Here is a 72,089-nt window from a genome sequence, read left to right as displayed (position 1 = left end):
ACTCCAAGCTGAGATAGACAGATTTGAAATCAGTGAGGGAATCAAGGGTTAAGGAGAAAAGGCAGGAAAGTGGAATTGAGGAATAAAAGATTACCCATTATCCTATTGAATGGCAGAGGAGACTCTGTGGGCCAATGGCCTACTTCTGCTGCTATGTCATGTGATCAATATGTTAAAATCTGACCTCATTAACAGTCTGGGGTCTCGCAAATTCATTACTTGATGTGAAAGTCATCTGGTTCACTGAAATCCTGCAGGGAATGAAACTTTTATTTGTTAATGGGATGTGTCATTACTGCCTAAGCGTTCATGCCCAGAGGGAAGTTAAGAGCCAATCACAAACTAGGCAAGCATTTATTACCCATCCCTTATTGGCAGAGGGTGGTTAAGAGTCGACCACATTGCTGTGAGTCTGGAGTCAATGTCGGCCAGATCTGTTAAGTATGACAGATTTCATTCCTTAAAGGGCATTAGTGAACTAAATAGGCTTTTACAACAATGGCTACACAGTCACCAATTTTGTTAATTGAATCAAATCCTCGTTTTTGACCCTGGTAGGATTCGAACCCACCTGCTGGATTACCAGGCCAATGACATAACCATTTTGCCACCTCCTCCTCCTCGTCCTCCTCTCAAACTCATATTCCTGACTTGGAAATATATCGCCGTTCCTTGGGGTCACTGGGTCCAAATCCTGAAACTCCTTCAAGCAGGGTTGTGGTCCACCTACACTCAATGGACAGCAGCGATGTAAGAAGGCAGCTCACCACCATCTTCTACTAGGCAATAAATACCAGCCTAGCGGGCAAAGTCCACACCCCTAGAGTAAATAAAAAAATAGAATGTATCCAGGCTACTTGTCTTGAACACTCCCTGTGATGGTGAGACTCCTATCCACTCTCTGGGTGTAGAAGCCTCGCACTCATTGCATGCCTTGCTGTACTACCCTCTACTTATTTAATCTGTGTGGTTGTGGAAGAGAATTTGGATTGAAGTGAAATTTTTCCCAATTGGAGGGCTGGACCATGGGAAAAAACGGGAGAGAAGCAGCAGGTTCCCAGATTCAGCTGGCTCCAAAAAAAAAGTGACTTCAAAGAGCATTGCGGTTACTCAACACAGATGGCCCCTGCTGCAGGATTTACAACGCAGCAGTATGTTAGAGTCTCTACAAAGCACTCTCGTTAAGTCCTTGGATGCCACTGCCAATCGCTGGGCTAGGCAAGTCAACTCCTCCTTGCGAGCAAGCAGCAGTTTCAGATTGATTTGAGCAACATGTAATTTCTTAGTGCTTAAAAATAATTATTCCACACCCCTGTAGGTTTGCCAACTGCTCTTGGATGTATTCCTGGAGGATGTGTCACATGTGTTCAACACCCTCCCTTCCCCACCAAATTAAAACAGCCCGCACTTACACCACACCCTCGCCCTCACCTCCCATTTGTTTTATATCGGTTTAAAAAGTTTTAAAGATAAGGAAGATGTACACATGGTATTCTTATTCTTATAACCTCATGATATTATCTGCTTCGTGACTTGTTCCCGAACATCTGAGTTCACCCAAGCAATCGTGGAGGATTGGGAACCTTAAATAAATGTTGAGGGTACGCTTGAATTTATATAACACCTTCTGCCATCACCGGATCTGTTAAGGGTGTTTTACGGACAGTGAAGCATGGAGACAGCAATTTTGGTCTCCTTCCTCTTGGAAGGATGTTGTGAAACTTGAAAGGGTTCAGAAAAGATTTACAAGGATGTTGCCAGGGTTGGAGGGTTTGAGCTATAGGGAGAGGCTGAACAGGCTGGGGCTGTTTTCTCTGGAGCGTCAGAGGCTGAGGGGTGACCTTGTAGAGGTTTACAAAATTATGAGGGGCATGGATAGGATAAATAGATAAGGTCTTTTCCCTGAGGTGGGGGAGTCCAGAACTAGAGGGCATAGGTTTAGGGTGAGAGGGGAAAGATATAAAAGAGACCTAAGGGGCAACCTTTTCATGCAGAGGGTGGTATGTGTATGGAATGAGCTGCCAGAGAAAGTGGTGGAGGCTGGTACAATTGCAACATTTAAAAGGTATCTGGATGGGTATATGAATAGGAAGGGTTTAGAGGGATATGGGTCCAGATATTCACAGATGGGAGTAGATTAAGTTGGAATATCTGGGTTGGCATGGACGAGTTGGACTGAAGGGTCTGTTTCCCTGCTGTACATCTCTGTGACTCCATGACTTTTTGACACGGAAATAAAATTACAACTGAACTATTGCTGGGGAGAAACCTATTTAATTTTTTCAATGTTCTTTACGAAAGGAAAATGCTTTCCTTGCTGAGCCTACGTGTGACTCCAGACCCACAGCAATCTGATTAGCTATCAGCATCCCTCTGGGCAACAAGGAGCAGTAAATGCTGGTCAGGCCAAACCTGTGAATCTTTTTTTTAAAACGAGGTCCAGTTATGGACAAAAGAGCTGAATTCCAGAGGTGAGTTACAGCCCTTGACATCAAGGCTGCATTCAACTCAGTGTGGCATCAAGGTGCCCTGGCAAAACGGGTATCGCAGGCAAACTCTCTGTTGGTTAGAGTCATACCTGGCGCAGTAAAGAGATGGAAGGTGTCATCAGCAGCAGCAATAACTTGCTCAGCGACACCCAGTTTGGGTTCCGCCAGGGCCATTCAGTTCCTGACCTCATTACAGCCTTGGTTCAAACACAGACAAAAGAGCAAAATTCCAGAGTGGAGGGGAGAGTGACAGACTTGACACCAAGGCTGCATTCAACCGAGTGTGGCATCAAAGCAACTGATCAAAACTGAAATCAAGATGAGCCATTGGAGTCATACCTGACACATAGGAAGATTGTTGTGATTGTTAGAGGTCAGTCGTCTCAGCTCCAGGATGTCTCTTCAGGAGTTCCTCAGGGTAGTGTCCGAGGCCCCACGTTCTTCAGCTGCTTCATCAATGACCTCCCTCCCTCATAAGGTCAGGAGTGGGGATGTTTGTCCATGATTGCACAATATTCAAAACCATTTGCAACTCCTCGGACACTCAGCTTTGCCGGAGGGTCACTGGATCCAAAACATTAACTTTGATTTCTCTTCACAGATTCTGCCAGACCTGCTGAGCTTTTCCAGCAATTTCTGTCTTTGTTCTCAGATACTGAAGCAGTCCATGTTCAAATACAAGATTCAAACAATATCCAGGCTTGGGCTGAAAAGGGTCAACTAACATTCATGTTAAGATAAACATTGGCCCATTAGGAGATGAGAAGGAGGTTTTAATAATGGGAAATGAGGAAATGGCCGAGTAGTTGAACAGGTATTTTGTGTCGGTCTTCACAGTGGAAGACACAAATAACATGCAAGTCATTGATAACAAGGAGGCTATGACTGGTGAAGACCCAAAATGATCATTATAACTCAAGAGGAAATGCTGGGCAAGCTAATGGGAAAAAGGTAGACCAGTCTCCAAACCCTGAGGGAATGCATCCCAGGGTACTAAAAGAGATGGCAAGGGAAATAGCATTTACCTAAATTTGCTGGACTCTGGGGTGGTTCCAACAGATTGGAAAACAGCAAATGTGACGCCACTGTTTAACTCAGGAGGTAGACAAAAGGCAGGTAGCTATTCACCCATCAGCTTAACTTCTGTATGGGGAAAATGCTTGACTCTATAATCAAGGAAAAAGTAGCCAGACAGATGGGTAGAAATTGTTCCGTTGGGCAGACACAGCATGGGTTCATGAACGGCAGGTCACGTTTAACTAATTTGCTGGAATTCTTTGAGGACATTGCGAGCACAGTGGACAATAGGAACCCAGTAGATGTGATGTATCTAGATTTCCAAAAGGCCTTCAACAAGGTCTGCACAAAAGGTTGCTGCATAAGATAAAGATGCACAGTATTACAGGTAATGTTTTAACATGGACAGAGGATTGGTTAACTAACAGGAAGCAAAGAGTGGAGATAAATGGATGTTTTTCTGGTTGACGAACAGTGTGCTTCAGGGCTCAGTGTTGGGACCGCAATTGTTCACAATTTATCTTGATGATTTAGAGTTGGGGACCAAAGATGCTGTGTCAAAGCTCGCAGATAACACCACAATGAGTGGGAGAGCAAAGTATGCAGAGGACACTGAAAGTTTGCAGAGGGGTACAGATTGTTTAAGGGAGTGGGCAAGGGTCTGGCAGATGGAGTACAATGCTGGTAAATGTGAGGTCATCCGTTTTGGTAGAAATAGCAGCATAACAAATGGTGAAACATTGCAGTGTGCTGCTGTGCAAAGGGACCTGTGTGTCCTTGCGTGTGAATCGCAGAAAGTTGGTCTGCAGGTGCAGGAGAGCAATTAAGAAAGCAAATGGAATATTGTCCTTCATTGCTAGAGGGATGGAATTTAAAAGCAAGGAAGTTTATGTTGCAGCTCCAGGATATTCCGGAGGAATTCCCCAGGGTTGTGTCCTAGCTCAACCATCCTCAGCTGCTTCATCAATTACCTTCCCTCCATCGTAAGGTCAGAAGTGGGGATGTTCATCCATGTTCACATAATATGCAACACCTTGCAACTCCACACATACTCAGTTCTGTAGAAGGGTCACTGGACCCAAAACATGAACTCTGATTTCTCTCCACAGATTCTGCCAGACTTGCTGAGCTTTTCCAGCAATTTCTGTCTACATCCAGAGTGCTGGTGAGGCCACACCTGGAGTACTGTGTACAGTCTGAGTCTCTTTACTTGAGAAAGGATGTACTGGCACTAGAAGGAGTGCAGAGGAGGTTCACTTAGTTGATTCCAGAGTGGAAAGGGTTGCCATGTGTGGAGATATTGAGTAGACTGGGACTCTCCTCATTGGAATTTAGAAGAATGAGGGGGGGTCTTATAGAAACATATAAAATTATGAAGAGAACAGATAATATAGAATCAGGGAGGTTGTTTTCACTGGAGGGTGAAACCAGAACTGGGGGTCACAGCCTCAAAAATAAGGGGGAGCAGGTTTAGGACGGAGTTGAGGAGGAACTTCTTCAGCCAAAGGGTTGTGAATCTGTGGAATTCCCTGCCCAGTGAGGCTACCTTGCTGAATGTTTTTAAGGTAAAGATAGATAGATTTTTGAACAATAAAGGAATTAAGGGTTACGGTAAGTGGAGCTGAGTCAACGAAAAGATCAGCCATGGTCTTATTGAATGGTGGAGCCGGTTAGTAGGGCCAGATGACCTACTCCTGCTCGTAGTTATTATGCTCTTATATTCACACAAATGCCAGGCAATGGCCATCCCCTATAAGAGATGATTTAACCTCTACCCCTTGATATTCAATGGTGTTTCCATCACTGAATTCCCCACTCTCAATATCCTGGGGTATACCATTGACCAGAAACTCAATTGGACCCACCACATAAACACAGCAGCTACAAGAGCAGATCAGAGACTAGGAATACTGCAGCATGTAGCTCAATTCTAGAATCCTCAGTTCCTGTCCATCACCTACAAGGCACAAGTCAGGAGTCTGATGGAATACTCCCCACTGGCCTGGATGGGGGCAGCTCCATCCAGGACAAAGCAGCCGCTTGATTGGCACCACATCCACAAACATCCCCTCCCTCTCCCACCGACATTCAGTACCAGAGTGTATTGAAGAAATTGACCAAAGATCTTTTGACAGTCCCTTCTAAACTCATTATCATTCATTGTATGGGAAAGTTATTTCTCGTTTGTCCCCTGAATTCTTTATCCAAAACATTATGACTGTGTCCCTCAATCCTTGTGTCATCATCTAGTGACTTGATTTATTGTTGTCACATGCACCTAAGTGCAGTGAAAGTTTTGTTTTGTGAGCAGTACAGGCAGGTCAGACCAAACAAGGACAGAGAGACCAGAGAGTGATTGAATAAAGCAAGGAATACAAAGTTACATCTGCAAAGAAAGTGTACAAAAAGCAAAGTTATAAAAACCACACAGCACCAGGTTATAGCCCAACAGGTTTATTTGGATTATAACCTGGTGCTGTGTGATTTTTAACTTTGTACACCCTAGTCCAACACCGGCATCTCCAAATTATTACAAAAAGCAAGATCAACATTAGATCTTAAACTCCCTGTAGTTTCTTACAGTCCTGGGCAGAGCAGTTGCCGCACCAAGCTGTGATGTATCCAGATAGAATGCTTTCTGTGATGCATCTAAAAGTTGGTGAGGGTCCTTCTGGACATGCTGAATTTGCTTAGCATACTGAGGAAGAAGAGGTATTGTTGGTTCCTTCCTGACCGTCGCTTCATCATGGGAAGTCCAGGACAGATTGTTGGTGATTGTCACTCCCAGGAACTCGGCGCTGTCAACCATCTTCACCTTAGCTCCATTGATATAGATAGGAACATGTCCTCCTCCTTGCTTCCTGGTGGGAACAACTTATCTCTCTCTATTCAGCCCCACCATGTCATAATCACCTCCACTTCTACAAAGTCTCTTGTGAGTTCCACCTCCTCCAGTTAAGCCTTCGTAGCTGAGATCCGTAATCCAGAAAACCATTCCAGTGAACCTCTTCTCTGTCGTCATGAGGATTGTTGTTTACTTCTTGACGTGTGGTGACCAGAGTTGGATAGAATAGTCCAGCTGTGGCCGAGCCACTGACATCAGGAGAATGGCAAAGAAAATTTGGAACAGCCAAAGACTTCAAAAGTCAAAGGCAGGAAAATGCATTGAAATGTTGGCAGAGGAAGAAGCTGGTTAGTCCATTGTCCTGGTGCCAATGAATATACAGTAACAATTCCAAGAACAACGTTGGATTTCCCCAACAGAGAAAATTTACTCATAGCCCCAACCAGCTGTGCCGATTTCACTGTTCTATATTTGTCCTCCATTCACATACCATCACAATTACTCATCATCTCAACTCCATCTGGTTCAAGCTCAGCAAGGACACATAGTCAGTCTGAGTGAAGACTTTGTGAGTCAAAGGCCAGGTGAGTATTTCTGGGAACTTAGCTCAAAGTGGGAATTCAATTGGTAAGTCTTTTCATGGAAGCATAGAAAATTGGTGCAGGAGTAGGCCATTCGGCCCTTCGAGCCTGCACCGCCATTCAATATGATCATGGCTGATCATGGAATCTCAGTATCCCATTCCCGCTTTCTCTCCATACCCCTTGATCCCAAGGGTCACGTCCAGCTCCCTCTTGAATATATCCAAAAAAATGGCTCCAACAGCTTCTTGTGGGACAGAATTCCACAGGTTCACAACTCTCTGAGTGAAGAAATTCATCCTCATCTCAGGCCTGAATGGCTTACCCCTTATTTTAGATTAGATTCCCTACAGTGTGGAAACAGGCCCTTCGGCCCAACCAGTTCACATCGATCCTCCGAAGAGCAACCCACCCAGACCCACTCTTAGATGATGGCTCCTAGCTCTGGACTTCCCCAACATTGGGAACATTCTCCCCCCATCTGCTCTGTCCTGTCCCATCAGGGTTTCATATGTTTCTATGAGATCCCCCCTCGTTCTTCTAAATTCCAGCGAGTATGAGCCCAATCAAACCAATCTTTCCTCATATGTCAATCCTGCTGTCCCAGGAATCAGTCTGGTGAACCTTCGCTGGACTCCCTCAATAGCAATTTCCAAGTTCAACTTTAGAATTAAAATCAGATTCAGATAATAGCCATTAGGTCAGTTAAAATAGTTCCATTAAAAGAATTAGTTGCATGATAGTGGCAGTAATAATTCAAGGACATCACTTTTTTTTTAATTCACTCATGGGACATGGACATCTCTGACTGGCCAAAGTTAAAAATCTCAGAACACCAGGTTACAGTCCAATAGGTTTATTTGGAAGCACTAGCTTTCGGAGTGCAACTCCTTCATCAGATGGTTGTGGAGAATAAGATCATAGGACACAGAATTTGTGACCAAAGGAGTATAATATCATGGAGATGTGATGCAGTAAACAATCTTCGATTAAAACTTTCATCTTTTAGAATGGAATATGCTGGTTTCTGTTCTTTGACATGTAAATCCCAGAACTTCCCCCTAATTACATTCTCTTGATAGCTCAGTTTTTTAAACAGTAGGTGTGAAGTCTGTCTGTGTCCCAATGTCATTGCATGTTTTTGCAGAATTACAATTTATTTTGCTGTATGAATCCATGTAAAAGTCTGTAAAACTATACAGAGGGTTTGTCAGTCTGACACAGCATTGGGGCACAGACAGACTTCATACCTATTGTTTAAAGAGCTGAGTTACCTTGAGAGTGTAATTTAAAAGAAATTCTGAGATTTACATATCAAAGAACAGAAACTAGCATATCCCATTATAAAGGATGAAAGATTTAATCTAAGATTGATTACTATGTCACATGTCCATGACACTGGACTCCTTTGGCTATAAATTCAGTGAGCATGATCTTAACCTCCACAATTACCTGATGAGGGACCGGCGCTTCAAAAGCTAATGTTTTGAAATAAGTCTGTTGGACTATAACCTGGTGTTGTGTGATTTTTAACTTTGTCCACCCCAGTCCAACACCGGCACTTTCAAATCTGACTGGCCAGTGTTTATGGTCCATCCCTAATTGCCTGGAGGGCAGTTCAGAGTCAACCACATTGCTGTGGGTCTGGAGTCACATGTAGACCAAACCAGGTAATTTCCTTCCTGAAAGAACATTAGTGAACCAGATGGGTTTTTCCAACAATTAACAATTGATTCATGGTTACCACCTTTGGTCACTTCCCTTGTCCAAATGAGGTGCTGATTAAGAAGTGACTCAGAGCAGCTCCAAATAAGAAAGGGGTTGCTTATATCGCTGCAGTCAGTAAATGCACTCAGTTGGTATAAATGGACTCTGGGGAGAAAGTGAGGTCTGCAGATGCTGGAGATCAAAGTTGAAACTTTATTGCTGGAACAGCACAGCAGGTCAGGCAGCATCCAGGGAACAGGAGATTCGACGTTTCGGGCACAGGCCCTTCTTCAGGAATGAGCAGAGAGTGTTCAGCAGGAGAAGATAAAAGGTAGGGAGGAGGGACTTGGAGGAGGGGCGTTGGAAATGTGATAGGTGGAAAGAGGTCAAGGTGAGGGTGATAGGTCGGAGTAGGATGGAGGCGGAGAGGTCAAGAAGAAGACTGCAGGTCAGGAAGGCAGTGCCGGGCTGGAGGGATTCGGCTGAGACAAGGTGGGGGGAGGGGGGATGAAGAAACTGGTGAAGTCCAAGTTCATCCCCTGTGGTTGGAGGGTTCCCAGTCGGAAGATAAGACGCTCCTCCTCCGACCGTCGCGTTGTTGTGGTTTGGCGGTGGATGAGTCCAATGACCTGCATATCCTCGGTGGAGTGGGAGGGGGAGTTGAAATGCTGTGCTACAGGGTGGTTGGGTTGGTTCGTCCGGGTGGCCCAGAGGTGTGGCCTCCTCTATATTGGGGAGACAGGCCGCCTACTTGCGGAGCGATTCAGAGAGCACCTCTGGGCCACCCGGACGAACCAACCCAACCACCCTGTAGCACAGCATTTCAACTCCCCCTCCCACTCCACCGAGGATATGCAGGTCATTGGACTCATCCACCGCCAAACCACAACAACGCGACGGTCGGAGGAGGAGCGTCTTATCTTCCGACTGGGAACCCTCCAACCACAGGGGATGAACTTGGACTTCACCAGTTTCTTCATCCCCCCTCCCCCCACCTTTTCTCAGCCGAATCCCTCCAGCCCGGCACCGCCTTCCTGACCTGCAGTCTTCTTCTTGACCTCTCCGCCTCCATCCTACTCCGACCTATCACCCTCACCTTGACCTCTTTCCACCTATCACATTTCCAACGCCCCTCCGCCAAGTCCCTCCTCCCTACCTTTTATCTTCTCCTGCTGAACACTCTCTGCTCATTCCTGAAGAAGGGCCTGTGCCCGAAACGTCGAATCTCCTGTTCCCTGGATGCTGCCTGACCTGCTGTGCTGTTCCAGCAATAAAGTTTCAACATAAATGGACTCTGCCCTTGTGTGAGACAAAGGCCAAATGAGTTCATCTGGGAATTTGGTTCAAAGTGGGAATTCAAGACAGAGAGGGATAAAGCTGCTTTGAGTAAGGTTTCCTGCAATTGATTGAAGTCTCCAGAGTGGGAGGTGAGCGGGAGAGGGCAAAAGGTATGGATTGAGAGGCAGCATGACCTCCCGTACCACAGTGTGAAGTGTGTGTGGGACAAGCAGCTGATTGTCTTCCAGTAAACATAAAGTCTTCATGTTCCTGTATACTCACCATCATTTACCTTCCTACTTTTCTTAAGAATAGCTTGCCACGTATAAAATTAATACAGCTGGTTTTATGTTTTAAAAATTAATTAATAGTAAAGCAAAAGAACAGGATTCGAGAGTAATTAGTTAATTAATGGTAATGACAAGACAACTGATGCCTCTTGGGGATTGGTTATTTCAGTTTGTGATACAGAGTGACTGCAACAGAGCGGGTTCAATCCCCACACCGACTGAAGGACTCTCCTTCTCAACCTCTCCCCTCGCCCAACGTGTGGTGACCCTCAGGTTAAACCACCACCCCGTCATCTCTCTCCAATGAGAGAGCTGCCCAATGGTAAGACTATGGTGACTTTACTTTAACGTTTTTTGCATACAGTGTAGGTGCTGAAGGCATATTTTTGTGAGAGGGGTGGGTTTCATGGGACATTGGAACCAGTGCTGGGTGGAGTGGAGCTGACTCAAGCTTCTCTTGAACTCTGCTGGTAACAACTTCCTGGTGAGTTGAATAACGAGGACTGTAGTGAGGGTTTAAACATAATGGTTGGGGGGGGATGGGTTTGGAAGAAGGGCAGCTATGTGGATAATGCTTACAAGAGTGGTGTTGGAAAAGCACAGCAGGTCAGGCAGCATCTGAGGAGCAGGAGAATCAATGTTTCGGGCAAATTTGATTCTCCTGCTCCGACGAATGCTGCCTGACCTGCTGCGTTTTTCCAGCACCACATTCTCGGCTCTAATCTCCACCATCTGCAGTCCTCACTTTCGCTCTGTGGATAATGATACCCAGATTGGGACAAAAAGTGGCAGTTTCTAGACATAATCACCTGATGAAGGAGCAGCGCTCTGAAAGCTAGTGCCTCCAAATAAATCTGTTGGATGATAACCTAGTGTTGTGTGATTTTTTAACAATGGAGAGAAAACAGCAAATAGGGTCATAAGGAAAAATAATGTTAAAACAGTTGTTTACGAAAATGCACACAGTATTCAGAGCAAATTAAATGAATTAGCAGAACAAACAGGCTATTGGGCATGAGCTTATAACCATTACAGAGATATATTAACAAAGAGATCAAAGCTGGCAGCTATCAGTTTAATATTGCAGAATGAGAAAACCTCAAAAAAATGTGTAGGTCTTCAGGAAGTTTCTGAAGTGGAGAACCAGCAGGATTGGAGAGGAACTTCTGAAGAGTAGGGTGAAACAATAAGAAGATATTGAGGAATCGTTTAAAAAGAGCATTCAGGCAATTCAGGGTTTTTTGACCTGTGGAGATTATAATGATGGAGTTGGGCATGCCGTAAGATCATAACACATAGGCTGTTCAGCTCATCAAGTCTGCTTTACCATTCAAGAGCATAACGGTGGCACGGTGGCTCAGTACTGCTGCCTTACAGCACCAGGGACCTGGGTTCAATTCTATCTTCCAACGACTGACAGAGTGGAGGTTGCAAGCTCTCCCCGTGTCTCTGTGGGTTTCCTCTGGGTGCTCTGGTTTCCACCCACTGTCCAAAGATGTGCAAGCAAGGCAGATTGGCCATGGGAAGTGCAGGGTTACAGGGATGGAGAGGGGGGTGTGGGTCTGGGTAAGTTGCTCTTCAGAGGGTCTGTGTCTATTTGAATGGCCAGCTTCTGCACTGTGGGGATTCTATGACCCCATGGCTGCTCTGAAAATCTCCTGACTTTTTCCAATACCCCTGGATTTTCTTAACTGATTGAGAATCTGTGTATCACAGCCTTGAATACACTGAATGATACAACCTCAACAGCCCTCTGGGGTAAATATTTCCACAGATTCCCCATCCTCTGAGAGTAGAGATCCCTCCTTCACCCTGCCTTACATCTGTGACCCCTTATTCTGAGATGACACCCTTTGATTCTAAACTCTCTCACAAGAGGAAAATAAATCCCTTCCACACCCAAGCTGTCAAGTCCTCTAAGAATCTTTTATGTTTCAATGAAGTCAACTCTTATTCTTTGGAGCTCCAGAGTACAGGCCCAACAGAGTACAGGCCCAGAGTACAGGCCCAACAGAGTATAGGCCCAGAGTACAGGCCCAACAGAGTACAGGCCCAGAGTACACGCATGTATAAGATGTGCAATGATTTGTGTCACTTTGTGTCAGGGCAGTCTAGTTGGAAAATTGCAGATTGGTAATTGCAAAAAGACTGATTAAGGTTTCCAAAATATGGCATCAACCGTTACAGGAGAAAGTGAGGACTGCAGATGCTGGAGATCAGAGCTGAAAATGTGTTGCTGGAAAAGCGCAGCAGGTCAGGCAGCATCCAAGGAGCCGGAGAATTGACGTTTCGGGCATGAGCCCTTCTTCAGGAATGAGGAAAGTGTGCCCAGCAGGCTGAGATAAAAGGTAGGGAGGAGGGATTTGGGAGAGGGGCGTTGGAAATACAATAGGTACCCATTGCATTTCCAATGCCCCTCCTCCAAGTCCCTCTTCCCTATCTTTTATCTTGTTTGAGGCTGCTTCCCGCTTGCAAATTGGTTACATTCCCTGCATTGCAATAGTGCCCACCCTTTAAAGGTATTTCACTGGCTTGAAACATCTCCTTGCCTTTTTGAGGATATGAAATGTTGAGTAGAGTTATGTGTTTTTTAGAGTGCATTGTTCAGGTGGACTCCTGGTATTGCTCATCACGGGTGTCAATTCGTTTTGATATCTGTTTGTCGGACGTGGGTGCACTGATTGGGCCAGCATTCTTCACCAGGGCTTCACCTGATGAAGGGACAGCACTCTGAAAGCTTATGATTTCAAATAACCTATAAATGAACTATAACCTGGTGTCATGGACTTCTGACCTTTGTCATGGAGCTAGTCCCTTTTTTTTCTAAAAAAGCTTTTCCTTGGCTCAAGGAGACTCTGTCTTTGATTTTTTTCAGACGGGTAATAAATCAGGCCGGGATCTGATCAGTCTGGTTTGGTACAGAGATGAAAAGGATTTTGAGAGGCCTTTTGTTTAAATGTAAACAGATGAGACTTCAGGCCAAAGGGGGGGGGCATGGTTTAGAAATGACCTGTATAAAGAAAGGGGAGTGGTCAGCTCTCTAAGCTGTTTAGATTAGATTCCCTACAGTGTGGAAACAGGCCTTTTGGCTCAACAAGTCCACACCTACCCTCCGAAGAGTAAACCACCCAGACCCATTTCCCTCTGACTAATTCAGCTTCCACTAGGGGCAACTTAGCATGGCCAATTCACCTACCCTGCACATCTTTGGACTGTGGGAGGAAACCGGAGCACCTGGAGGAAACCCACACAGACACGGGGAGAATGTGCAAACTCCACACAGACAGTCACCCAAGGCTGGAATCAAACCTGGGACCCTGGTGCTGTGAGGCAGCAGTGCTTATCCACTGAGCCACCGTGCACGGGTTCAATTCCCGCCTCGGCGACTGACTATGTGGAGTTTGCACGTTCTCCCCGTGTCTGCGTGGGTTTCCTCCGGGTGCTCCGGTTTCCTCCCACAGTCCAAAGATGTGCAGGTCAGGTGAATTGGCCATGCTAAATTGCCCATAGTGTTAGGTAAGGGGTAAATGTAGGGGTATGGGTGGGTTGCGCTTCGGCGGGTCGGTGTGGACTTGTTGGGCCAAAGGGCCTGTTTCCACACTGTAAGTAATCTAATCTAATCACTCCTGAACTAGTAAGGAGTTCAGAAGTGATCTGTGTGGAAACTCTCTCTCTCTCTCTCGCTCCTTATGCCCTTCAACTTCAAGCATGTGTTCCATTTATACTGGGTTTTAATGGGAGTTTGCTTAATGGGACTGTTGTGTATATTCAGAACAGCATAATTAAATCTGATTTGGACAGACTGAGTTCTGTAGGGGTTCTTTATTCTGTCCTTTATATTTCATTGGTGTAATTTTGTGAATAAATTTTAGTCTGATTTAAAATCTAGTAGTTCACTTAGCTAACTGACTCCGGGCAATTTTTACTGTCACTTACCGAAACAAATTGCAAAGATATGATCTGGGGTTGCCTGCTTAAGAATGTTTTGAGTGGTCTGACCTAGTCCCTAACACTTTGTCCACCCTGGTCCAATACCAGCACCAGGGGTTTATAAAATCATGTGGAGCATGGATAGGATAAATAAACAAGGTATTTTCCCCAGAGTAGGGGAGCCCAGAATTAGAGAGCATATAGGTTTAGGGTGAGAGGGGAAAGGTATAAAAGGGACCTAAGGGGGCAAACTTTTCATGAAAGTGTGGTGCATGTTCGGAATGGGTATTGTATACAGCAGCTCACAGTAATCTATCAGGGTGAGGAGTCAATTTGTCACTGAATGGAGATTGCTCTGTGATCCAAAATATGGAGTTTTTGGAGGAGAAGCTGAGCTGCTGAATTGCCATCACAGGCAGGATAATGAAACTCTCAGGGGGACTAGAGATAACTCTATCCATCTCACAATCATAGAATGATCAGCACAAGAGGGGTAAGTGTTGGAGGCTGGTACAATTACAACATTTAAAAGGATATATCTAGATGGATATATGAAAAATTGGTCTAGAGGGATGTGGGCCGTATGCCGGCAACTGGGACTAGGTTAATTTAAGATATCTGGTCAGCATGGACAAGTTGGACTGAAGGGTCTGTTTCCATGCTGTACATCTCTGTGACTCTATGACTCTCTGCATCATGACCTCCTTACATGCACAACCCACAATTCTGTCAGGTTTTGTAACATTACCAAACCCTTAACTGTTGTATTTGGTTTCCTCATCCACGTCATTAATGTATTGTCAATAGTTTCTCAATTCTGGATTAGTGGTGCTGGAAGAGCACAGCAGTTCAGGCAGCATCCGAGGACAGGCAAAATCCGAGGACAGGCAAAATTGACATTTCGGGCAAAAGCCCTTCATCAGGAATAAAGGCAGTGAGCCTGAAGCGTGGAGAGATAAGCTAGAGGAGGGTGGGGGTGGGGAGAGAGTAGCATAGAGTACAATAGGTCAGTGGGGGAGGAGATGAAGGTGATAGGTCAGGGAGGAGAGGGTGGAGTGGATAGGTGGAAAAGGAGCTAGGCAGGTCGGACAAGTCCGGACAAGTCAAGGAGACAGTGTTGAGCTGGAGGTTAGAAACTAGGATGAGGTGGGGGAAGGGGAAATGAGGAAGCTGTTGAAGTCCACATTGATGCCTGGGGTTGAAGTGTTCCGAGGTGGAAGATGAGGCGTTCTTCTTCCATGCGTCTGGTGGTGAGGGAGCGGCGGTGGAGGAGGCCCAGCACCTCCATATCCTAGGCAGAGTGGGAGGGGGAGTTGAAATGTTGGGCCACGGGGTGGTTTGGTTGATTGGTGCGGGTGTCTCGGATGTCCAATACATCACATCCACTGGTTCTCCCTTATCTATTTATCCACAAAAACCTCTAGATGTATTAAATATGATCCGTTTTCATAAACTATTATTTTGTTCAATCCGGTCAATGCTTTCCAAATGTTCGGAAATTACATAGAGTCATAGAGTCATCGAGATGTACAGCACGGAAACAGACGCTTTGGTCCAACCCGTCCATGCCAACCAGATATCCCAACCCAATCTAGTCCCACCTGCCAGCACCCGGTCCATAGCCCTCTAAACCCTTCCTATTCATATACCCATCCAAATGCCTCTTAAATGTTGCAATTGTACCAGCCTTCACCACTTCCTCTGGCAGCTCATTCCATACACGTACCACCCTCTGCATGAAAAAGTTGCCCCTTAGGTCTCTTTTATACAGTCCCAGCCTGTTCAGCCTCTCCCTGTAGCTCAGATCCTCTAACCCTGGCAACATCCTTGTAAATCTTTTCTGAACCCTATCAAGTTTCACAACATCTTTCCGATAGGAAGGAGATCAGAATGGCACGTAATATTCCAACAGTGGCCTAACCAATGTCCTGTACAGCCGCAACATGACCTCCCAACTCCTGTATTCAATACTCTGACCAATAAAGGAAAGCATACCAAACGCCTTCTTCACTATCTTATCTACCTGCGACTCCACTTTCAAGGAGCTATGAACCTGCACTCCTAGGTCTCTTTGTTCAGCAACACTCCCTAGGTCCTTACCATTAAGTGTATAAGTCCTGCTAAGATTTGCTTTCCCAAAATGCAGCACCTCGCATTTATCTGAATTAAACTCCATCTGCCACTTCTCAGCCCATTGGCCCATCTGGTCCAGATCCTGTTGTAATCTGAGGTAACCCTCTTTGCTGTCCACTACACCTCCAATTTTGGTGTAATCTGCAAACTTACTAACTGTACCTCTTATGCTCGTATCCAATCGCATACAAAAAGTAGAGGGGCCAGCACCGATCCTTGTGGCACTCCACTGGTCACAGGCCTCCAGTCTGAAAAACAACCCTCCACCACCACCCTCTGTCTTCTACCTTTGAGCCAGTTCTGTATCCAAATGGCTAGTTCTCCCTGTATTCCATGAGATCTAACCTTGCTAATCAGTCTCTCATGGGGAACCTTGTTGAACGCCTTACTGAAGTCCATATAGATCACATCTACTGCTCTGCCCTCATCAATCTTCTTTGTTACTTCAAAAAAGTCAATCAAGTTTTTGAGACATGATTTCCCATGCACAAAACCATGTTGACTATCCTTAATCAGTCCTTGCCTTTCCAAATACATGTACATCCTGTCCCTCAGGAATTCCTTCAACAACTTGCCCACCACCAACATCAGGCTCACCGGTCTATAATTCCCTGGCTTGTCTTTACCGCCCTTCTTAAACAGTGGCACCACGTTTGCCAACCTCCAGTCTTCCGGCACCTCACCTGTGACTATCAATGATACAAATATCTCAGCAAGAGGCCCAGCAATCACTTCTCTAACTTCCCATAGAGTTCGAGGGTGCACCTAATCAGGTCCTGGGGATTTATCCACTTTTAACCGTTTCAAGACATCCAGCACTTCCTCCTCTGTAATCTGGACATTTTGCAAGATGTCACCATTTATTTCCCTATAGTTTACATCTTCCATATCCTTTTCCACAGTAAATACTGATGCAAAATATTCATTTAGTATCTCCCCCATTTTTTGTGGCTCCACACAAAGGCCGCCTTGCTGATCTTTGAGGGGCCCTATTCTCTCCCTAGTTACCCTTTTGTCCTTAATATATTTGTAAAAACCCTTTGTATCCTCCTTAATTCTATTTGCCAAAGCTATCTTATATCCCCGTTTTGCCCTCCTGATTTCCCTCTTAAGTATACTCCTACTTTCTTTATACTCTTCTAAGGATTCACTCAATCTATCCTGTCTATATCTTACATATGCTTCCTTCTTTTTCTTAACCAAACCCTCAATTTCTTTAGTCACCCAGCATTCCCTATACCTACCAGCCTTCCCTTTCACCCTGACAGGAATATACTTTCTCTGGATTCTTGTTATCTCATTTCTGAAGGCTTCCCATTTTCCAGCCGTCCCTTTACCTGTGAACATCTGCGTCCAATCAGCTTTCGAACGTTCTTGCCTAATACCGTCAAAATTGGCCTTTCTCCAATTTTGAACTTCAACTTTTATATCTGGTCTATCCTTTTCCATCACTATTTTAAAACGAATAGAATTATGGTCGCTGGCCCCAAAGTGCTCTCCCACTGACACCACAGTCACCTGCCCTGCCTTACTTCCCAAGTTTTGCACCTTCTCTAGTAGGTACATACTGAATCAGAAAATTGTCTTGTACACGCTTAAGAAATTCCTCTCCATCTGAACCTTTAACACTATGGCAGTCCCAGTCGATGTTTGGAAAATTAAAAACCCCTACCATCTTTTACAGTTGACTCTAGTATGTTCCCCATTAATAACGTTAGGCTACCTGGCTTTTAATTCTATTTTTTTTCCTCATTCTTTTTTAGACAGTGGGGTTACATTTGCTTCTCTTCAATCTGCAGGAACTGCTCCAGACTCTGTAGAATTTTGAAAGATGACCACCATAGGCCCATTATTTAGTCATCTGGGATATAGATTATTGAGCTGTGGTTAACCTCATTAATTTCCTCAACACCATTTTTGCACCAATACAATAAATGTCCTATGATTTGACATCTTTGGTATGAGGAGTACATTGATTGTGGCTTAGTGTTATTAATGCTGGACCGTTGACCCAGGTAATGTTCTGGGGGTCTGAGTTCAAATCCCACTGCGGCAAGTGATGAAATTTGAATTCAATTTTAAAAAATCTGGAATTAAGAGTCCTAACGATAATCATGTGTCAATTTCCAGGGAGAAACGCATCTGGTTCACTACTGTACTTTAAGGAGGGAAAGTGCCAACTGCTCTGGCCTACATATGACTCCAGACCCACAGCAATGTGTTTAACTCTTAACTGCCCTCTGGGCAATAAGAGATGCTGGACTAGTTAGCAACACCACATCCTGTGAATGAATTCAACCAAGATTCCAGGTAATCAAGAGGACCACATAATCAATTTAAAAACACTCACTAAGCAATAGATATATAATGCAGGAAGCATACACATCACTGTTATACTTTATTTACAGCATCAATCGCTGCAATAACAATGCAACTTTGTCTTAAATAAAACTTACCAGCAGAGAGCCTTCTCAACTCCCTCGGACTCTGCGGTAGATCAGGGTATTTCAGGAGAAATTGACCCAAAATTAAATCAGCTGTGGTCATTCGATTGAACAAGTATATTGACATTAAAGTGAATAAATTTCAAAGCTATAATACCTTGATAGAATAATACAGTTAACCACAGTATTTGAGATATAGAGGTTTTGTGGATTTATAAAAGTGCTGGTTCATAAGGTACTGGTTAAGACAAGGTTTGCTGTACTGACTTTCTTCAATTCCACCCTCCCAATCATTTACAGCCAAAGAGTCATAGTGGCCCACAGCATGAAATCAGTCCTTTCGACCTGTCTTTCCCAGGCCGCCCAGTTTTCACAGCTAAACTAGCCCCATTTGCCTGTGTTTGGTCCCTATCCCTCCATACCTATCCCATCTATGTACCTGTCTAAATGTTTCTTAAATGACAAAATTGTACTCGCTTCCAACATTACCTCTGGCAGTCTATTACAGACACTCACTACCCTCTGTGTGAGATAGATGCCCCTTTGGACACTTCGTATTCCTAATCCAATTCCTAACCCTAACTCTAACCATTACCCTAACCCCAACCCTAACCCTAACCCTAACCCTAATCCTAACTCTAACCATAGCCCTAACCCTAACTCTAACCATAACCCTAACCGTAATCCTAATCGTAACCCTAACACTAACCCTAACCCTAACTCTAACCCTAACCCTAACCTAATCCTAACTCTAACCATAACCCTAACCCTAACTCTAACTCTAACCCTAACCTAATCCTAACTCTAACCATAACCCTAACCCTAACTTTAACCCTAACCCTAACCCTAACCGTAACCCTAACCCTACCCTAACCCCAACCCTAAACCTTCTGTATCTCTCCCCTCTCACCTTAAACCTGTGCCCTCCTGTTTTAGACTCCCCTATCCTGGGGAAATGCTGTTGGCTATCAATTTTATTTCGAAGAGGTTATTTAAGCCTGTCTTTTGTGAAGATAGAACCAAAGTTCATGCTCCGTTTTTCTGTTATTCTTTTTAACTCCATTATAATTTCCCCTGCCTCTGACTCTAAGGGACCTACATTTGTCTTGACGAAATGGAAAAACAAAATCACAAAAAACTGCAGATGCTGGAAATAAAAACAGAAATTGCTGGGAAAACTCAGCAGGTCAGGCAGCACTTGCGGAGAGAGAAAGCAGAGTTAACGCTTTGAGTCGAGTGACCCTTCTTCAGAATACTTCTTGCAGAGAAGGCTTTACTATCAGTTTCCATATTGCCTTCAATTTTGCTCCCGTATTTAGTTTTCTCTGTCTCAATCAAACTTTTTGTCTTTTTTTGTTATATTTTCAAAATCATAAAATTGAGGAGGTGATGGTCTAGTGTGTTATTGCTGGACTGTTATCGGAGCCCAGGTAATGTTCTGGAGACCCAGGTTCAAACCCTACAATGGTAGATGATAGGATTTGAATTCAACAATTTTCTTAACTATTTGGTATTAAGCGTTCAATGATGACCATGAATCCATTTTTGATTGTCAGAAAAACCCATCTGGTTTATTAAGGAAGGGAACTGCCATCCTTACTTGGTCTGACCTACATGTGACTCCAGACCCACTGCAATGTAGTTGACTCTTAATTGCCCTCAGGGCAATTAGGGATGGGCAATGGCCAGTGACATTCTCATCCCGTGAATGAATTTAAAAATATGTCAGCAGACGCAGACGTAGAGAATGCTGGGAAAACTCAGGAAGTATGCTAGGATCTGGGGAGAGAGAAACAGAGTTCACATTTCAAGAAGGACCTTTTCTCAGAACTAGACATGTATTGACATAAATGATTTGGATGGGAGCATAAGAGGTACAGTTACTAAGTTTGCAGATGACACCAAGATTGGAGGTGTAGTGGACAGCGAAGAGGGTTACCTCAGATTACAACAGGATTTGGACCAGATGGGCCAATGGGCTGAGATGTGGCAGATGGAGTTTAATTCAGATAAATACGAGGTGTTGCATTTTGGGAAAGCAAATCTTAGCAGGACTTATACACTTAATGTTAAGGTCCTACAGAGTATTGCTGAACAAAGAGATGTTGGAGTGCAGGTGCATAGCTCCTTGAAAGTGGAGTTGCAGGTAGATAGGATAGTGAAGAAGGCGTTTGGTATGCTTTCCTTTATTGGTCAGAGTATTGAGTACAGGTGTCGGGAGGTCATGTTGCAGCTGTACAGGACATTGGTTAGGCCACTGTTGGAATATTGCATGCAATTCTGGTCTCCTTCCTATCGGAAAGATGTTGTGAAACTTGAAAGGGTCCATGAACACCAACTAGCCACGAAACGACACGACCAGCTATCCTTAGTAGCCACACACGCAGACGACAAGCAACATAAATTAGACTGGGACAACACTACCATTATAGGGCAAGCCAAATAAAGAACAGCCAGGGAATTCCTAGAAGCATGGCACTGATTCACAAACTCCATCAACAAACACATCGACCTGGACCCAATATACCGGCCACTACAGCGGACAGCTGAAACTGACAACCGGAAGCGGCAGGGACAGGCCACTATAAATGCCGGAGGAAACACCACAGAAGCGCTTCACAGGAGGCTCCCAAGCACTGAGGATGTCACCTAGACAGGAGACGAAACGTTTGCAACAAAAATTTCCAGCTCGGCGAACAGAACCACAACAATGAGCACCCGAGCTACAAATCTTCACCCAAACTTTGAAAGGGTTCAGATAAGATTTAAAAGGATGTTGCCTGGATTGGAGAATTTGAGCTGTAGGAAGAGGCTGAACAGGCTGGGGTTGTTTTCTCTGGAGCGTCAGAGGCTGAGGGGTGACCTTATAAATGTTTACAAAATTATGAGGGGCATGGATAGGGTAAATAGACAAAATTTTTGCTCTGGGGTTGGGGAGTCCAGAACTAGAGGGCATAGGTTTAGGGTGAGAGGGGCATTAAGAGGCATTTGGATAGGTATATGAATAGGAAGGGTTTGGAGGGATATGGTACAGGTGCTGGCAGATGGGACTAGATGGGGTTGGGATATCTGGTCGGCATGGACGGGTTGGACTGAAGGGTCTATTTCCATGCTGTACATCTCTATGACTCTATTACTCTAGAAGTCAGCAGATACGGAAAATGGCCTTATTCCATCCCTTGAATGTGTACTGAGGCTAATGTGCAAGATGCAAATCAGATAATGTGTTGCTGAGGTTGGACAGTCTAGCATGAGTCGCTGCCTCTCCCCACACCTGCACCAACATCCTCCCATTCCCTCAGTGCACGATGTACTTGCAGTATTTGATGATGTTGGAGACTCCTTCCTTGAGCCTATTTCTAAGGCTCATTACAGCTCCAAGTCTCAATTGACCAGAACAACTTTCAAGAATGCATTGAGGAGGCAGGAGTAGAGCCTTATTTGCGGTTCACTTGGGCACTGTTGAAAAGTCTTTCCTTCCTCAAATGTGTGGCATGGTGGCTCAGTGGTTAGCACTGCTGCCTCACAGCGCCAGGGACTTGGGTTCAATTCCACCCTCAGGCAACTGTCAGTGTGGAGTTTGCACATTCTCCCCGTGTCTGTGTGGATTTTCTCCAGGTGCTCTGGTTTCCTCCCACAGTCCAAAAATGCACAGGTTAGGTGAATTGGTCGTGCTAAATTGCTAATTAGTGTTCAGGGATGTGTAGGGTAGGTGCATTAGTCAGGGGAAATGTAGAGTAAGAGGGGAATGGGTCTGGGTGGGTTACTCTTCAGTGGACTTGTTGGGCCAAATGGCTTGTTTCCACACTGTCGGGATTCTAGGACGATTCTACAAAATGGAAATGTGTTGCTGGAAAAGCGCAGCAGGTCAGGCAGCATCTAGGGAACAGGAGAATCGACGTTTCGGGCATTAGCCCTTCTTCCTGAAGAAGGGCTAATGCCCGAAACGTCGATTCTCCTGTTCCCTAGATGCTGCCTGACCTGCTGCGCTTTTCCAGCAACACATTTCCATCTCTGATCTCCAGCATCTGCAGACCTCACTTTCTCCTCAACGATTCTACAAAATGTCTTGGAGGAGTTCTTTGAAGTTAAATGCTGGAAAAGAATTCAGCAGCAAAGACCATTGAGGGTCAATGGCTGATGTTTGTGAAAATAGTTTGTGGCTCACAGCAACGATATATTCTGGTGAGGAAGGAGAATCCTAGGAATGGGACAAGCCAACCCTGGTTAACCAGGGAAGCTAAGGATGGCATCAGATTAAAAGAAATAAAAACATGCAACGTGGCAAAGATTAGTGGTAAGCCAGAGGGTTGGGAACGCTTGGAAACCAATAAAAAATAAGCAAAAAAAGATTAAAGAGGGAGAAAATAAACTTTGAGGGTAGATTTGCTAGTAATGTCAAGATTGACAGTTAGAGCTTCTGTAAATGTATAACAAGAACATTAAAGGAAGGAGCTACAGAGATAATGGATGCACTGGCAGTAATCTTCCAGGAATCTTTATATTCTGGAAAAGTTCCAGAAGATTAAAAAACTGCCATGGTAACACCTTGATTTAAAAAGGAAAGATAACTAAAAGAGGTAACTATAGGTCAATTAACTTCACATGTTATTAGGAAAATGATAGAGTTTATTGCTAAGACAAAGAGTTTGGATAAAGGGATTTTCAGGAAAGCAATCTATAACTAGTGGAGTGCCACAGGGATCAGTGCTGGGACCACAATAATTTACGATATATATTAATGACTTAGACAAGGAAATTAAATGTCCTACTGCCAAGTTTGTGGAAGACACAAAAATAGCTGGGGCAGCAAGTGTAAAGGTTGACACAGCAAGTCTGTTGTGGGATATGGACATGTTGAGTGAGTAATCAAATGGCAGATGGAGTATAATGTGGGAAATCTGAGGTTATGCAGTTTAATGGGAAGAAAAGAGGAATTGAATATTATTTAAATGGAGAAAGCTATGGCACAGAGAGATTTGGGACTCGCATAACAAAAAGCTAACATTCAATTTCAGTGTAGGGAAGGCTAATAGAATATTGGACTTTATTTCAAAGGAAATGGAGTAAAAAGAAGAGAGATTTTGATAAATCTAATGCAAGGTACTAGTCAGACCCTGACTGGAATATTGTGAACAGTCTTGGGCCTCTTAAACAAGAAAAAATAAATGGCATTGGAGCCAGTCCAGAGATGCTTGATACCAAGTACAGAGGGGTTTTCTTATGAAGACGGTTGAGTAGATGAGGCCTCTACTCATTGGAATCTAGAAGAAATAGAGGTCACCTGTTAAAGACATACAAGACTCTTAGAGCGCTTGTACACAGGTGCACAAAGATTGTTACCTTTTAAGGGAGAGTCCAGGACAAGAGGGCATAGTCTCCGAACAAGGTGTTGTGCTTTAAGACAGAGATGAGGAGGAATTTCTTCTCTCAGAGGGGAGCGAATCTGTGGAATTCTTTACCACGGAGGGCTGTCAAGGCTGGGTCATATTCAAGTTGGAGAGAGACAGATGTCAGGGAATCAAGAATTACAAGGAAAAGGAAGGAAAGTGGATTTGACGATTATCAGAGCAGCCATTACCTCGTTGAATGGTAGAACAGACCCGCTGGGCTGAATGGCCTGCCTCTGCTCCTATGTTTTATAATCTTCAATGTAAGAGTGAAGGAGAAACTCAGCAGGTCTGGCTGTATCTGTGAGGAGAGAAACAGAGTTCACCTTTTGAGTCCAGTGTGACTATTCTTCAGAATGAGTCCCCATCCTGAAAGAAGATGGTGGCAGCACATTTATCTTATTGAGCTCATATAGTAATTAGATTAGATTCCCTACAGCGTGGAACCAGGCTATTTGGCCCAACAGGTCCACACCAACCCTCTGAAGAGTGACCTACCCAAACCCATTCCCCTATCCTATTACCATGCATTTACTTCTGACTAATGCACCTAGCACTATGGGCAATTTAGCATGGCCAATTCACCCTGACCTGCACATCTTTGGACTGGGAGAGGAAAGTAGGACACCCGAAGGAAACGCACGCAGACACAGGGTGAACATGCAAACTCCATATAGACAGTCACCCGAGGCGGGAATCGAATGCAGCTCCCTGGCACTGTGAGGCCGCAGTGCTAACCACTGAGCCACCGTAGTAGGATGAGCAGTGACGCAGATCATTTATACAAAAGCCCAGACCAGGTAAGGATGACAGATTTCCTTCCCAAAAGGACATTAGTGAACCAGATGTGTTTTGATGACAATTGATGTTTGTTTCACAGTCACAATGGCTGATTTCAATTTCAGGTTTAATTGTTTGAATTTAAATCCTACCCTTGCTCCTTAGTGAAATTTGAACCTATATCATCAGCACATTGATCTGGGCTCCTAAATTGTGAGTCATGTATCAGCAACATCCACAATTTTGGCAGCTTTTCTGAAATTTTGCTGGGTCTGAGCAAGGTCTCCTTACCCTGACCAAACACAATCATACTATGCGGCTGGCAAGAAATTTCAATCCCTTGACTACCTGACGGACCGTGCGTGTGAGGCTGACAGTACCTCATTACTCTGACAAATATTCTGGTTTCCTCTCGAACAGTCATGATCCGAGAGACTGGGGCCAAACTGTTGCAGCAGACTTGAGAACCTTGGCCGGTGGTGTTTAGAACATTAGATTAGAATCCCTACAGTGTGGAAACAGGCCCTTCAAGTCCACACCAACCCTCCGAAGAGTAACCCACCCAGACCCATTCCCTTACCCTATCTTTACCCCTCACTAGGGCTTTTGCCCGAAATGTCGCTTTCGCTGCTCCTTGGATGCTGCCTGAACTGCTGTGCTCTTCCAGGACCACTAATCCAGAATCTGGTTTCCAGCATCTGCAGTCATTGTTTTTACCTTGCCATTATCCTTTGACTCCCTTAGTGACTAAAAACCTGTCTACATAAAAAAAATTGTTCCTGCAGTGAGTTGCATCAGACAGCAGGGAGTAGAATAGAAAGGCGACTGAGAGAGTTGAAGCCACAATGCTGTTGCTTTAGAGTAGTGTGCCAAACCTGTGTGTGGCATGTTTACAATATTTCTGCTTGTAACTGGGTTTTGCTCAATACACCAAAGGGACAGATTACTGGTTTCGCAATCAGTTGGTGGAATCTGAGATTGCGGCTGTTGTTTGCCGCTAATCCTGAGAGAGAGGCAAATGTTTTTGGATGTGGTGGAGATACTATACGTAATTCATGTGAATCATGTGTTTTTGAATGGAATTTGTGCGTAATCCCTCCGATCTTCTGCGTTCCTAATCAGCCATCCTAGGGATCTGGCACATATTGTCCAAGCTCCTTGGATGCTGCCTGAACTGCTGTGCTCTTCCAGCACCACTAATCCAGACTTGTCCGACCTGCCTATCTCCTTTTCCACCTATCCACTCCAACCTCTCCTCCCTGACCTATCACCTTCATCCCCTCCCCCACTCACCCATTGTACTCTATGCTACTTTCTCCCCACCCCCACCCTCCTCTAGCTTATCTCTCCACGCTTCAGGCTCTCTGCCTTTATTCCTGATGAAGGGCTTTTGCCCGAAACATCGATTTTGAAGCTCCTCGGATGCTGCCTGAATTGCTGTGCTCTTCCAGCACCACTAATCCAGAACCGTGGGATATACACGTTCAATCATGAGCAAGAAACTGGACTTATCGTTAAACCTTCCCTATCTCAAGGACAATCATAGTGCCCTCTCATCACAAAGGCCTTGAGGAAGATCTTGCTTTTCACTGTGCCTCGGTACACGTGACAATAAGTTCAATTCATTTCACCCTCTGCAGAAAACTATTAGCCCTTCCCTGTCATTCCTACACAGAACAACATCCGAGATGACTTCAGAGTTCTTGGCTCCATTGCCTTGGTCAGGAGAATGGGCAAGATTAAGGAAAAGCCCAAGGAATTCTACACTTATGTGAGGAACAAGAGGATGGCGAGAGTGAGGCTAGGGAATTTGTGCCTGAAGTCGAAGGAAGTAGGGGAAGTCCTTAATGAATACTTTGCTTCAGTATTCACTAGTGAGAGGGACCGTGTTGATAGTGAGGACAGCATGAAACAGGCTGGTATGCTTGAACAGGTTGACGTTAAGGAGGATGTGCTGGAAATTTTGAAAAACATGGCGATGGAAAAGTCCCCTGTGCCAGACGAGATATAGAGGAGTGCAGCAGGTCAGGCAGCATCCAAGGAGCAGGAGAATCGACGTTTTGGGCATAAGCCCTTCTTCAGGAATCCTGACGAAGGGCTTATGCCCGAAACGTCGATTCTCCTGCTCCTTGGATGCTGCCTGACCTGCTGCGCTTCTCCAGTAACACATTTTCAGCTCTGACCTCCAGCATCTGCAGTCCTCACTTTCTCCCAAACGAGATATACCCAAAGTCACTACCGGAAACAAGGGAAGAGATTGCTGAGCCTTTGGCAATGATCTTTGTGTCCTCACTGTCCACTGGAGTAGTACCAGATGATTGGAGGGTAGCAAATGATATTCCTTTGTTCAAGAACAGGAATAGGGATAATCCTGGGAATTACAGACCAGTTAGTCTTATGTTGGTGTTGGGCAATTTATTGAGGAGGATTCTGAGAGACAGGATTTATGATTATTTGGAAAAGCATAACTTGATTCGAGATAGTCAGCATGGCTTTGTGAGGGGGAGGTTATGCCTCACAAACCTTATTGAATTCTTTGAGGATGTGACAAAATACATTGAGGAAGGTAGAGCAGTGGATATGTTGTACATGGATTTTAACTAAGGATTCCCAAGGTAGGCTCATTCAGATAGTAAGGAGGTATGGGGTACAGGAAAATTTGGCTGCCTGGATACAGAATTGGCTGGCCCATAGAAGAAAGGGGTGGTGGTTGATGGAAAGTATTTCAGTCTCGAGCTCGGTGATCAGTGGTGTCCCACAGGGATCTGCTCTGGGACCTCTGCTGTTTGTGATTTTTATAAATGACTTGGATGAGGAAGTTGAAGGGTGAGTTAGTAAGTTTGCTGATGACACGAAGGTTGGTGGAGTTGTGGATAGTGTGGAGGGCTTTTGTAGGTAGCAATAGGACATTGACAGGATGCAGAGCTGGGCTGAGAAGTGGCAGACTGAGTTCAACCTGGAAAAGCATGAAGTGATTCATTTTGGAAGGTCGGATTTGAATGCAGATTACAGGGTTAAAGGCAGGATTCTTGGCAGTATGGAGGAACAGAGCAATCTCGGGGTCCACATCCATAGATCCCTCAAAGTTGCCATCCAATTGATAAGGTTGTTAAGAAGGCATATGATGTGTGATAAAAGCCGTGAGATTATACTGCAGCTCTATAAAGGAAGAGAAAGTGAGAACTGCAGATGCTAGAGTTGAGAGTGGGATGCTGGAAACGCACAACCGGTCAGGCAGCATCCATGGAGCAGGAGAATCGATGTTTTGGGCAAGAGCCCTTCATCAGGAATCTATCACCACAGTCTCGACTCTGCAGTTCTGTAAAACCCTGGTTAGGCCACACTTGGAATATTGTGTTCAGTTCTGGCTGCCTCATTATAGGAAGGATGTGAGAAGAATGAGAGTTGACTTGATAGAGGTGTACAAGATGATGAGAGGCATCGATAGAGTGGATAGCCAGAGACTTTTTCCTAGAGTGGAAATGGTTATCAGGAGGGAACATAATTTTAAGGTGATTGGAGGAATGTTTAGGGGAGATGTCAGAGGCAGGTTCTTTACATAGAGAGTGGTGGTTGCGTAGAAAGCCCTGCAGTGGTGGTATAGCGTCAGATACATTAGGGACATTTAAGTGACTCTTGGATAGGCACATGGATGATAGCAAAATGAAGAGTATGTAGCTTAGTCTGATCTTAGAGTAGGATAGAAGGCCAGCACAACATCAGGGGCCGAAGGGCCTGTACTGTGCTGTACTGTTCTGTTATATTTTCTATTTTAGAACACGCTAAGTCTTGAGTGTATGAGAAAGATCTTCCTATAGGTGGACAGAATTTGTCTTCTGGATTAGTGGTGCTGGAAGAGCACAGCAGTTCAGGCAGCATCCAAGGAGCTTTGAAAACGACGTTTCGGGCAAAAGCCCTTCATTAGAACTTGTCTTCTGGCACACATGTTGGTCATAAGCAAGCTCATGATCTTCTGTTCAAGCATCCAACCAATGGATGGTTCACCTTATAAAACAGAAGTGGAGGAGCTCCCCTCTGTCAATTTTGCTTCTCCTCCCTCTGAGCTCTCACAGGTTCAATCCTTCAGTGCTCCTTTCACCACTATTGTGCTTCTGTGCATCATTCCATTTGGATCTCATCGAGTTATCTTACAGGAGTACATCAACGATTAAGTCATAGCAAAATATACATGTAAGCAACAGGTTAGCTCAGTTGGCTGGTTCAAAATGTTGAGTGACTTCAACAGTTCTTCTACAAGCTGAGGTAACCACTTTTTCAACCACACCCCTCAATGAGGTGTGATGACACTCAATTAAACTACCACCAGTCATCTCTCTGTAATGAGAGAGCTATGAGAAGGCTACTTTACTAGTGTAATGTAGCCTTTACAAAATGGAAAGAGCCCTTTTAGTCCATCGTTTACATGCCAGTCATCAATCGTCCACCAAATTGTCCACAATTTCTAGCACTTGCCCCATTACCCTGTGTGTTCTGGCATTGCAAGTGGTTATTGAAATAATTATTAAATATCTTGAGGGTTCTTTCAGGCAGTGAGTTCCAAATACCCCTCTGAACGAAAAAAAACTTTTCTTCAAATCCCCTCTAACCCTACCATTCTGTACCTGATTGTTGACCCCTCTACTAAGCGGGAACGTATTTCTCTATCTGTCTTGCCTAAGCCACTCAGAATTTTGGTCTCCCCTCAGCCTTTTCGCTTTAAGGAGAACAACACTAACTTATGCAATCTTTCTTCATAGCTGTAGTCTTGGTAATATCTCTTCTGCACCGTCTTTCATACAATCAAACCCTTCTTATGCTATGGGAAAACAGAACTGCACGGTCCCCAGTCAAAACTCAGAATCAGACCACCCAGGTACTGCAGCCTACCTAATGTCATACACAGCTTGAATAACAAAGGAGATACACCTTCTCTCTGCTTTACCCATTGATCCCCTAAGGGCCAGTGTCACTCCCTCCAGTTCCCTGGCTGATGTTATGACATGACCAAACTCAATTCACGAAATGGCAGCCAATGTAAATCGCTCTTCTACAGGCAGTTATGAGACTTTTTTGGCATTAACCTGCAACTTTATATTTCTTCTCCATGTCAAATCTTTCTGCCTTTGCTCCCTGCATCTCAATGGTTAGAGATGGTAGAGACGTCAATTCCCTCCCCATCACGTTCAGATCAGAAAGCCTTCTCAAATGTAGTGCCTGCCTTTGATATATGCTGGAAGGATTTGCATGTTAATTCTCAATCCGTTTCTGGCCATTTTATGAGTGCTTCTCCCTTGGCCATCAAGTCTTCGTGTGGGACTTTCGTTGCATTCGCTGGATGAAAGTGACACTGGCCAGGCCAGCATTTATTGCCCATCCCTAATTGCCCAGAGGGCAGTTAAAAGTCAACCACGTTGCTGTGAGTCTGGAGTCACATATAGACCAGACCAGGTAAGGATGGCAGCTTCCTTCCCTTTAGGGCATTAGTGATCCAGATGGGATTTTCCCAACAATTGGCAATGGTCATCATTAGGACTCTTCATTGCATATTGTTTTTATTGAATTCAAATTCCATGTCAGGATCTGAACCTGGCTCCCCAGAACATTTGTTGAGCCTACGGATGAACATTCCAGCCATAATACCACTATTGAATTTCCCCATTTGAACCCAGAGCTTCTGTCTCAGAGGCAGGGTATTACCTACTGTGCCATGAGCCCTGTTCTTTGTCACTGTGAATGGATTTCACAAGGAAATCAAAAATGCATAAATGTGCTTAATAAACAGCAGGACTAGTGCATTAAGTTATAGCTGATTCTTATGGAGAAGCATACACTCACGGACCAGATGGGTTGTTCTGGGCTCACTTTTGATGAATTGATGGGAATATATTCTTGCTTAATAAAAGTTTCAATAAAAACAATTTTAAAAAGCTGGTTTTCTCTGTGTGTTTTTAATTTTCGTTTCCAATCCCGCTGGGAAGCTTGTTTCCCAGTTAGTGACTGAGCTGAGGACTGGCAGAAAGTGATTGGCAAGTATTTGCCACTTCCTCACCAGCTGGGCAGAGTCACCACACCCAGACAGACTCTGAGATAAGCTCCCACCCTCAGTGCAGAAGGATGGGGCTTGGCAAGGTGATGTGAGCCGAAGAAACTGGAAGTCTGGGTGGTCTGATGCTGAGTCAGTATGTTGACTGGGGACTGACTCAATCTAGGCACATCAGGGAGCAGCACTGCCATTTCACGTTGAATCACCTCCTGTTTGAGGCAGGTTTTGGGAACTTGAGCACTGCTAAATTCAAAAAGAAAAGGGATGAATCTCTGGATTGTAACCCAACTTTTTGGATGGACAGCATCAGAGTGCCACCAACTTGATGGTAACTTGTGCACATTCTACATCGAGGTGATGCATCTAAGGAGGTCAACTGCAAGAGCAAAGTATACAACAAATGGCAAGACCCTTCAGAGCATTGATATACAGACAGATTAGATTAGATTAGATTACTTACAGTGTGGAAACAGGCCCTTCGGCCCAACAAGTCCACACCAGATCTTGGGATGTTGTACTGTCCTATATTTGTTCCATGTTCTATTCTGGTACTTCCGCAATGCTATTCAGGAGGGAGTTCCAAAATATTGATCCAGTGATAGTGAAGGAACAGCGATGTAGTTCCAATGCTGGGTGGTGGTTGACATTGAACGAAACTTGAAAGTGGTGGTGTCCCTATGCAAGCACTGTCCTTGCTCTTCCAGTTGGTAGCAACACTCCAGTGCAGTCAAGTCATAGAGTCATTGAGCTGTGCAGCATGGAAACAGACCCTTCAGTCCAACTTATCCCTATTGACCAGATATCCTAAATTAATCTAGTCCCATTTGCCAGCACCTGGCCCATATCCCTCCAAACCCTTCCTATTCATATACCCATCCAGATGCCTTTTAAATGTTGCAATTGTACCAGCCTCCACCACTTCCTCTGGCATCTCATTCCATGCACGTACCACCCTCTGTGAAAAAGTTCCCCCTTAGGTCTCTTTTATATCTTTCCCCTCTCACCCTAAACCTATGTCCTCTAGTTCTGGACTCCCCCACCCTGGGGAAAAGACCTTGTCTATACGTACCCTTCATGATTTTATAAACCTCTATAAGGCCACCCCTCAGCCTCTGACGGCTCCAGGGAAAACAGCCCCAGCCTATTCAGCCTCTCCCTGTAGCTCTAACCCCCCCCAACACTAGCAAACCTCCTTGAACTAAGGAGGCATCACACTTTTGGGTTGGGGGCGGGTACCATCGGTCAGATGAGAAGTCAATCAAATCACATGTAAATGATCCCACATAAAAGTCAGAAGAACTGCAGATGCGGTAAATCAGAAATGAAAACAGAAACTGCTGGAAAGGCTCAGCAGGTCTGGCAGCACTTGCGGAGAGAAAGCAGAGTTAACGTTTCAGGTTCAGTGACTTTTCCTCAGCTCTGATTTCTCCCCACGGGTATTGCCAGAACTACTGAGTTTTTCCAGAAGTTTCTGTTTTGTTTATCAACTCTCACGCCAGTGCTTGATGAAGCAATCCCCACTGGAGTTTATGGAGACACCCATCAGTCAGTGAGTCCTAGCTCAGCAAGTCAAGTCTAGCTTCTGATACCAGGGGGTAGGCACGGTCAGGGTGTTTGTTGTCAAGGAGACCATGTATCTATACTCCAAGGAATGGGCCACAGTCACCCATGGCTCCAAAGTGACAAGTCCTAGACTTGGCTTGGTATTAGAGACTGTCCTCAAAATAGTGTTTCCAAGAAGGATGTAGATACAGCTCTTGTGGATCAAGGGATATGGAGGAGGACGGGATTGGGATATTGAGTTATATTATCAGCCATGATTATAGTGGATGATGGAGCACACTCGAGCAGTCAATTAGCTTACTCCTGTTCATATCTTCGATGTTTCTATCAAGTTCACAGAATTGCTACAGTGTGGAAACAGGCCATTTGGCCCAACTAGTCCACACCAACCCTCCAAAGAGTAACCCACCCAGACCCATTCCCCGACACCTTTTACTCTACATTTACCCCTGACGAATGCACCTAACCTACACATCCCCGAACACCATGGGCCATTTAGCACAGCCAATCCACCATTCCTGATGAAGGGCTTTCGCCCAAAAAGTTGATTTTCCTGCTCCTCGGATGCTGCCTGACCTGCTGTGCTTTTCCAACATCACACTCTACAGTACTCACTTATATCTAATTTACCTAACCTGCACATCTTTTGGACTGTGGGAGGAAACTGTCCACCTGGAAAAAATCACACACACACACACAGGGAGAATGTGCAAACTCCACATGGACAGTTGACTGAAGCTGGAATCGAGCCCGGGTCCCTGGCACTGTGAGGCAGCAGTGCTAACCACTGAGCCAGCGTGCTGCCCTATGTATCTATGGGAACCGCTGAGTAAAGGATATCATCTCGCCTGGTTGGAGGCCTGTTGGCTTCCCGTCAGCGTTAAGTAGCAAGGCCAGACAGCAAAGCTATGATTTAAGAACAGAAAGTGCAGGAGAAGCTCAGCAGGTCTGGCAGCATCTCTGGAGAGAAACACAACACTGGTATGAGCTCAGTACCTCAGGCTGAAGAGGGGAGGCATGACAAAGAAAGGCAGAGATGGTGTGAGCATCCTCTCTCCTCATTTCAGATACTCTTTAAAACCTACCTCTCCCTTTTGTTTTCATGGGGTTGGGTGTCAAATGTTAATTTTTAATGGTCTGCGAAAGTCATTTGTTATGTTAAATGTATTTTACGTAGAAAAACCAAACAGGTCTATGAGGAAGAAGGTGATGCAAGATTATGTCACCTTTGTCAGATAAGGAAGGATGGGGAGAGGCTTCAGTGAATCATCATGACAGTCAGCAGCAGGTGAAGACAGGACTGTTTAATGTGGGAATGGATTGTGAGGGAATCATTGCCTCATACCTGGCTGACCACATTGAGCAGTCCAGAGTCTCAGTGGTTAGCACCACTGCCTCACAGCGCCAGGGACCTAGGTTCATAGAAACATAGAACCCCTACAGTGTGAAAACAGGCCCTTCAGCCCAACAATTCCACACCGACCCTTTGAAGAGTATCCCAACCAGACCCATTCCCCTACCCTATTACTCTACATTTACCCCTGACTAATGCACCTAACCTAAACATCCCTGAACACTATGGGTAATGTAGCATAGCCAATTCACCTGAACCTGCACATCTTTGGATTGTGGGAGCAAACCCATGCAGACTCGGAGGGGGGGGGAAATATGCAAAATCCACACAAACAGTCATCCGAGGCTGGAATCGAACCCAGGTCCTTGGTGCTGTGAGGCAGCAGTGCTCAATACTAAGCCACTGTGCCACCCAATTGCAGCCTAGGGCAACAGTCTATGTGGAGTTTGCACACTTTCCCCGTGTCCGCATGAGTTTCCTCTGGGGCTCTGGTTTCCTCCTACAGGTTAAGTGGGGTTGGCCATGTTAAGTTACCCATGGTGTCCAGGAATGCGCAGGCTAACTGGGCTAGCCTTGGGAAGTGCAGGGTTATGGAGTAAGGGGTTTGCTTTTTATAGACCTGATGGGCTGAATGGCCTGCTTCTACTCTGTAGAGATTCTATAAATGCTTGAGAGCATTGACCCCTCCCTGGTACAAAGTAGCAGCTTGATTGGCAACACGTCCACCACACTCAATATTCCACCCTCGATACGCAGTGGTTGCAGCGTGTACCATCTACAGGTAACTCACCGTTGACAGCACGTTCCAAACCTGAGACCTCTACCACCCAGGAGGACGAGAGCAGTGGATGCAGGCAACATCACTGTCTCAAGCCACTCACCCATTCTGACCTAGAAATGTGTCGCCAAATCTTCAGTGTTGCTGGGTCACAATCTTGGAATGACCTTGCTAGCAGCACTGTCTGTGTAGCCACCCAACACAGACGGCAGCAGCTCAGGAGGGTGGCTAACCATTACCTTCTCAGGGCAACCCAGGGTAGGTAACTGAAGGTTGGCCTAGCCAGAGACATTCACATTCCCTCAACGAGTAAAAAAAATCCTAAACAGCTGGAAAAGAGGACTGACTCGGCAGCAATGTTTTGACGTCTCTCGCTTTACAATGAAAACAGAGCCCAATACCCTTAACAATTACTCACTGCATAAAACAAAACAGATGTTCGAGTCAAGATTTTTTTCAATTCACTTCAATAGTTGTGAGGATTCCCTTGGTATGTTTGTGTTGGGAACGCTGAGTACAAGGTCTGGACGAGTGATGTGTGTATAATATCTGCCTGGATGCGAGAGTTAAACAGGACACGGGGGTGAAGAATATGCAAGAAAAAGAGGCATTTGGAAATCATAACAATAGAAGCGATAAAATGAGAGATGAGAATTGCTGGTTTGTATCAGTGTTACGATCAATATCGCAAAAGTAAATTTGTTCAGAATATATATGAATTTATTCCCTTTTCAGGTCCCAAATCAACCATCCAACCTACAGAGCTAAACACACGCTCAACACCAACTTTTTTAAAAATGTATTCATTTGTGGGATGCGTGTGTCACTGGCTGGGCAGAGCATTTATTGCCTGTCCCTAGTTGCCCTTTGAGAAGGTGGGGGTGAGCTGCCTTCTTGAACCACTGCAGTCCACCTGCTGTAGATTGACTTGAAATGCCCTTAGGGAGGGAATTCCAAGATTTTAATCCAGCGACAGTGAAGGAATGGTGATGTAGTTCGAAGTCAGGATGGTGAGTTACTTGGAGGGGAACTTGAACGTGGGGGTGTTGCCATCTATCTGCTGCCCTTGAATTCGAGCTGGAAATGGTCGTGGGCTTGGAAGGTGCTGTCTGAGTATCATTGCTGAATTTCTTCAGTGCATCTTGTAGATAGTACACACTATACTGCTGCTGCTGAGCGTCGGTGGTGGAGGGAGTATGTGTTTTGGTATGTGGTGCCAATCAAGCGGGAGCTGATTGGCCTGGATGGTGTCAAGTTTCTTGAGTGTTGTTGGAGCTGCCCCCATCCAGGTCAGTGGGGAGTATTCCATCACACTCCTGACTTGTGTGTTGTAGATGGTGGACAGGCTTGGGGGAGTCAGACGATGAGTTACTAGCTGCAGTATTCCTAGACTCTGTTCTGCTCTTGTAGCTTTATGTTTATGTGATGAATCCAGTTGAGTTTCTGGTCACTGATATCCCCCAGGATGCTGATAGTGGGGGATTCAGTGACGGTAACACCACTGAATGTCAAGGCAGTGTCTCTTATTGGTGATGGTCATAGCCTGACATTAGTGTGGCACAAATGTTATTAGCCACTTGTCAGCCCAAGTCTGGATGTTGTCCATCTTGTCACAGCTGAACCGACCATGAAGGTCTCTCCTTCTCAACCTCTCCTGACCCTCAGGATAAAGGTGTCTCTCTTTCTAATGAGAGAGGAGCCCTATGATCCAGGGCTCCTCATTTTACCCTTTATCAGATACCCTCCCCTGAAAGTGCATTTGCAACCATGGAGTTCTGCATTGGCCCATGGTTACATGGGACAGGATCCTATAGGTTGCCATCATTCGCAGCAACATACCACCTGCAATTGCCATGTGTTGGAAGAATTTGCAAGTTGATACTGAACCCTGTTTGGCCCTGTATTGGATGTTCCAGTTTTGGTCAGTACATTCTGGACTGGGACACGTTGCCAGAGTTCCTGACGCAGAAGGAGCCCTGTGATACAAGCTCTTCACATTTCCATGAGGTGAGCTAATATTCCTCCTCACTTTTACGATAAATAGCTGACCCTTTGTTTTCTCAAACAGTGACCCCAGTTCTAGATTCTATCACACCAAGACAGCCTCAGGGTCTTACGTGTTCCAGTTAGGTTGTGGATTGGAAGCTTGCTCGCTGAGCTGGTGGACTTGTTCTCAGACGTTTCGTCACCATGCTAGGTAATATCATCAGTGAGCCTCCGGTGAAGCCCTTGTGTTCTGTCCTGCTTTCTATTTATGAGTCTTGGTGTGTTAATGTGGGTGGTATCATTTCCGATTCTTTTTCTCAGAGGTTGGTAAATGGGGTCCAAATCGATGTGTTTATTGATGGAGTTCTGGCTTGAATGCCAGGCCTCTAGGAATTCCCGTGTGTCTCTCTGTTTAGCCTGTCCCAGGATAGATGTGTTGTCCCAGTCAAATTGGTGTCCTTCTACATCAGTAGGTAAGGATACTAGTGAGAGTGGGTCATGTCTTTGGTGGCTAGTTAGTGCTCGTGTGTCCTGGTGGCTAGTTTTCTGCCCATCTATCAGATGTTACAGTCCTTGCACGGTATTTTGTAAATGACATTTGCTTTGCTGGTTGTTGGTATAGGGTCCTTCTGGCTCATCAGGAGCTGTTACAGTGTGGTGGTAGGTTTGTGGGCTGCCATGTTGCCTAGGGGTCGGAGTAGTCTGGTTGTCATTAGTTGGGTTGCCTATTGCTCTCAGCCTCCCCCAATCAGCAATTCGATAACGATCATGTGCTCAGTTATATCATAGAATCCCTACAGTGTGGAAGGAGGCCATTCAGCCCATCGAGTCCACACCAATCTCTAAAGAGCATCTCAGCCAGTCACATCCCCCTATCCAATCGTGTAACCCTGCATTTCCCATGACTAACCCACCTATCCTGCACATCCCTGGACACTTTAACATGGCCAATTGACCTAACCTGCACATCTTTGGATTGTGGGAGGAAATCGGAGCACCCGGTGGAAACCCACGCAGACATGGGGAGAATGTGCAAACTCCACACAGACAGTCACCTGAGGTTGGAATCAAACCCTCATCCCTGGTGCTGTGAGGCAGCAGTGTTAACCAATGAGCCACTGTGTCACACCTCTTTGAGGGATAATTAGTGGCCAGGACAATTGTCATAACTCCTGGGCTTTTCTTTAAAATATAGCCAGGCCATCTGGTTGTTTTTCAGCCCAGCAAGCAGATGAAGCTTTCTCAACTGAAAGGAGGCTCCAATAAATGGGCCAAGGAGTGGCAGATGAAATTTAATTTACATAAATGTGAGGTGTTGCATTTTGGCAAGGTAAATCAGGACAGGGCTTATACAGTTAATGGGAGAGCCCTGGGGAGTGTTGTTGGATAGAGACCTAAGGGCTCAGAAACATAGCTCCTTGAACTGGAGTCACAGGTAGATAGGATAGTGAAGAAGACATTTGTCATGCTTGCTTTCACTAGTCACTGCATTCAGTACAGGAGTTGGGAGGTCGTTTTGCAGCTGTGCAGGACATTGGTTAGACCACTTGTGGAACGCTGTGTACAATTCGAGTCTCGTTGCTACAGGAAGGATTTTATTAAACTTGAGAGAGTGCAGAAATGATTTACAATGATGTTGACAGGACGGGGGTTTCAATTTATAACAAGAGGGCTGGCTAGGCTGTGTCTTTTTTTCCAGGAGATTGAGGGGCGATTTTATGGTGGTTTATAAAATCATGAGGGGCAAAGTTAAGGTAAATAGCAAGGGTCTTTTTCCTCAGGTAGATTAGATTAGATTAGATTACTTACAGTGTGGAAACAGGCCCTTCGGCCCAACAAGTCCACACCGACCCGCCGAAGCGTAACCCACCCATACCCCTACATTTACCCCTTTACCTAACACTACGGGCAATTTAGCATGGCCAATTCACCTAACCTGCACATCTTTGGACTGTGGGAGGAAACCGGAGCCCCCGGAGGAAACCCACGCAGACACGGGGAGAACGTGCAAACTCCACACAGTCAGTCGCCTGAGTCGGGAATTGAACCCGGGTCTCTGGCGCTGCGAGGCAGCAGTGCTAACCACTGTGCCACCGTGCCGCCCACACGGTGGGGAATTCAAAATTAGAATGTATAGCTTGAAGATGAGAGGGAAAGATTTAAAAGGGACCTGATGGGCAACCTTTTCATGCAGAGGGTGGTACATGTATGTGGAACGAGCTGCCAGAGGAAATGTTTGAGGCTGGTACAATTATAACATTTAAAAGACATGAATAGGTACATGAATAGGAAAGGTTTAGAGGAGTATGGACCAAATGCAGGCAAACTGGACTAGTTTAGTTTGGAAAACCTGGCCGGCATGGACAATTTGGGCCGAAGGGCCTGTTTCTGTGCTGTATGCCTGCATGACTCTCAAGGTTCAAGCCTCTGCAGGTACTCTCCTGGAGTCTCAGCTGAGATTGTGATGATTACGTCCTGAAGTTAGACATAAACCCACAACCAACTGAGTCCCAGACGACAATTCGGCCACTTAATACAGGAGGGATGGGTTTTGTCCCCACTAATTGGGTTACCTCACTTAGAACTTAGAACAGTACAGGCCCTTCGGCCCTCGATGTTGTGCCAACCTTTTATCCCGCTCTAAGATCAGTCTAACCTACATACCCTTCATTGTATTATCTTCCAAGTGCCTATCCAAGAGTCACTTAAATATCCCTAATGTATCTGACTCTGTCTCTAATGTATCTGACTACCACTGCTGACAGTGCATTCCACGCATCTGCCACTCTCTGTGCAAAGAACCTATGTCTGACAACCTACATGGGAAAAATACAAAAACTAAATTACAAGAACCATAGGAAGGATGTTGTGAAACTTGAAAGGGTTCAGAAAAAATTTACAAGGATGTTGCCAGGGTTGGAGGGTTTCAGCTATAGGGAGAGGCTGAATAGGCTGAGGCTGTTTTCCCTGGAGCATCGGCGACTGAGGTTATAGAGGTTTATAAAATCATATGGGGCATGGATAGGATAAATAGGCAAAGTCTTTTCCCTGGGTTGGGGGAGCTCAGAACTAGAGGGTGTAGGTTTAGGGTGAGAGGGGAAAGATATAAAAGAGACCTAAGGAGCAACTTTTTCACGCAGAGGGTGGTACATGTATGGAATGAGCTGCCAGAGGAAGTGGTGGAGGCTGGCACAATTGCAACATTTAAAAAGCATCTGGATGGGTATGTGAATATGAAGCGTTTATAGGATTATGGGCCAAGTGCTGGCAAATGGGACTAGATTGGGTTGGGATATCTGGTCGGCATGGACAGGTTGGATCGAAGGGTCTGTTTCTGTGCTGTACATCTCTATGGCTCTGCGACTCTTAAGTACTTAGCGGGCAAGAGAAACTTCTGATTCATCATCATGCAGTTTGATAACAATTGCTCTGCCAAACTGAGAAGACAGATGGGACTGAATTTACAATTTTACTGAAACAATACACTTTCCCTCAGTATTTATATAATTACAGAGGGGTACCAGATCATGTGCCATTACTTTCAGCAGGACCCAGGGAGCATGTCATTGTTTAGCAGGGAATCCTCAGCGATGTGTCTGTATTTACAGGGAATCCCTGGGGATTGTGTCAGTGTTTACAGGGAATCATTGGGGACTGTGTCTGTAGTTACAGGGAATCCCTGGGGATTGTGTCAGTGTTTACAGGGAATCCCTGGGGATTTTGTCTGCAGTTACAGGGAATCCCTGGGGACTGTGTCTGTACTTACAGCAGATCCCTGGGGACTGTATCAATTTGTCAAGGGCATCTTGGGGAGTGTGTCGCTATTTATTGAGGATTCCCAGGGAGTGTGTGAGAACTGACAGAGGGACTCCTAGGAAGGCATCAGTGTGTCAGTGACAGGTATCAGTAAGTCACTGACAGAATAGCAGCAAGTGATAGACAGAACTAAGCGCTCCCACAACCAACGGATCAGATCTATACTTTGCAGTCCTGTCACATTCAGTTGTGAATGATGATGGACAATTAACTGACTCAGCAGAGGAGGAGGCTCCACAAATACCCTCATCCTCAATGATGGAACAGCCCAGCACATCAGGGCAAAAGATGTGCTTTCACAGCAATCCTCAGCCTGAAGTGCTGAGTGGATGATGCAGCTCGGCCTTCTCCAGTGGTCCCCAGCATCACAGATACCAGTCTTCAGTCAATTCGATTCACTCCATGTGATATCAAGAAACAGGTGAGGGACTTGGCCCTGACAACATTCCGACAGTAGTCTGAAGACTTGTGCTCCAGAACTTGTCGCTCCCTTAGCAAAGTTGTTCCAACATTCTACCTGACGATGTGAAAAATTGCCTAAATGTGCCCTGTACAAATCCATCACGGCCAATTACTGCCTCATCAGTCTACTCCTGATCATCAGTAAAGTGCTGGAAGGTGTCATCAATAAGCAGCACCTGTTCACAATGACCTGCTCAGTGATACCCAGTTTGGGTTCCCCCAGGGTCACCCAGCTCCTGTCCTCACTACAGCCTTGGTTTAAACATGGACAAAAGAGCTGAATTCCAGAGGGGGAGGGAAGACTTTGGCATCAACACTGCATTTGACTGAGTGTGGCCATAAGGAGCCCTAGCAAAACTGGCATCAATGGATATCAAGGAGCAAACTCTCTGCTCATCATACCTGGCACATATGAAGATGTTTTGTGGTTGTTGGAGGTCAGTCTTCTCAGCTCCAAGACAGCGCTGGAGGAGTTCCTCAGGGTAATGTCCGAGGCCCAACCATTGTCAGCTGCTTCATCAATGACCTACTAAACTTAGTGATCTCGGACTAAGCCCCACTCTCTGCAAATGGATCCTCAGTTTCCCGACCCACAGGCCAGAATCAGTGAAGACTGGGGACAATATTTCACCTTCACTAACACTCAACACTGGAGCCCCCATGGGTGCGTACTCAGCCCCCTACTGTACTCACTGTATACCCATGACTGCATCACCAAATACCAGACCAATGCCATTTACAAGTTCACTGATGACACCACCATAGTCGGTTGAATCTCAGATGGCGACAAAACAGACTACAGACGGAAGGTGGAAGACTGGAAAAATGGTGCACTGAGAACAATCTAACTCTCAATGTCGGCAAAACCAAGGAACTCATTATTGACTTTCAGCAGGATGTTACTCATGCCCCGCTACACATAACAGCACAGAGGGGGAATGAGTGGAGAGTGTCAAGCTCCTGGGAGTGGTCATCCACAACAAGCTTTCTTGGACTCTTCAAGTGGACACACTGGTTACAAAGGCCCAACAATGTCTCTTCTTCCTCAGGCAGCTGAGGAAATTTGGCATGACGGCGAATACCCTCGCCAACTTTTATAGGTGCACCATCAAGAGAATTCTGTCTGGATGTATCACTACCTGGTATGGCAACTATACCATTCAAGATCGGAGACGATTACAGAGAGTGGTGAACTCAGCCCGGACAATCACAAAGGCCAACCTCCCATCAATAGAATCCATCTACCAGGCCCGCTGTCAAGGAAAGGCCGCCAGCATTCTTAAAGATCCATACCACCCTGGCAATGTTTTTCTACAACCTCTACCATCAGGGAGAAGGTACAGAAGCCTGAACACACACACCAGCCGGTTTCACAACAGTTTCTACCTTACTGTAGTTAGAATACTGAATGGACTCTCAAACTCTGTGTTTTGCTTTAACTGCTGTTTATCTATTATTTATTTATCTATGCTACTTAACTTTGTGATCTGCCTGTATTGCTCGCAAGACAAAGCTTTTCACTGTGTCTCTGTAAACGTGACAATAAATTCAATTCGATTCCCCCCATCATTAGATCAGAAGTGAGGATGTTCACCCATGATTGTACAACATTCAGCACCATTCACCATTCCTCAGATACTGAAGCAGTCCATGTTCAAATGCAACAAGATCTGGACAAGTCCCTGGCTTAGGCTGACAAGTGGTTAATAACACTCATGCCATGCAAATCCCAGACAATGACCATCTCCGATAAGGGACAATGTAACCACTGACACTTGACATTCAATGGTTTTACCATCACTGAATTAGATTAGATTAGATTCCTTTCACTCTAGAAACAGGCCATTCAGCTCAACACCGACTCTCCAAAGAGTAACCCAACCAGACCTATTCCCCGACCCTAAACTTACTCCTGACTAATGCATCTAACACCATGAAACAATTTAGCATGGCCAATTCACCTGGCCTGCACATCCTTGGATTGTGGGAGGAAATTGAAGCACCTGGAGGAAACCTGCACAGACACGGGGAGAATGTGCAAACTCCACACAGACAGTCGTCCAAGGCGGAATTGAACCTGGGTCCCTGGCTCTGTGAGGCAACAATGTTAACACTGAGCCATTGTGCCGCCTCTAATTCTCCCATTGGTTACCATTGACCAGAAACTTAACTAGACTCACCAAATGAACACAGTGATTACTAGAGCAGGCCAGAGGCTAGGAATACTGTGGTGAGTAGCTCATATTTGGTCAGCATGGGTGGGTTAGACTGAAGGGTCTGTTTCTGTGCTGTACATCTCTATGCCTCTATGACCCCCTGACTCCTCAAAACCTGTCCACCACCTACAAGTCAGGAGTGTGATGGAATATTCCCCACTTGCCTGGATGGGTGCAGCTCCAACAACGCTCAAGAAACTCAGCACCATCCAGGACAAAGCAGCCGCTTGATTGGCACCACATCCAATTCCTCCACCACCAACGCTCATGAACAGCAGTGTGTACTATATAGAAGGTGCACTGCAGAAATTCACTAAAGATACTCAGACAACACCTTCCAAACCCACGATCACTTCCACCTAGAAGGACAGGGGCAGCAGATACTTTGGGATCTCCACCCATTGCAAGTTCCCTTCCAAGCCATTCGATATCCTGACGTGGAAACATGTTGCCGCTCCTTCACGGTCACGAGGTCAACATCCTGAAAGGCCCAGCCAGACACCCATGTCCAATGAGTAAATAAAAAACAAATTCCATGAGGAGCCCTGGAGAGTGTGCCAGCATTTTCAGAGGGTACCTGTCATGTGCGTTAGTATTTACAGCCTGTCCCGGGATGGGGGTGGGGGGGGGGCGGAGTGCGTGCGTTAGTATTTACAGGTGGTCCCGGGATGGGGTGGGGGGAGTGCGTGTGTCATTATTTACAGAGGGTCCGGGGGGGAGTGTGTCAATATTAACAGGGGGTCACCAGGGGAAGTGTGTCAGTATTTACAGGGGGTCCCGGGGGGGGGGGGGGGGGGGACGTACGTCAGTATTTACAGGGGGTCCCGGGGGGGGAGTGTGTCAGTATTTACAGGGGGTCCCGGGGGGGAGCGTGTCAGTATTTACAGGGTGGTACCCAGGGGGGAGTGTGTCAGTATTTACAGGGGGTCCCGGGGGGGGGGGAGTGTGTCAGTATTACAGGGGGTCCCGGGGGGGAGGAATGCGTCAGTATTTACAGGGGCGCCCGGGGGGGGGGGGAGTGTGTCAGTATTTACAGGGTGTTACCCAGGGGGGAGTGTGTCAGTATTTACAGGGGGTCCCGGGGGGGGAGTGTGTCAGTATTTACTGGGGGTCCCCAGTGGGGTTATGTCAGTATTTACAGGGTGGTACCCAGGGGGGAGTGTGTCAGTATTTACAGGGGGTCCCCGGGGGGAGAGTGTGTCAGTATTTACAGGGGATCCCTGGGGGCAGTGTGTCAGTATTTACAGGGGAGTCCCCGGGGGAAGGGAGTCAGTATTTAGAGGGGGTCCTGGAGGGGGGAGTGTGTCAGTATTTACAGGGGGTGTCCCCGGGGGCAGTGTATCAGTATTTATAGGGGATCCCTGGGGGGAGTGTGTCATTATTTACAGGGGGTCACCGGGGGAAGTGTGTCAGTATTTGCAGGGGGGTCAATGGGGGGAGAGTGTCAGTATTTACAGTGGGTCCCCGAGGGGCAGTGTGTCAGTATTTACAGGGGGTCCCCAGGGGGGCATGTATCAGTATTTACAAGGGATCCCTGGGGGGAGTGTGTCATTATTTACAGGGGGTCCCTGGGGGGAGTGTGTCAGTATTTACAGGGGGGTCCCCGTGGTGAGTGTGTCAGTATTTACAGGGGATCCCTGGGGGGAGTGTGTCATTATTTACAGGGGGTGCCTGGGGGAAGTGTGTCAGTATTTACAGGGGGTTCCCTTGGGGGAGTGTGTCAGTATTTAAAGGGGGGTCCCCGGGGGGAGTGTGTCAGTATTTAGGGGCGGTGCTGGAGGGGGCAGTGTGTCAGTATTTACAGGGAGTTGTCCCCGAGGGGAGTGTGTCAGTATTTACCGAGGGTCCCCACGGGGGAGTATCTCAGTACATGGAACATAGAACTACAGCACAGAACAGGTCCTTCGGCCCACGATGTTGTGCCGAACATTTGTCCTAGTTTAAGCACCCATCCATGTACCTATCCAATTGCCGCTTAAAGGTCACCAAAGATTCTGACTCTACCACTCCCACAGACAGCGCATTCCATACCCCCACCACTCTCTGGGTAAAGAACCCACCCCTGACATCTCCCCTATACCTTCCACCCTTCACCTTAAATTTATGTCCCCTTGTAACACTCTGTTGTACCCAGGGAAAAAGTTTCTGACTGTCTACTCTATCTATTCCTCTGATCATCTTATAAACCTCTATCAAGTCACCCCTCATCCTTCGCCGTTCCAACGAGAAAAGGCCTAGCACTCTCAACCTATCCTCGTACGACCTATTCTCCATTCCAGGCAACATCCTGGTAAATCTTCTCTGCACCCTCTCCAAAGCTTCCACATCTTTCCTAAAGTGAGGCAACCAGAACTGCACACAGTACTCCAAATGTGGCCTAACCAAAGTCCTGTACAGTTGCAACATCACTTCACGACTCTTGAATTCAATCCCTCTGCTAATGAACGCTAATACACCATAGGCCTTCTTACAAGCTCTATTCACCTGAGTGGCAACTTTCAAAGATCTATGAACATAGACCCCAAGATCCCTCTGTTCCTCCACCTCACTAAGAACCCTACTGTTAACCCTGTATTTGTCTTTCCAAAATGGACAACCTCACACTTGACAGGGATGAACTCCATCTGCCACTCCTCAGCCCAGCTCTGCATCATATGTAAGTCTCTTTGCAGCCGACAACAGCCCTCCTCACTATCCACAACTCCACCAATCTTCGTATCATCTGCAAATTTACTGACCCACCCTTCGACTCCCTCATCCAAGTCATTAATAAAAATTACAAACAGCAGAGGACCCAGAACTGATCCCTGCGGAACTCCACTTGTAACTGGGCTCCAGGCTGCATATTTGCCATCTACCACCACTCTCTGACTTCGACCGGTTAGCCAGTTTTCTATCCAATTGGCCAAATTTCCTTCTATCCCATGCCTCCTGACTTTCCGCATAAGCCTACCATGGGGAACCTTATCAAATGCCTTACTAAAATCCATGTATACTACATCCACTGCTCTACCCTCATCCACATGCTTGGTCACCTCCTCAAAGAATTCAATCAGACTTGTAAGGCAAGACCTACCCTTCACAAATCTGTGCTGGCTGTCCCTAATCAAGCAGTGTCTTTCCAGATACTCATAAATCCTATCTCTCAGTACCCTTTCCATTACTTTGCCTACCACCAAAGTAAGACTAACTGGCCTGTAATTCCCGGGGTTATCCCTATTCCCTTTTTTGAACAGGGGCACAACATTCGCCACTCTCCAGTCCCCTGGTACCACCCCCGTTGACAGTGAAGACGAAAAGATCATTGCCAACGGTACTGCAATTTCCTCTCTTGCATCCCACATAATCCTAGGATATATCCCGTCAGGCCCGGGGGACTTGTCTATCCTCAAGTTGTTCAAAATGTCCAACACATCTTCCTTCCTAACAAGTATCTCCTCTAACTTACCAGTCCGTTTCACACTCTCCTCTTCAACAATACGGTCCCTCTCGTTCGTAAATACTGAAGAAAAGTACTCATTCAAGACCTCTCCACTCCCGGCGGGAGTGTATCGGTATTTATAGGGGATCCCTGGGAGGAGTGTGTTATTATTTCCAGGGGGTCCCTGAGGGTAGGGAGTCAGTATTTACAGGGGGTCCATGGGGGGGGGCAGGGGCTCAGTATTTACTGGGGGGGCCCCAGGGGGTGTGTGTCAGTATTAACAAGGGGCTCACTGGGGGGAGTATGTCAGTATTTACAGGGGATCCCCAGGGAGAGTGTGTCAGTATTTACAGGGGGTCTCCGGGGGAAGCGTCATTATTTACAGGGGGTCCCCGGGGTGGAGTGTGTCAGTATTTACAGGGGGTCCCCGGGGGAAGCGTCATTATTTACAGGGGGTCCCCGGGGTGGAGTGTGTCAGTATTTACAGGGGGTCCCAAGTGGGGGAGAGTGTCAGTATTTACAGATGGTCCCCAGGGGGAGTGTCTCAGTATTTACAGTGGGTCTGTGGAGGGGGGGTGTGCCAGTATTTTGAGGTGGGTCCGCAGGGGGAGTGTGTCAGTATTTGGGGGGGGGGGTCCCCAGGCAGGGGGAGTGTGTCAGTATTTTCAGGGGGTTGACGGGGGGAGTGTGTCAGTATTTACAGGGGGTCCCCAGTGGGGGGGGAGTGTGTCAGTATTTAGGGGTGGGTCCCCGGGGGGAGTGTGTGAGTATTTACAGGGGGCTAAATGGGGGGAGTGTGTCAGTATTTACACGTGGGTCCCCGGGTGGGGTGTCAGTATTTACAGGGGGGCCCTGGGGGGCAGTGTCAGTATTTACAGGTGGGTCCCTGGGGGGAGCATGTGAGTATTTACAGGGGGCTAAATGGGGGGAGTGTGTCAGTATTTACAGGGGTGTCCCCGGCGGGAGTGTATCGGTATTTACAGGGGATCCCTGGGAGGAGTGTGTTATTATTTCCAGGGGGTCCCTGGGGGTAGGGAGTCAGTATTTACAGGGGGGCCCTGGGGGAAGTGTGTCAGTATTTACTGGGAGGGCCCCGGGTGGTGTGTGTCAGTATTTACAAGGGGCTCACTGGGTGGAGTATGTCAGTATTTACAGGGGGTCCCCAGGGGGAGTGTGTCAGTATTTGCAGGCGGTCCCCGGGGGGAGTGTGTCAGTATTTACAGGGAGGTACCCGGGGGGAGTGTGTCAGTATTTACAGGGGTGCCCCGGGGGAGTGTGTCAGTATTTACAGGGGGTCCCCAGTGGGGTTTGTGTCAGTATTTACAGGGAGGTAGCCAGGGAGGAGTGAGTCAGTATTTACAGAGGGTCCCCAAGGGGGGTGCGTCAGTATTTACAAGGGGTCCCCAGTGGGAGGGAGTGTCAGTATTTACAGAGGGTCCCTGGGGGGAGTGTGTCAGTATTTACAGGGATCTGTGGGGGGGGGAGAGAGTAAGTATTTTGAGGTGGGTCCGCGAGGGGAGTGTGTCAGTATTTACACGGGGGCCCCCGGGGGTAGTGTGTCAGTATTTACAGGGGGTCCCCAGGGGGGAGTGTGTCAGTATTTACACAGTGGTCCCTGGGGGAAGTGTGTCATTATTTACAGGGGGTGCCTGGGGGAAGTGTGTCAGTATTTACAGGGGGTGCCTGGGGGAAGTGTGTCAGTATTTACAGGGGCTCCCTGGGGAAGTGTGTCAGTATTTACAGGGGAGTCCCCGGGGGGAGGGTGTCAGTATATAGGGGGGGGTCCTGGATGGGGGAGTGTGTCAGTATTTACAGGGGGTCCCTATGGGGATGTGTGTCAGTATTTACAGTGGTTACCCAGGGGGGGAGTGTGTCACTATTTACAGGGGGGGTCCCCGGGAGGGAGTGTGTTAGTATTTACAGGGTGTCCCCGGGGGCAGTGTATCAGTATTTACAGGGGGTCCCTGGGGGAAGTGCATCAGTATTTACAGGGGGGTCACTGGGGGGAGGGCGTCAGTATTTACAGGGGGTCCCCAGGGGGCATGTATCAGTATTTACAGGGGATCCCTGGGGGGAGTGTGTCATTATTTACAGGGGGTCCCTGGGGGAAGTCTGTTATTAGTTACAGGGAGTCCCTGGGGGAAGTGTGTCAGTATTTATAGGGGGGCCCAGGGGAGAGTGTGTCAGTATTTACAGGGGGTCCCCAGTGTGGTTTGTGTCAGTATTTATAGGGAGGTAGCCAGGGAGGAGTGTGTCAGTATTTACAGGGGGTCCCCAAGCAGGGGGAGTGTGTCAGTATTTACAGGAGGTCCCCGGGGGGAGTATGTCAGTATTTACGGGGGGGTCCCCAGGCAGGGGGAATGTGTCAGTATTTACAGGGGGTCCCCGGGGGGAGTATGTCAGTATTTACGGGGGGGTCCCCAGGCATGGGGAGTGTATCAGTATTTACAGGGGATCCCTGGGGGGAGTGTGTCAGTATTTACAGGGGGTCCTTGGGGGAAGTCTGTTATTAGTTACAGGGGGTCCCTGGGAGAAGTGTGTCAGTATTTACAGGGTGCCCCTGGGGGGAATGTGTCATTATTTACAGGGGGGCCCCTGGGGGAGTGTGTGAGTAATTACAGGGGGTCAGTGGGGGGGGGGGGGGGAGTGTGTCAGTATTTAGGGGTGGGTCCCTGGGGGGAGTGTGTCAGTATTTACAGGTGGTACTCTGGGGGGGAGTATGCCAGTATTTACAGGGGGGTCCCCAGGGGGAGTGTGTCACTATTTACAGGGGGGTCCCCAGGGGGGAGTGTGTCAGTATTTACAGGGGGGGTCCCCGGGGGGGTGTGTGTCAGTATTTACAGGGTGTCCCCGGGGTGGAGTGTGTCAGTATTTACAGGGGGTCAGTGGGTGGGGAGTGTGTCAGCATTTTGGGGTGGGTCCCCAGGGGGAGTGTGTCAGTATTTACATGGGGGTCCCCTGGGCGAGTGTGTCAGTATTTACAGTGGGTCCCTGGGGGGAGTGTGTGAGTAATTACAGGGGGTTAGTGGGGGTGGGAGTGTGTCAGTATTTAGGGGTGGGTCCCTGGGGGGAGTGTGTCAGTATTTACATGGGGGTCCCCGGGGGAGTGTGTCAGTATTTACAGGGGGGCCCTGGGGGGAGTGTGTCAGTATTTACATGGGTGTCCCCGGGGGAGTGTGTCAGTATTTACAGGGGGGCCCTGGGGGGAGTGTGTCAGTATTTACAGGGGGTCCCCGGGGGGAGTGTGTCAGTATTTACAGGGGGGGCCCCGGGGTGGAGTGTGTCAGTATTTACAGGGGGTCTCCAGTGGGGTTTGTGTCAGTATTTACAGGGAGGTACCCGGGGGGAGTGTGTCAGTATTTACAGGGGTGCCCCGGGGGAGTGTGTCAGTATTTACAGGGGGTCCCCAGTGGGGTTTGTGTCAGTATTTACAGGGAGGTAGCCAGGGAGGAGTGAGTCAGTATTTACAGAGGGTCCCCAAGGGGGGTGCGTCAGTATTTACAGGGGGTCCCCAGTGGGAGGGAGTGTCAGTATTTACAGAGGGTCCCTGGGGGGAGTGTGTCAGTATTTACAGGGGTCTGTGGGGGGGGGGAGAGAGTAAGTATTTTGAGGTGGGTCCGCGAGGGGAGTGTGTCAGTATTTACATGGGGGTCCCCGGGGGTAGTGTGTCAGTATTTACAGGGGGTCCCCAGGGGGGAGTGTGTCAGTATTTACACAGTGGTCCCTGGGGGAAGTGTGACAGTATTTACAGGGGGATCCCTGGGGGAAGTGTGTCATTATTTACAGGGGGTGCCTGGGGGAAGTGTGTCAGTATTTACAGGGGGTGCCTGGGGGAAGTGTGTCAGTATTTACAGGGGGTCCCTGGGGAAGTGTGTCAGTATTTACAGGGGAGTCCCCGGGGGGAGGGTGTCAGTATATAGGGGGGGGTCCTGGATGGGGGAGTGTGTCAGTATTTACAGGGGGTCCCTATGGGGATGTGTGTCAGTATTTACAGTGGTTACCCAGGGGGGGAGTGTGTCACTATTTACAGGGGGGGTCCCCGGGAGGGAGTGTGTCAGTATTTACAGGGTGTCCCCGGGGGCAGTGTACCAGTATTTACAGGGGGTCCCTGGGGGAAGTGCATCAGTATTTACAGGGGGGTCACTGGGGGGAGGGCGTCAGTATTTACAGGGGGTCCCCAGGGGGCATGTATCAGTATTTACAGGGGATCCCTGGGGGGAGTGAGTCATTATTTACAGGGGGTCCTTGGGGGAAGTCTGTTATTAGTTACAGGGGGTCCCTGGGAGAAGTGTGTCAGTATTTACAGGGTGCCCCTGGGGGGAATGTGTCATTATTTACAGGGGGGTCCCTGGGGGAAGTGTGTCAGTATTTATAGGGGGGCCCGGGGGAGAGTGTGTCAGTATTTACAGGGGGTCCCCAGTGGGGTTTGTGTCAGTATTTACAGGGAGGTAGCCAGGGAGAAGTGTGTCAGTATTTACAGGGGGTCCCCAAGCAGGGGGAGTGTGTCAGTATTTACAGGAGGTCCCCGGGGGGAGTATGTCAGTATTTACGGGGGGGTCCCCAGGCAGGGGGAGTGTGTCAGTATTTACAGGGGGTCCCCGGGGGGAGTGTGTGAGTAATTACAGGGGGTCAGTGGGGGGGGGGGGGGGGAGTGTGTCAGTATTTAGGGGTGTGTCCCTGGGGGGAGTGTGTCAGTATTTACACCGGGTCCCCAGCGGGTTTGTGTCAGTATTTACAGGTGGGACACTGGGGGGGAGTGTGCCAGTATTTACAGGGGGGTCCCCAGGGGGTGTGTGTCAGTATTTAGAGTGGGGTCCCCGCAGTGAGTGTGTCAGTATTTACAGGGGGGTCCCCGGGTGGGGTTTGTGTCAGTATTTGCAGGGGAGTACCCAGTGGGGTTTGTGTCAGTATTTACAGGGAGGTAGCCAGGGAGGAGTGTGTCAGTATTTACGGGGGGTCCCCAGGCAGGAGGAGTGTGTCAGTATTTACACGGGGGTCCCCGAGGGGAGTGTGTCAGTATATACAGGCAGTCAGTGGGGGGGGGGGAGTGTGTCAGTATTTAGGGGTGGGTCCCCGGGGGGAGTGTGTCAGTATTTACATGGGGGTCCCTGGGGCGAGTGTGTCAGTATTTACAGGTGGGTCCCTGGGGGGAGTGTGTGAGTAATTACAGGGGGTCAGTGGGTAGGGGGAGTGTGTCAGTATTTAGGGGTGGGTCCCCGGGGGGCGTGTGTCAGTATTTACAGGGGGGCCCTGGGGGGAGTGTGTCAGTATTTACACGGGGGTCCCCGGGGGGAGTGTGACAGTATTTACACAAAGGTGCCCAGGGGGGAGTGTGCCAGTATTTACAGGTGGGACTCTGGGGGGGAGTGTGCCAGTATTTACAGGTGGGACTCTGGGGGGGAGTGTGCCAGTATTTAGAGGGGGGTCCCCAGGGGGTGTGTGTCAGTATTTAGAGTGGGGTCCCCGGGGGGAGTGTGTCAGTATTTACAGGAGGTTCCCCGGGTGGGTGTGTCAGTATTTACAGGAGGGTCCCCGGCTGGGGTGTGTCAGTATTTACGGGGGTATCCCTGGTAGGAGTGCGTCAGTATTTAGAGGGGGTCCACAGGGGGGCGTGTGTCAGTATTTACAGGGGGTCCCCAGTGGGAAGTGTGACAGTGTTTACCCGGGGGTCCTTGGGGGAAGTGTGTCAGTATTTGCGGGGGGATCCCTGGTGGGAGTGTGTCAGTATTTACAGGGGGGTCCCGGGGGTGGGGGGGGAGGAGTGTATCAGTATTTACAGGTGGGACCCTGGGGGGGAGTGTGCCAGTATTTACAGGGGGGTCCCCAGGGGGAGTGTGTCACTATTAAAGGGGGGTCCCCAGGGGGGAATGTGTCATTATTTACAGTAGGTTCCCCGGGTGGGATGTGTCAGTATTTACAGGGGGATCCCTGGTGGGAGTGTGTCAGTATTTACAAGTGGAGTCCCCAGGAGGGAGTGTGTCAATATTTAGAGGGGGGTCCCCGTGGGGGAGTGTCACATTATTTACAGGAGGTCACTGGGGGAGTTTGTCAGTATATACAGGTGGCCCCCAGGGTGGAGTGTGTCAGTATTTACATGGGGAGTCCCCAGGGGGAGATTTGTCAGTATTTACAGGGGGTCCCCAGGGAGGCGTGTATCGGTATTTACAGGGAATCCCTGGGAGTAGTGTGTCATAATTTACAGGTTTTACCCGGAGTGGTGTATGTCAGTATTTATAGGGGGGTCCCATGGGGGGTAGTGTCTCAGTATTTACAGGGTGTCCCGTGGGGGAGTATGTCAGTATTTACAGGGGTCCCAGGGGAAGTGCGTCAGTGTTTACAGGGGAGTGCCTGGGACGGAGTGTGTCAGTATTTACAGGGTGGTCCCTGGGGGTGTGTGTCAGTATTTACACGGGGGTCCACGGGGGAGTGTGTCAGTATTTACAGGGGGTCAGTGGGGGGGGGAATGTGTCAGTATTTAGGGGTGGGTCCCCAGGGGGAGTGTATCAGTATTTACAGCGGGGTCCCTAAGCAGGGGGAGTGTGTCAGTATTTCCAGCTGGGTCCCTGGGGGGAGTTTGTGAGTAATTACAGGGGGTCAGTGGGGGGGGAGTGTGTCACTATTTAGGGGTGGGTCCCCAGGGGGAGTGTGTCAGTATTTACACCGGGGTCCCCAGGGGGTTTGTGTCAGTATTTACAGGGGGGCCCTGGGGGGAGTGTGTCAGTATTTTCACGGGGGTCCCTGGGGGAAGTGTGTTAGTATTTACAAGAAGGTGCCCAGGGGGGAGTGTGTCAGTATTTACAGGTGGGACTCTGGGGGGGAGTGTGCCAGTATTTACAGGTGGGACTCTGGGGAGGAGTGTGCCAGTATTTAGAGGGGGGTCCCCAGAGGGTGTGTGTCAGTATTTAGAGTGGGGTCCCCGGGTGGAGTGTGTCAGTATTTACAGGAGGGTCCCCGGGTGGGGTGTGTCAGTATTTACAGGGGGTCCCCAGGGGGAGTGTGTCAGTATTTACAGGCGGTCAGTGGGGGGGGGAGTGTGTCAGTATTTACATGGGGGTCCCCGGGGCGAGTGTGTCAGTATTTACAGGTGGGTCCCTGGGGGAAGTGTGTGAGTAATTACAGGGGGTCAGTGGGGGGGGGAGTGTGTCAGTATTTAGGGGTGGGTCCCCGGGGGGAGTGTGTCAGTATTTACAGGGGGGCCCTGGGGGGAGTGTGTCAGTATTTACACGGGGGTCCCTGGGGGGAGTGTGACAGTATTTACAAGAAGGTGCCCAGGGGGGAGTGTCCCAGTACTTACAGGTGGGACTCTGGGGGGGGTGTGCCAGTATTTACAGGTGGGACTCTGGGGGGGAGTGTGCCAGTATTTACAGGGGGGTCCCCAGGGGTTTGTGTCAGTATTTAGAGTGGGGTCCCCGGGGGGAGTGTGTCAGTATTTACAGGAGGTTCCCCGGGTGGGGTGTGTCAGTATTTAGAGGGGGTCCACAGGGGGGAATGTGTCAGTATTTACAGTAGGGTCCCCGGGTGGGATGTGTCAGTATTTACAGGGGGATCCCTGGTGGGAGTGTCTCAGTATTTACAAGGGGGGTCCCCAGGAGGGAGTGTGTCAATATTTACAGGGGGGTCCCCGTGGGGGAGTGTCACAGTATTTACAGGAGGTCACTGGGGGAGTTTGTCAGTATATACAGGTGGCCCCCAGGGTGGAGTGTGTCAGTATTTACATGGGGAGTCCCCGGGGGGAGATTTGTCAGTATTTACAGGGGTCCCCAGGGGGGCGTGTATCAGTATTTACAGGGAATCCCTGGGAGTAGTGTGTCATAATTTACAGGTTTTACCCGGAGTGGTGTATGTCAGTATTTATAGGGGGGCCCCATGGGGGGTAGTGTCTCAGTATTTACAGGGTGTCCCGTGGGGGAGTATGCCAGTATTTACAGGGGGTCCCTGGGGAAGTGCGTCAGTGTTTAAAGGGGAGTGCCTGGGACGGAGTGTGTCAGTATTTACAGGGTGGTCCCTGGGGGGGTGTGTCAGTATTTAAAGGGGGGTCTCCGGGGAGGAGTGTGTCAGTATTTACAGGGGGTCCCAGGCGGGGGGGGAGTGTGTCAGTATTTACAAGGGATCCCCGGGGGGGAGTGTGTCAGTATTTAGAGGGGGGTCCACTGTGGGGTGGGGGAGTGTGTCAGTATTTACAGTGGGTCCCCAGGGGGGATTGTCTCAGTATTTGCAGGGGGTCCCCGGGGGAATGTGTGTCAATATTTATAGGGGGGGTCTGTATTTACAGGGGGGTCCCGGGGGAGTGTGTCAGTATTTACAGGGAGCCACCGGGGGGATGTGTGTCAGTATTTATTGGGGGGGTTCCCGGGGGTTGTGTGTCAGTATTTACAGTGGGGTCCCCGTGGTGAGTGTGTCAGTATTTACAGGGGATCCCTGGACGCACTGTGTCATTATTTACAGGGGGGTCCCTGGGGGAAGTGTGTGAGTATTTACAGGGGGTCCCTGGGGGAAGTGTGTCAGTATTTACAGGGGGTCCCTGGGTGGAGTGTGTCAGTATTTACAGGGGGTCCCCAGCGGGGAGTGTGTCAGTATTTACAAGGGGGTCCCCAGGGGGGAGTGTGTCAGTATTTACACAGGGTCCCTGGGGGAAGTGTGTCAGTATTTACAGGGGGCTCCCTGGTGGGAGTGTGTCAGTATTTACAGGTGGGACCCTGGTGGGAGTGTGTCATTATTTACAGGGGGTTCCCCGGAGAGGAGTGTGTCAGTATTTACAGGGAGTTCCCAGAGGGGAGTGTGTCAGTATTGACAGGGGATCCCTGGGGGAAGTGTGTCATTATTTACAGGGGGTCCCTGGGGGAAGTGTGTCAGTATTTACAGGGGAGTCCCCGGGGGGAGGGTGTCAGTATATAGAGGGGGTCCTGGAGGGGGGAGTGTGTCAGTATTTACAGGGGGTCCCTATGGGGATGTGTGTCAGTATTTACAGTGGTTACCCGGGGGGGAGTGTGTCACTATTTACAGGGGGGGTCCCCGGGGAGGGAGCGTGTTAGTATTTACAGGGTGTCCCCGGGGCCAGTGTATCAGTATTTACAGGGGGTTCTTGGGGGAAGTGCATCAGTATTTACAGGGGGGTCACTGGGGGGAGGGTGTCAGTATTTACAGGGGGTCTCCAGGGGGCATGTATCAGTATTTACAGGGGATCCCTGGGGGGAGTGTGTCATTATTTACAGGGGTGTCCTTGGGGGAAGTGTGTCAGTATTTATAGGGTGGCCCCGGGGGGAGTGTGTCAGTATTTACAGGGGGGTCCCCGGGGCGAGTGTGTCAGTATTTACAGGTGGGTCCCTGGGGGGAGTGTGTGAGTAATTACAGGGGGTCAGTGGGGAGGGGAGTGTGTCAGTATTTAGGGGTGGATCACTGGGGGGAGTGTGTCAGTATTTACATGGGGGTCCCTGGGGCGAGTGTGTCAGTATTTACAGGTGGGTCCCTGGGGGGAGTGTGTGAGTAATTACAGGGGGTCAGTGGGTAGGGGGAGTGTGTCAGTATTTAGGGGTGGGTCCCCGGGGGGCGTGTGTCAGTATTTACAGGGGGGCCCTGGGGGGAGTGTGTCAGTATTTACACGGGGGTCCCCGGGGGGAGTGTGACAGTATTTACACAAAGGTGCCCAGGGGGGAGTGTGCCAGTATTTACAGGTGGGACTCTGGGGGGGAGTGTGCCAGTATTTACAGGTGGGACTCTGGGGGGGAGTGTGCCAGTATTTAGAGGGGGGTCCCCAGGGGGTGTGTGTCAGTATTTAGAGTGGGGTCCCCGGGGGGAGTGTGTCAGTATTTACAGGAGGTTCCCCGGGTGGGTGTGTCAGTATTTACAGGAGGGTCCCCGGCTGGGGTGTGTCAGTATTTACGGGGGTATCCCTGGTAGGAGTGCGTCAGTATTTAGAGGGGGTCCACAGGGGGGCGTGTGTCAGTATTTACAGGGGGTCCCCAGTGGGAAGTGTGACAGTGTTTACCCGGGGGTCCTTGGGGGAAGTGTGTCAGTATTTGCGGGGGGATCCCTGGTGGGAGTGTGTCAGTATTTACAGGGGGGTCCCGGGGGTGGGGGGGGAGGAGTGTATCAGTATTTACAGGTGGGACCCTGGGGGGGAGTGTGCCAGTATTTACAGGGGGGTCCCCAGGGGGAGTGTGTCACTATTAAAGGGGGGTCCCCAGGGGGGAATGTGTCATTATTTACAGTAGGTTCCCCGGGTGGGATGTGTCAGTATTTACAGGGGGATCCCTGGTGGGAGTGTGTCAGTATTTACAAGTGGAGTCCCCAGGAGGGAGTGTGTCAATATTTAGAGGGGGGTCCCCGTGGGGGAGTGTCACATTATTTACAGGAGGTCACTGGGGGAGTTTGTCAGTATATACAGGTGGCCCCCAGGGTGGAGTGTGTCAGTATTTACATGGGGAGTCCCCAGGGGGAGATTTGTCAGTATTTACAGGGGGTCCCCAGGGAGGCGTGTATCGGTATTTACAGGGAATCCCTGGGAGTAGTGTGTCATAATTTACAGGTTTTACCCGGAGTGGTGTATGTCAGTATTTATAGGGGGGTCCCATGGGGGGTAGTGTCTCAGTATTTACAGGGTGTCCCGTGGGGGAGTATGTCAGTATTTACAGGGGTCCCAGGGGAAGTGCGTCAGTGTTTACAGGGGAGTGCCTGGGACGGAGTGTGTCAGTATTTACAGGGTGGTCCCTGGGGGTGTGTGTCAGTATTTACACGGGGGTCCACGGGGGAGTGTGTCAGTATTTACAGGGGGTCAGTGGGGGGGGGAATGTGTCAGTATTTAGGGGTGGGTCCCCAGGGGGAGTGTATCAGTATTTACAGCGGGGTCCCTAAGCAGGGGGAGTGTGTCAGTATTTCCAGCTGGGTCCCTGGGGGGAGTTTGTGAGTAATTACAGGGGGTCAGTGGGGGGGGAGTGTGTCACTATTTAGGGGTGGGTCCCCAGGGGGAGTGTGTCAGTATTTACACCGGGGTCCCCAGGGGGTTTGTGTCAGTATTTACAGGGGGGCCCTGGGGGGAGTGTGTCAGTATTTTCACGGGGGTCCCTGGGGGAAGTGTGTTAGTATTTACAAGAAGGTGCCCAGGGGGGAGTGTGTCAGTATTTACAGGTGGGACTCTGGGGGGGAGTGTGCCAGTATTTACAGGTGGGACTCTGGGGAGGAGTGTGCCAGTATTTAGAGGGGGGTCCCCAGAGGGTGTGTGTCAGTATTTAGAGTGGGGTCCCCGGGTGGAGTGTGTCAGTATTTACAGGAGGGTCCCCGGGTGGGGTGTGTCAGTATTTACAGGGGGTCCCCAGGGGGAGTGTGTCAGTATTTACACGGGGGTCCCCGAGGGGAGTGTGTCAGTATATACAGGCGGTCAGTGGGGGGGGGAGTGTGTCAGTATTTACATGGGGGTCCCCGGGGCGAGTGTGTCAGTATTTACAGGTGGGTCCCTGGGGGAAGTGTGTGAGTAATTACAGGGGGTCAGTGGGGGGGGGAGTGTGTCAGTATTTAGGGGTGGGTCCCCGGGGGGAGTGTGTCAGTATTTACAGGGGGGCCCTGGGGGGAGTGTGTCAGTATTTACACGGGGGTCCCTGGGGGGAGTGTGACAGTATTTACAAGAAGGTGCCCAGGGGGGAGTGTCCCAGTACTTACAGGTGGGACTCTGGGGGGGGTGTGCCAGTATTTACAGGTGGGACTCTGGGGGGGAGTGTGCCAGTATTTACAGGGGGGTCCCCAGGGGTTTGTGTCAGTATTTAGAGTGGGGTCCCCGGGGGGAGTGTGTCAGTATTTACAGGAGGTTCCCCGGGTGGGGTGTGTCAGTATTTAGAGGGGGTCCACAGGGGGGAATGTGTCAGTATTTACAGTAGGGTCCCCGGGTGGGATGTGTCAGTATTTACAGGGGGATCCCTGGTGGGAGTGTCTCAGTATTTACAAGGGGGGTCCCCAGGAGGGAGTGTGTCAATATTTACAGGGGGGTCCCCGTGGGGGAGTGTCACAGTATTTACAGAAGGTCACTGGGGGAGTTTGTCAGTATATACAGGTGGCCCCCAGGGTGGAGTGTGTCAGTATTTACATGGGGAGTCCCCGGGGGGAGATTTGTCAGTATTTACAGGGGTCCCCAGGGGGGCGTGTATCAGTATTTACAGGGAATCCCTGGGAGTAGTGTGTCATAATTTACAGGTTTTACCCGGAGTGGTGTATGTCAGTATTTATAGGGGGGCCCCATGGGGGGTAGTGTCTCAGTATTTACAGGGTGTCCCGTGGGGGAGTATGCCAGTATTTACAGGGGGTCCCTGGGGAAGTGCGTCAGTGTTTAAAGGGGAGTGCCTGGGACGGAGTGTGTCAGTATTTACAGGGTGGTCCCTGGGGGGGTGTGTCAGTATTTAAAGGGGGGTCTCCGGGGAGGAGTGTGTCAGTATTTACAGGGGGTCCCAGGCGGGGGGGGAGTGTGTCAGTATTTACAAGGGATCCCCGGGGGGGAGTGTGTCAGTATTTAGAGGGGGGTCCACTGTGGGGTGGGGGAGTGTGTCAGTATTTACAGTGGGTCCCCAGGGGGGATTGTCTCAGTATTTGCAGGGGGTCCCCGGGGGAATGTGTGTCAATATTTATAGGGGGGGTCTGTATTTACAGGGGGGTCCCGGGGGAGTGTGTCAGTATTTACAGGGAGCCACCGGGGGGATGTGTGTCAGTATTTATTGGGGGGGTTCCCGGGGGTTGTGTGTCAGTATTTACAGTGGGGTCCCCGTGGTGAGTGTGTCAGTATTTACAGGGGATCCCTGGACGCACTGTGTCATTATTTACAGGGGGGTCCCTGGGGGAAGTGTGTGAGTATTTACAGGGGGTCCCTGGGGGAAGTGTGTCAGTATTTACAGGGGGTCCCTGGGTGGAGTGTGTCAGTATTTACAGGGGGTCCCCAGCGGGGAGTGTGTCAGTATTTACAAGGGGGTCCCCAGGGGGGAGTGTGTCAGTATTTACACAGGGTCCCTGGGGGAAGTGTGTCAGTATTTACAGGGGGCTCCCTGGTGGGAGTGTGTCAGTATTTACAGGTGGGACCCTGGTGGGAGTGTGTCATTATTTACAGGGGGTTCCCCGGAGAGGAGTGTGTCAGTATTTACAGGGAGTTCCCAGAGGGGAGTGTGTCAGTATTGACAGGGGATCCCTGGGGGAAGTGTGTCATTATTTACAGGGGGTCCCTGGGGGAAGTGTGTCAGTATTTACAGGGGAGTCCCCGGGGGGAGGGTGTCAGTATATAGAGGGGGTCCTGGAGGGGGGAGTGTGTCAGTATTTACAGGGGGTCCCTATGGGGATGTGTGTCAGTATTTACAGTGGTTACCCGGGGGGGAGTGTGTCACTATTTACAGGGGGGGTCCCCGGGGAGGGAGCGTGTTAGTATTTACAGGGTGTCCCCGGGGCCAGTGTATCAGTATTTACAGGGGGTTCTTGGGGGAAGTGCATCAGTATTTACAGGGGGGTCACTGGGGGGAGGGTGTCAGTATTTACAGGGGGTCTCCAGGGGGCATGTATCAGTATTTACAGGGGATCCCTGGGGGGAGTGTGTCATTATTTACAGGGGTGTCCTTGGGGGAAGTGTGTCAGTATTTATAGGGTGGCCCCGGGGGGAGTGTGTCAGTATTTACAGGGGGGTCCCCGGGGCGAGTGTGTCAGTATTTACAGGTGGGTCCCTGGGGGGAGTGTGTGAGTAATTACAGGGGGTCAGTGGGGAGGGGAGTGTGTCAGTATTTAGGGGTGGATCACTGGGGGGAGTGTGTCAGTATTTACATGGGGGTCCCTGGGGCGAGTGTGTCAGTATTTACAGGTGGGTCCCTGGGGGGAGTGTGTGAGTAATTACAGGGGGTCAGTGGGTAGGGGGAGTGTGTCAGTATTTAGGGGTGGGTCCCCGGGGGGCGTGTGTCAGTATTTACAGGGGGGCCCTGGGGGGAGTGTGTCAGTATTTACACGGGGGTCCCCGGGGGGAGTGTGACAGTATTTACACAAAGGTGCCCAGGGGGGAGTGTGCCAGTATTTACAGGTGGGACTCTGGGGGGGAGTGTGCCAGTATTTACAGGTGGGACTCTGGGGGGGAGTGTGCCAGTATTTAGAGGGGGGTCCCCAGGGGGTGTGTGTCAGTATTTAGAGTGGGGTCCCCGGGGGGAGTGTGTCAGTATTTACAGGAGGTTCCCCGGGTGGGTGTGTCAGTATTTACAGGAGGGTCCCCGGCTGGGGTGTGTCAGTATTTACGGGGGTATCCCTGGTAGGAGTGCGTCAGTATTTAGAGGGGGTCCACAGGGGGGCGTGTGTCAGTATTTACAGGGGGTCCCCAGTGGGAAGTGTGACAGTGTTTACCCGGGGGTCCTTGGGGGAAGTGTGTCAGTATTTGCGGGGGGATCCCTGGTGGGAGTGTGTCAGTATTTACAGGGGGGTCCCGGGGGTGGGGGGGGAGGAGTGTATCAGTATTTACAGGTGGGACCCTGGGGGGGAGTGTGCCAGTATTTACAGGGGGGTCCCCAGGGGGAGTGTGTCACTATTAAAGGGGGGTCCCCAGGGGGGAATGTGTCATTATTTACAGTAGGTTCCCCGGGTGGGATGTGTCAGTATTTACAGGGGGATCCCTGGTGGGAGTGTGTCAGTATTTACAAGTGGAGTCCCCAGGAGGGAGTGTGTCAATATTTAGAGGGGGGTCCCCGTGGGGGAGTGTCACATTATTTACAGGAGGTCACTGGGGGAGTTTGTCAGTATATACAGGTGGCCCCCAGGGTGGAGTGTGTCAGTATTTACATGGGGAGTCCCCAGGGGGAGATTTGTCAGTATTTACAGGGGGTCCCCAGGGAGGCGTGTATCGGTATTTACAGGGAATCCCTGGGAGTAGTGTGTCATAATTTACAGGTTTTACCCGGAGTGGTGTATGTCAGTATTTATAGGGGGGTCCCATGGGGGGTAGTGTCTCAGTATTTACAGGGTGTCCCGTGGGGGAGTATGTCAGTATTTACAGGGGTCCCAGGGGAAGTGCGTCAGTGTTTACAGGGGAGTGCCTGGGACGGAGTGTGTCAGTATTTACAGGGTGGTCCCTGGGGGTGTGTGTCAGTATTTACACGGGGGTCCACGGGGGAGTGTGTCAGTATTTACAGGGGGTCAGTGGGGGGGGGAATGTGTCAGTATTTAGGGGTGGGTCCCCAGGGGGAGTGTATCAGTATTTACAGCGGGGTCCCTAAGCAGGGGGAGTGTGTCAGTATTTCCAGCTGGGTCCCTGGGGGGAGTTTGTGAGTAATTACAGGGGGTCAGTGGGGGGGGAGTGTGTCACTATTTAGGGGTGGGTCCCCAGGGGGAGTGTGTCAGTATTTACACCGGGGTCCCCAGGGGGTTTGTGTCAGTATTTACAGGGGGGCCCTGGGGGGAGTGTGTCAGTATTTTCACGGGGGTCCCTGGGGGAAGTGTGTTAGTATTTACAAGAAGGTGCCCAGGGGGGAGTGTGTCAGTATTTACAGGTGGGACTCTGGGGGGGAGTGTGCCAGTATTTACAGGTGGGACTCTGGGGAGGAGTGTGCCAGTATTTAGAGGGGGGTCCCCAGAGGGTGTGTGTCAGTATTTAGAGTGGGGTCCCCGGGTGGAGTGTGTCAGTATTTACAGGAGGGTCCCCGGGTGGGGTGTGTCAGTATTTACAGGGGGTCCCCAGGGGGAGTGTGTCAGTATTTACACGGGGGTCCCCGAGGGGAGTGTGTCAGTATATACAGGCGGTCAGTGGGGGGGGGAGTGTGTCAGTATTTACATGGGGGTCCCCGGGGCGAGTGTGTCAGTATTTACAGGTGGGTCCCTGGGGGAAGTGTGTGAGTAATTACAGGGGGTCAGTGGGGGGGGGAGTGTGTCAGTATTTAGGGGTGGGTCCCCGGGGGGAGTGTGTCAGTATTTACAGGGGGGCCCTGGGGGGAGTGTGTCAGTATTTACAAGAAGGTGCCCAGGGGGGAGTGTCCCAGTACTTACAGGTGGGACTCTGGGGGGGGTGTGCCAGTATTTACAGGTGGGACTCTGGGGGGGAGTGTGCCAGTATTTACAGGGGGGTCCCCAGGGGTTTGTGTCAGTATTTAGAGTGGGGTCCCCGGGGGGAGTGTGTCAGTATTTACAGGAGGTTCCCCGGGTGGGGTGTGTCAGTATTTAGAGGGGGTCCACAGGGGGGAATGTGTCAGTATTTACAGTAGGGTCCCCGGGTGGGATGTGTCAGTATTTACAGGGGGATCCCTGGTGGGAGTGTCTCAGTATTTACAAGGGGGGTCCCCAGGAGGGAGTGTGTCAATATTTACAGGGGGGTCCCCGTGGGGGAGTGTCACAGTATTTACAGGAGGTCACTGGGGGAGTTTGTCAGTATATACAGGTGGCCCCCAGGGTGGAGTGTGTCAGTATTTACATGGGGAGTCCCCGGGGGGAGATTTGTCAGTATTTACAGGGGTCCCCAGGGGGGCGTGTATCAGTATTTACAGGGAATCCCTGGGAGTAGTGTGTCATAATTTACAGGTTTTACCCGGAGTGGTGTATGTCAGTATTTATAGGGGGGCCCCATGGGGGGTAGTGTCTCAGTATTTACAGGGTGTCCCGTGGGGGAGTATGCCAGTATTTACAGGGGGTCCCTGGGGAAGTGCGTCAGTGTTTAAAGGGGAGTGCCTGGGACGGAGTGTGTCAGTATTTACAGGGTGGTCCCTGGGGGGGTGTGTCAGTATTTAAAGGGGGGTCTCCGGGGAGGAGTGTGTCAGTATTTACAGGGGGTCCCAGGCGGGGGGGGAGTGTGTCAGTATTTACAAGGGATCCCCGGGGGGGAGTGTGTCAGTATTTAGAGGGGGGTCCACTGTGGGGTGGGGGAGTGTGTCAGTATTTACAGTGGGTCCCCAGGGGGGATTGTCTCAGTATTTGCAGGGGGTCCCCGGGGGAATGTGTGTCAATATTTATAGGGGGGGTCTGTATTTACAGGGGGGTCCCGGGGGAGTGTGTCAGTATTTACAGGGAGCCACCAGGGGGATGTGTGTCAGTATTTATTGGGGGGGTTCCCGGGGGTTGTGTGTCAGTATTTACAGTGGGGTCCCCGTGGTGAGTGTGTCAGTATTTACAGGGGATCCCTGGACGCACTGTGTCATTATTTACAGGGGGGTCCCTGGGGGAAGTGTGTGAGTATTTACAGGGGGTCCCTGGGGGAAGTGTGTCAGTATTTACAGGGGGTCCCTGGGTGGAGTGTGTCAGTATTTACAGGGGGTCCCCAGCGGGGAGTGTGTCAGTATTTACAAGGGGGTCCCCAGGGGGGAGTGTGTCAGTATTTACACAGGGTCCCTGGGGGAAGTGTGTCAGTATTTACAGGGGGCTCCCTGGTGGGAGTGTGTCAGTATTTACAGGTGGGACCCTGGTGGGAGTGTGTCATTATTTACAGGGGGTTCCCCGGAGAGGAGTGTGTCAGTATTTACAGGGAGTTCCCAGAGGGGAGTGTGTCAGTATTGACAGGGGATCCCTGGGGGAAGTGTGTCATTATTTACAGGGGGTCCCTGGGGGAAGTGTGTCAGTATTTACAGGGGAGTCCCCGGGGGGAGGGTGTCAGTATATAGAGGGGGTCCTGGAGGGGGGAGTGTGTCAGTATTTACAGGGGGTCCCTATGGGGATGTGTGTCAGTATTTACAGTGGTTACCCGGGGGGGAGTGTGTCACTATTTACAGGGGGGGTCCCCGGGGAGGGAGCGTGTTAGTATTTACAGGGTGTCCCCGGGGCCAGTGTATCAGTATTTACAGGGGGTTCTTGGGGGAAGTGCATCAGTATTTACAGGGGGGTCACTGGGGGGAGGGTGTCAGTATTTACAGGGGGTCTCCAGGGGGCATGTATCAGTATTTACAGGGGATCCCTGGGGGGAGTGTGTCATTATTTACAGGGGTGTCCTTGGGGGAAGTGTGTCAGTATTTATAGGGTGGCCCCGGGGGGAGTGTGTCAGTATTTACAGGGGGGTCCCCGGGGCGAGTGTGTCAGTATTTACAGGTGGGTCCCTGGGGGGAGTGTGTGAGTAATTACAGGGGGTCAGTGGGGAGGGGAGTGTGTCAGTATTTAGGGGTGGATCACTGGGGGGAGTGTGTCAGTATTTACACTGGGGTCCCTGGGGGGAGTGTCAGTATTTACACAGGGGTCCCTGGGGGAAGTGTGTCAGTATTTACAGGTGGGATCCTGTTGGGAGTGTGTCATTATTTACAGGGGGGTCCCCGGAGAGGAGTGTGTCAGTATTTACAGGGGGTTCCCAAGGGGGAGTGTGTCATTATTGACAGGGGATCCCTGGGGGAGTGTGTCAGTATTTACAGGTGGTCCCTTGGGGGGAGAGTGTCAGTATTTGCAGTGGGATCCCCGTGGTGAGTGTGTCAGTATTTACAGGGGATCCCTGGGGGAAGTGTGTCAGTATTTACAGGGGGTGCCTGGAGGAAGTGTGTCAGTATTTACAGGGGGTGCCTGGAGGAAGTGTGTCAGTATTTACAGGGGGTCCCTGGGGGAAGTGTGTCAGTATTTACAGAGGAGTCCCCGGGGGGATGGTGTCAGTATTTACAGTGGTTACCCGGGGGGGGGGGGGTGTCACTATTTACAGGGGGGGTCCCCGGGGGGGGAGTGTGTCAGTATTTACAGGATGTCCCCGGGGGCAGTGTATCAGTATTTACAGGGGGATCCCCGGGGGGAAGTGCATCAGTATTTACAGGGGGGTCACTGGGGGGAGGGTGTCAGTATTTACAGGGGGTCCCCAGGGGGCATGTATCAGTAATTACAGGGGATCCCTGGGGGGAGTGTGTCATTATTTACAGGGGGTCCCTTGGGGGGAGTGTGTCACTATTTACAGGGCGGGTCCCCGGGGGGGAGTGTGTCAGCATTTACAGGGTGTCCCCGGGGGCAGTGTATCAGTATTTACAGGGGGTCCCTGGGGGAAGTGCATCAGTATTTACAGGTGGGACCCTGGGGGGGAGTGTGCCAGTATTTACAGTCGGGTCCCCAGGGGGTGTGTGTCACTATTTACAGGGGGGTCCCCAGGGGGAGTTTGTCAGTATTTACAAGGGGGTCCCCAGGGGGGAGTGTGTCAGTATTTACACAGGGGTCCCTGGGGGAAGTGTGTTAGTATTTACAGGTGGGATCCTGGTGGGAGTGTGTCAGTATTTACATGGGGAGTCCCCGGGGGGAGATTTGTCAGTATTTACAGGGGGTGCCCAGGGGGGCGTGTATCAATATTTACTGGGAATCCCTGGGGGTAGTGTGTCATAATTTACAGGTTTTACCCGGAGTGGTATATGTCAGTATTTACAGGGTGTCCCGTGGGGGAGTATGTCAGTATTTGCAGGGGGTCCCTGGGGAAGTGCGTCAGTGTTTACAGGATAGTGCCTGGGATGGAGTGTGTCAGTATTTACAGGGCGGTCCATGGGGGGTGTGTCAGTATTTACATGGGGGTCCCCGGGGGGAGTGTGTCAGTATTTACAGGGGGTCAGTGGGGGGGAGTGTGTCAGTATTTAGGGGTAGTTCCCTGGGGGGGGAGTGTGTCAGTATTTAGAGGGGGGTCCACGGTGGGTGGGGGAGTGTGTCAGTATTTACAGTGGGTCCCCAGGGGGGATTGTCTCAGTATTTGCAGGGGGTCCCCGGGGGAATGTGTGTCAATATTTATAGGGGGGGTCTGTATTTACAGGGGGGTCCCCGGGGGAGTGTGTCAGTATTTACAGAGGAGTCACCGGGGGGGAGTGTGTCAGTATTTACAGGGGGATCCCCGGGGGGGAGTGTGTCGGTATTTACAGGGGGGTCCATGGGGGGAGGGTGTCCGTATTTACAGTGAGGTCCCCGAGGGGGAGTGTGTCTATATTTACAAGGGGTTCTCAGGGGGGCATGTATCAGTATTTACAGGGGATCCCTGGGGGAAGTGAGTAAGTATTTACAGGGAGGTCCCTGGGGGGAATGTGTCAGTATTTAAAGGGGTGTCCCCGGGGGCAGAGTGTCAGTATTTAGAGGGGGTCCTGGAGGGGGGAGTGTGTCAGTATTTACAGGGGGTTGTCCCTGAGGGAAGTGTGTCAGTATTTACAGGGGGGTCCCCAAGGGGGTGTATCTCAGTATTTACAGTGGTTACTCGGGGGGGAGTGTGTCAGTATTTACAGGGGGTCCCCCCGGGGCGAGTGTATCATTATTTACAGGGGATCCCTGGGGGAGTGTGTCATTATTCCAGGAGGTCCCTGGGGGAAGTGTGTCAGTATTCACGGGGGGTCCACAGGGGGAGTGTTTCAGTTTTTACAGGGGTGTCCTGGGGGGGGGAGTGTGTCATTATTTACAGGGGGTCCCCGGGGGAAGTGTGACAGTATTTACAGGGGGGTCCGGGGATCCCCGGAGCGATTGTGTCCGTATTTACCGTGAGGGTCCCTGGGAAGAGTGTGCCAATATACACACGGGGTCACTGGGGGAAATGTGTCAGTATTTACAAGGAGGTTCCCGGGGGTTGTGTGTCAATATTTACAGTGGGGTCCCCGTGGTGAGTGTGTCAGTATTTTTAGATTAGATTAGATTAGATTACAGTGTGGAAACAGGCCCTTCGGCCCAACAAGTCCATACCGACCAGCCGAAGCGAAACCCACCCATACCCCTACCCCTACCCCTACCCCTACATTTACCCTTACCTAACACTACAGGCAATTTAATATGGCCAATTCACCTGACCCTGCACATCTTTTTGGATGGTGGGAGGAAACCGGAGCTCCCGGAGGAAACCCACGCAGACACGGGGAAACGTGCAAACTCCACACAGTCAGTCGCCTGAGGCGGGAATTGAACCCGGGTCTCTGGCGCTGTGAGGCAGCAGTGCTAACCACTGTGCCACCGTGCCGCCCACATTTACAGTATTTACAGGGGATCCCTGGAGGGAGTGTGTCATTATTTACAGGGGGTCCCTGGGGGAAGTGTGTGAGTATTTACAGGGGGACCCTGGGGGGAGTGTGTCAGTATTTAAAGGGGGGTCCCGGGTGGGGGGGGGAGTGTGTCAGTATTTATGGGGGGGGGGGGGGTTCCCGGGGGAAGGTATGTCAGTATTTACAGAGGGGTCCTTGGGGGGAGAGTGTCAGTATTTACAAGGGGACCCCAGGGGGGCATGTTTAGTATTTACAGGGGATCCCTGGGGGGAGTGTGTCATTATTTACAGGGGGTCCCTGGGGGGAGTGTGTCAGTATTTACAGTGGGTCCCCGAGGGGGAGTGTGTCAGTATTTACAGGGGATCCCTGGGGGGAATGCGTCATTATTTACAGTGGGTCCTTGGGGAAAGGGTGTCAGTATTTACAGGGGAGTCCCCGGGGGGGAGTGTGTCAGTATTTACAGGGCGTTCCATGGGGGGAAGTGTGTCAGTATTTACAGGGGGGTCCTTGGGGGAAGTGTGTCACTGTTTACAGGGGGTTCCCTGGGGGGGAAGTGTGTCAGTATTTACAGGGGGGTCCTGGGAGGAGTGTGTTAGTATTTACAGGTGGGACTCTGGGGGGGAGTGTGCCAGTATTTACAGGTGGGACTCTGGGGGGAGTATGCCAGTATTTACAGGGGGGTCCCCAGGGGGAGTGTGTCACTATTTACAGGGGGGTCCCCAGGAGGAATGTGTCAGTATTTACAGGGTGTCCCCGGGGGCAGTGTATCAGTATTTAGAGGGGGTCCCTGGGGGAAGTGCATCAGTATTTACAGGGGGGTCACTGGGGGGAGGGTGTCAGTATTTACAAGAGTTCCCCAGGGGGCATGTATCAGTATTTACAGGGGATCCCTGGGGGGAGTGTGTCATTATTTACAGGGGGTCCCTTGGGGGTAGGGTGTCAGTATTTACAGTGGGGTCCCCGTGGTGAGTGTGTCAGTATTTACAGGGGATCCCTGGGGGGGGGGGGTGTCATTATTTACAGGGGGTCCCTGGGGGAAGTCTGTTATTAGTTACAGGGGGTCCCTGGGGGAAGTGTGTCAGTATTTACAGGGGGACCCTGGGGGGAGTGTGTCAGTATTTACAGGGGGTCCCCAGCGGGGAGTGTGTCAGTATTTACAAGGGGGTCCCTGGGGGAAGTGTGTCAGTATTTACAGGGGGACCCTGGGGGGAGTGTGTCAGTATTTATAGGGGGGCCCCGGGGGGAGTGTGTCAGTATTTACAGGGGGTCCCCAGTGGTGTTTGTGTCAGTATTTACAGGGAGGTATCCAGGGACGAGTGTGTCAGTATTTACAGGGGGGCCCCAAGCAGGGGGAGTGTGTCAGTATTTACAGGTGGTCCCCGGGGGCAGTGTGTCAGTATTTACGGGGGGGGTCCCTAGGCAGGGGGAGTGTGTCAGTATTTACAGGGGGTCCCCGGGGCGAGTGTGTCAGTATTTACACGGGGGTCCCCGGGGGGGAGTGTGTGAGTAATTTCAGGGGGTCAGTGGGGGGGGGGGAGTGTGTCAGTATTTAGGGGTGGGACCCTGGGGGAACTGTGTCAGTATTTACACCGGGGTCCGCGGGGGGATTGTGTCAGTATGTACAGGAGGGCCTGGGGGGAGTGTGTCAGTATTTACACGGGGGTCCCCGGGGGGAGTGTGTTAGTATTTACAAGAAGGTCCCCAGGGGAGAGTGTGTCAGTATTTACAGGTGGGACTCTGGGGGGGGAGTGTGCCAGTATTTACAGCGGGGCCCCAGGGGGTGTGTGTCAGTATTTAGAGTGGGGTCCCCGCGGTGAGTGTGTCAGTATTTACAGGAGGGTCCCCGGGTGGGGTTTGTGTCAGTATTTGCAGGGGGGTACCCAGTGGGGTTTGTGTCAGTATTTACAGGGAAGTAGCCAGGGAGGAGTGTGTCAGTATTTACAGGGGGTCCCCGGTGGGAGTGTGTCAGTATTTACGGGTGCATCTCCAGGCAGGGGGAGTGTGTCAGTATTTACAGGGGGTCCCCCGGGGGGAGTGTGTGAGCATTTACACGGGGGTCCCCGAGGGGAGTGTGTCAGTATTCACAGGCGATCAGTGGGGGGGGAGTGTGTCAGTATTTAGGGGTGGGTCCCCGGGGAGAGTGTGTCAGTATTTACATGGGGGTCCCCGGGGCAATTGTGTCAGTATTTACTGGTGGGTCCCTGGGGGGATTGTGTGAGTAATTACAGGGGGTCAGTGGGGGGGGGGAGTGTGTCAGTATTTAGGGGTGGGTCCCCGGGGCGAGTGTGTCAGTATTTTCATGGGGGTCCCCGGGGGGAGTGTGTCAGTATTTACAGGGGGGCACTGGGGGGAGTGTGTCAATATTTACACGGGGGTCCCCGGGGGGAGTGTGTCAGGATTTACAAGAAAGTGCCCAGGGCGGAGTGTGCCAGTATTTACAGGTGGGACTCTGGGGGGGGGAGTGTGCCAGTATTTACAGGTGGAACTCTGGGGGGGGAGTATGCCAGTATTTAGAGGGGGGTCCCCAGGGGGTGTGTGTCAGTATTTAGAGTGGGGTCCCCGGAGGGAGTGTGTCAATATTTACAGGAGGGTCCCCAGGGGGAAGTGTGTCAGTGTGTACACGGGAGTCCTTGGGGGAAGTGTGTCAGTATTTGCGGGGGGATCCCTGGTGGGAGTGTGTCAGTTTTTACAGGGGGGTCCCGGGGGTGGGAGGGGGGTGGGGGGGCGAGTGTATCAGTATTTACAGGTGGGACCCTGGAGGGGAGTGTGCCAATATTTACAGGGGGGTCCCCAGGGGGTGGGTGTCACTATTTACAGGGGGGTCCCCACGGGGAGTGTGTCAGTATTAACTGGAGGGTCCCCGGGTGGGGTGTGTCAGTATTTACTGGGGGATCCCTGGTGGGAGCGTGTCAGTATTTACAGGGGGGTCCCCAGGAGGGAGTGTGTCAATATTTACAGGGGGGTCCCCGTGGGGGCGTGTCACAGTATTTACAGGAGGTCATTGGGGGAGTTTGTCAGTATATACATGTGGTCCCCAGGGTGGAGTGTGTCAGTATTTACATGGGGAGACGCCGGGGGGAGATTTGTCAGTATTTACAGGGGGTCCCTGGGGAGGTGCGTCAGTGTTTACAGGGGAGTGCCTGGGACGGAGTGTGTCAGCATTTACAGGGCGGTCCATGGTGGGTGTGTCAGTATTTACATGGGGGTCCCCGGGGGGAGTGTGTCAGTATTTACAGGGGGTCAGTGGGGGGGAGTGTGTCAGTATTTACAGGGGGTCAGTGGGGGGGAGTGTGTCAGTATTTAGGGGTGGGTCCCCGAGGGGGGGGGAGTGTGTCAGTATTTAGAGGGGGGTCCACGGTGGGGTGGGGGAGTGTGTCAGTATTTACAGTGGGTCCCCAGGGGGGATTGTCTCAGTATTTGCAGGGGTCCCCGGGGGAATGTGTGTCAATATTTATAGGGGGGGTCTGTATTTACAGGGGGGTCCCCGGGGGAGTGTGTCAGTATTTACAGGGGAGTCACCGGGGGGGAGTTTGTCAGTATTTACAGGGGGATCCCCGGGGGGGAGTGTGTCAGTATTTACAGGGGGGTCCATGGGGGGAGGATGTCCGTATTTACAGTGAGGTCCCCGAGGGGGAGTGTGTCTGTATTTACAGGGGGGTCCCCAGGGGGAGTGTTTCAGTTTTTACAGGGGTGTCCTGGGGGGAAGTGTGTCATTATTTACAGGGGGTCCCCGGGGGAAGTGTGACAGTATTTACAGGGGGGTCCGGGGATCCCCGGAGCGATTGTGTCCGTATTTACAGTGAGGGTCCCTGGGAGGAGTGTGCCAATATACACACGGGGTCACTGGGGGAAATGTGTCAGTATTTACAAGGAGGTTCCTGGGGGTTGTGTGTCAGTATTTACAGTGGGGTCCCCGTGGTGAGTGTGTCAGTATTTTTAGATTAGATTAGATTAGATTACAGTGTGGAAACAGGCCCTTCGGCCCAACAAGTCCACACCGACCAGCCGAAGCGAAACCCACCCATACCCCTACCCCTACATTTACCCTTACCTAACACTACAGGCAATTTAATATGGCCAATTCACCTGACCCTGCACATCTTTTTGGATGGTGGGAGGAAACCGGAGCTCCCGGAGGAAACCCACGCAGACACGGGGAAACGTGCAAACTCCACGCAGTCAGTCGCCTGAGGCGGGAATTGAACCCGGGTCTCTGGCGCTGTGAGGCAGCAGTGCGAACCACTGTGCCACCGTGCCGCCCACATTTACAGTATTTACAGGGGATCCCTGGAGAGAGTGTGTCATTATTTACAGAGGGTCCCTGGGGGAAGTGTGTGAGTATTTACAGGGGGTCCCTGGGGGGAGTGTGTCAGTATTTAAAGGGGGGTCCCGGGTGGGGGGGGAGTGTGTCAGTATTTATGGGGGGGGGTCCCCGGGAGAAGGTTTGTCAGTATTTACAGGGGGGTCCTTGTGGGGAGAGTGTCAGTATTTACAAGGGGACCCCGGGGGGGCATGTTTAGTATTTACAGGGGATGCCTGGGGGGAGTGTATCATTATTTACAGGGGTGCCTGGGGGGAATGCGTCATTATTTACAGGGGTCCCTGGGGGAAGGGTGTCAGTATTTACAGGGGATCCCTGGGGGGAATGTGTCATTATTTACAGGGGATCCCTGGGGGTAGTGTGTCATAATTTACAGGT

Source organism: Chiloscyllium plagiosum, unplaced genomic scaffold (genome assembly GCF_037043375.1).
Source record: "Chiloscyllium plagiosum isolate Xiang-an unplaced genomic scaffold, Cpla_swu_hap1 HiC_scaffold_7, whole genome shotgun sequence".
Classification (NCBI taxonomy): domain Eukaryota; kingdom Metazoa; phylum Chordata; class Chondrichthyes; order Orectolobiformes; family Hemiscylliidae; genus Chiloscyllium; species Chiloscyllium plagiosum.
Note: the sequence above shows the minus strand (reverse complement) of the source record.